The following is a 72,089-nucleotide window of genomic DNA, read 5'->3' on the forward strand; positions in this document are numbered from 1 at the left end:
GTCTGTCCCCACCACTAGGGGCTCCAGAGAACACCAGACCTTTGGAGCAGACTCCGGGTTTTGTTGTGCTGACTGGAGGGGTTCCTAACACAGTCTTGCAGTTCATTGACAGCACTGTTAGCTTAGCTGCCTTAAGCCCATTGGTAGCTTGTTTTGTGCGGGCCCAAACAAACCATGCACTTGTCACTGAAGTTTTCTTTTCTGTCACTGCTGTATGGCAATGTTTCCTAGATGGGCTATGAACTTCCATGTGTTTGTGCCGTTGCTCGGTCGCTTCGTATCCAGTCAGCTCACTGCAGTCTTTGGCCGACAGTGGATGAAAATAATATTGTAACCTGTGAGGTGGTCAAAATTGACTGGAATTGACTGTATTTTGGTGTTATTGAGGTTAATAATAATGTGGGAACAAAAAAGTAGCCAAATTATGTGATTTTGGCATACTTCAGCAATTTAAAAAAAATATATACAGATCCAAAACCAAAACATGTGAGGGTGGATTTGTGAAAACCAAAACCAAAACACGAAGTTAATGTAGATCCAAAACCAAAACACGGGGGGGTCAGTGAACATTTATAATGTGTCTTTAGATTGTGAATTTTAGACAACAAACATCTTGTTTTGCTGTGTCAGTACATGAGTCTCTCTGGCTCTGCTATAATTTTTTTAAGGGTGTTGTACATATTGTGTACAGTTTTCTGTTTCCTTTTGACTCATCATCTCACTGAACAATTTGAGTCTTGCACATAGATCTCTTTCTTCGCCTTGCTATAAATAATTGAAGATTAAGCACTACAGGAGTGGGAGAATACTTTTTTTAAAGGCAACTTCTGGTGTGCTGCATTAGTATTTGCAGTTTGTCTCTCCATGGTATGTATCTCTTTTGCTGTTTATTGTATGGTGATGATTTATATATTTATATAGTCTTCTTAGTGGATTAACTGTCTCTGAATTCCATGCGTTTATTCATTGACAAGGCTTATTTTTCCCTAACTTATGAACTTTATTAGTTTGTAATACATAAACAGTTGTATATATTTAATATTTTTAGCCATCTGTAATGTACCATTCTCTGTTTTGATATCATTTGTCCTATGTCTTATTTAACTTGTCATGTAGCAAGCATTAAATGCTTTGTATTGCAGCCTTCCACTAGTCAACAGAATGTAGTATATTACATATATATGTGTGGTGGTCGAGACGGATGGGAAATCCTTCCCTTACCTTGTCCTCCAGACACGAGTCAGGTTCTTTTCTGTTTGGATATCCGGTGGTCAGGAGATAAGTACTTCAATGAAAGGGACAAGGATTGGTCAAACAACTTGGGTTTATTATATATGCGGTAAGGATAGTTTTGGTAAGCCATCGTGCCACTGACCCCTTCAGCTCAATGGTAATGACAAAATAATCGTTTGATCAGCATAGAGCACAATAGTATTTAACATATAACATCTTCAATATCAATAAATCAATTCTTAGGTAAATCACATAACATTAACATCCATCTAACACATTTGGTGCACCAATATTATCCCTGGTAACGTTACCATATTTAACACTCAGTCCTGGGCTGACCTGTGCACAGAAATTTTGTAGTGTTTAAATGTCCTGCAGAGGTTCCAGAAGGGTTACCAATCCAGATTAAGTCCCTGTACTTTCTCTCTAAAGGGTAGATGTTAAACTGTAGGCAGTGTTAAAGATTATAACAAAACACAGGACTGTTGTTCAATTCAGTCACAAGATGGCACTGTTCTCTCACCACTCTTCCCTCTGACACTGGGGTGTGTGCAGTACACTGTAGGCTAGGATTTTACCTTGAAAAGGTTCTGCAGTTCGTGGAAACTGTCTTGGACGCCCCACTGTGTGTCCCCATCCGTTCTCTTGCCGTGTGTGCTGGCAATGTCATCAGTTCCAGCAGCAGATCAGTCTCTCATGTTAGCTTTCCCTTTCTTGTTGCTATATCACACACACCTTCTTCCTGCTCATCATCCTGGGTACGTCTTTTCAGTTCAACTGTCAACTGTCAACTGTCATTCCCACTGTGTCTTTCTCAGCCTCTAGTAACCCCTTGTAGCCCTGCATTTTAAAAGCGTTTATGCACTTCCTCTGTGCTGTTCAACAGGGCTTTGGGGCACCACATATATATATATATATATATATATATATATATATATATATATATATATATATATATTGTAATCTGCTGGCAACTGATCTAAAATTAATATTAAATAAAGCCAGTAGCTAGATGTTTAACAACTGTATAGGCCAGTGATGGGCAACTTGATATACTTCAAGAGCTGCATGTGGGCATAGTAATCAGTTACTCAATCCAATATTGTTATACAGTCTCCATGTGTACATTATATTTTGTCATTTTCTCTTGAACAGTTTTATATTTGCTTTCAGAACATTTGGCTCCTTTTTAATATCTGTACCGATTGTATATACGTAGGCTTCTATATAAATTGAAACTCTTAGAAATTTTATACAGTCTGAGAATTATATAAGTGGAGCAAAAGATTTTATATTGGTGCAAGCTGCCACCTAAATAAAAATAGATCCAATCACTTTCAACAGTGTTGCCAGTCAAACCATGTACATGATGCAAATAGAATAAGCTCACTCTCACACACTGCAGCAACCCTGGTACAATTTCCGAGCAAATGTATCTATGTGAGGTTTGCATTAAGACCTATCACTATAAACATCTTGTCACTAGATATATGCCACCTACATTTTGGCATTTGGCTTGTGGATGAGGGTGCAGGAGGAATGGAGGAGCAGGTTACAGTAGCCTGGGCAGGGTGGTATTGCCTTGTCTGACTTCTACAAGCAAACAGTGCTTAGGTGCAGGTAATGCCTCTTTGTACTCATGGTGCTAGCATCATCATTGGCGCCAGGTGCGCTTCAGGTACTATATTAACACTGAGAGCTATGTTGCTTATTATTGTGTGCCTGATACAGGTGTTTACCATAACTACTTGCCCTTGATGCTGTTTTGTGTGCCAGAACGTTAGATTGTTCCTGACCAAGTCTCGGTTCTCCCCAGCACCTGTCTTTCCTGCACCAGTGACATTAACCCTATGGGTGCAGAATAGAAAGAACTTAATTCCAGTAGTCTCTATTATTGGATCTTATGAAGATACCAGAGTCGCTGTCATTGTTTTGACTACCTGGTTGATCAAACCCTTGACTTTTGACTTGACAATAATTACAGTGTGCTCCAGGCATTAACTCTTTGTACTACTTTGAGCACCATATCATACATTTTACTGATTGACATTACCCCAATTTTTGGTGCTGATTTCCTAACACTATCTTCATTGTGGCCAGCTGAAATTCACAGCTACCAAGCTGTATTACATTGGTTCTTGAGGCCTTTGTTTGTTGGAACACAGCTACTGGCTTTACTATTAACTTCTGCACTGCCACCAGGCAATGGGGTGTATGGCCCAGAGCATTAGCTGCACAATTCATCTGCAGTGTACATTATACACACCTTTTTAGATGCTCGGATGAATCTTATTTGGGACTAACAACTGCAAACAGTTGAATGCATCAGATCTAGAAATACAAACTTATACCTTAAAGTGTAGTAATTGTTTTAAGTATTTTGACTGTAACTGGTTGCCATGCTTTTAATATGTGACCCAGTATTTTATTTCTCAATAATTCAGTAGTCCTGGGACCCAATCAATGTACTTGGAATTTACTTTTGAATAACTCAATACTGACATACCAGAATTTGTTTATTTTCAACATATTTAACAGTGGTCATACCCAAGTATGATAACACTGCTTTGTTATTGTACCAAGCAGTTGTAGCTTGTAATTTAAAACTTGGTGGTTTTTAAATCATTCTAATCTTGCTAAACATGCCTGTCACAAATAACACTCACTTGAACTTGCGTGGCGGTTTTGCGACAAAGGGTTAATCACTACGCAACCACCTGGTTTGTGTAAAAAATATTTAAAAACCCTAAAAATTATAATTCACGCTCTCTATTAATCCAAAATTGCTACAATCCAGATTTGATTTGACAGGTCACTATGGGGAACTTAGATTAACATCACAATTTATGTCTCACTACAATTATTCTTTAAGTAAACCATAGTTATCCTAAGCCAAATACTATTCTTTATTTCAGTTATGTAGCATTTATAATAGCCAAGCTGTCTGTACAAGAGTCTGATAAGAACACAAATATGGAACCTTATTAAATGATATTTGATATGAGAAAATGCAATGCTTAATGTAAAATAATTAAGATAACAAAATGACACACAGTACTGTAAAATGATGCAACCAAATTTCTTACAAAATAAAAAGGAGAAATAAAAAACAAAACTTACGAAATGTCATATATGTTGCTGAAGGATACAGAAACAATGGTCGCAAATGTACACACAGATATATATGAAATGTGACAACATTACATATAATATTGGGGAAAATATGTTATTTCCATGTCTCCACTAAGAAGTTAGAGTTTACTTTTGATATTTGTTAGGTGCCTATCCTCACTTATTATACATACTTACATACATTGATGCCAGTATGATTTATGTACTTTATTTAGTTGATGAATCTCTTTTCTTGGATTACCGTTTAGAACAGCTAGTACCCGATTTGGGTTTTCAAAAAGACGTTACATCTGGACTGATGCCCTAAATATCAGGTCCAAAGTTATGGCGAAGCTGAATATACATCCTGTTAACACTCACCTGTCACTCTATTTGATGACGTACAACTGAAGCCCCAGCATGCTGTATCTTCGGAATTGATAGCAGTCTGCATTGGAGACTCGTCAGAAATGAGCTTTGAGTTTTTTCTCATAAGTCTGCATTTCATCATTGTCGCGCCTCATGTTATCGGAATTTCGTTGCCTATATAGCGATTGTCAGTCACACTATTGGAATTCCTCTGTCTTTATAGTGGACACTATTGTCGGGAAAACTAATACCACTGACCACCCATGCAAGCCTAGGACTTGTAACATTCTTTCTGTGGCTTTTGAGGTTTCTTCCTTTGATCTTGCCGATATGAATATGACATGTCTTGTTAATAGAGACATGAAGGTAAGCATATCTCAGATCTACTGAGGTTAGATAGTACCCTACTTCCAAGGCTTCTTAATTTGGATGCAGTGATACCCTTTTGAATTTCTTTGTACATATGTATCTTTTGAGTCGTCTTAAATCTACGATTGTGCGAAATCCTTCTCTGTTCTTTTCTACTATGAAGATTTGTGAGTTAAGCCCTCTTTTCTTTTTTGCTTTTGGTACCTTGCATATGACTTTTTATTCTAGAAAGTTATATAGAATTTCTTTCATAGCCAACATTTCCTTTAATATCCTTAGCCAAGGATATTTGAGTAAATAGTCCTTTGGTAGCGGCTTCATGAACTCCAGCTTGTATGCACTTCTGATAATCTCTACACTCATCGTAGTGGTGTTTTCCCAGGTTATGATATATTTTGTCAGCGTGCCTTCTATATCCATGCCTCCTAAGTGTCAGACATATTCATCATTGTGTAAAATGTCTGAAAGACCCACAAAATCTTTATGGCTTGTCAAATCCAGAGTGCTACCAGTGGATTGAAGCTGAGTCCATTACACAAACAGAGGAATCCTTCACCTCTTCTACAGCCGGCTGCAGAGAACAGACATACAACACTCTCTTGGAATTACAAGAAGCTGTTCTGTTTATTATAATCAAAGTTACATATTCTTATAGTACTTTGAAAGCATGCAAAGAGATACAACACCTGACATCCTATGTATAAAATAATTGGGAATATAAATCTGCCATTTAATGGTAGCATAAATTCTAAGAGGCCCATACTCTTATCTAAAAGAAAATAATTGGCATTGGGCGCCTCTTATTTTCTACTCCTAAGCACCCTCTACATATTTCTAGGATCATATCATATACTCCTTATTTTTCTTAAGACTTATACATTACATTTGAAGCAATCTTAAAGGCACAATACACATTTTTAAATGACTTCTATAGTCCAATTTCTCAGGCCTATAACCCCAATTCATTAAAGAATGTAAATACCGATATGCCGTATTTTGATTAAAATCGTTCTGTGCATGCCCAGAACCAGATCATACACTAGTGAACATAAGAACATCCAATTCATCCTCAAGTGCAAAGGACCCTTAGGACAGTCTGTAATTTAGGGGCGGGGAATAGGGGTTTGCTTGTATTCAATTTACAGTAAGGGCATGCCAAGCCCAATTCAAACTGGGCATCTCATAGGTATGTGTTTTTCTTTTGTATCACTTGCACCAGCTACAGATCAGGTGTAAGTGGCAAGTGCTAGTGATGCCAGTCGCGCATGCATTCTAGAACATGTTTCTGCAATCAGCAGCAACTGTAAAAGTGCATTTTATGTACAGTAGACATTAATAACATCCTCATAAATGTATTTTATGGGGGGGCGGGACTTTTTTTAAATTTTCTTAAATGTGCTGTCATTAATGACTATTTATTAACATTTATAACACAATAATTTCTTTCTGTGCGTTCTGCTTGGACTTTATTTTGCACATACAGTATGGATCCTATCCTGCAGTGAATTCAAAAGGAGACATTTCTTCAGATCTGCTCCTAGTTGAATAAGGTCCGTTTTCAAAAAATGCACAATACATTTGTTTTGTGTGCTTTAATGAATCAGGCCCTATCTGTCTTCCATCCATACCATAATATTCTCTTCACTGCTACAGCTGAGGCCATACACCTTACAGAAAATCGAACACAGGGTGTTAAGATGGGAGGTACCCAGGGCCGGATTAAGGGAATGGAGGCCTCTGGGCTAAGGGCGCCTCCATTCCCCCGTGAGGCCCCCATTGTGAGCCGCCCGCCGCACCCGTCCCCCGTGAGGGCCCCCCCCAAAGCGCTTACCTGTCAGTTCAGTCCTCCGTCCCCGGCGCGCTGTAAGCTCCTTACTGAGGAGATTTCGCGAGAGTTCACTTACGAGATCTCCTCAGTAAGCAGAGTACTGAGCGCCGGGGACAGAGGACTGGACTGACAGTGCTCAGCAGCATTGATCGGGCTGGGGGCGCCCCCGCACCGATCAATAATGCTGCTGTGGACTTTGAAGGGCCCCCTGGATGCCCGAGGCCCCTGCGCTATAGCCCAGTTAGACCTCAGGTTAATCCGGCCCTGGAGGTACCCAAGTGTTATATTTTGGAACAAAAAACTTGGTACAATATGTCAACAACAGACAATTTTTTGTGATGATTTGATACCTTGTCTATGCATTATGCATGTCTTAAAAGCAATGGGCCCATATGGAAATGAGAAGTAATCTGAATAGATGGCCCTAACATGTCCCTTTATCACACAGCTCCTCCTTCATCACACAGTTTCCCCTTCTTCAAACTTCTGTCCCCTTCATCAGGCTGCTTCCTCCTTCATCACATGTCCCCCATTTATCACACTGTCCCTCCTACATCACTCTGTCCCCCTGCATCATACTCTCCCCCTGCATCACACTGCCCCCCTTGCAACACACTGCCCCCCGCATCATACTCTTCCCCTTCATTACTATTAAAGTAATTCTATCGTTTTTAAATAAGCATTGCATAGGCGATTGTATTGTGTTTCTAACGCACAAAGTGATATATTTTAGCAGATGTAAAAAGTTAACAGTTCAATACATTATTATAATATATTCCACAGTACAGTACAGCCAATACCAAAAGATAAATACATACCGCTTCTATCGCATGCACTCGCTGTGCTCCCACGGGACCCAGTGGACAGTATATCTGTTAGAATACTGTGATCAGTGAAGACTGAGGCTGGTGGGGGTGCAACTATGATTATATATACAGTCAGTGTTACACAGTGAACAATAGAGATGTCGTAGCTTGCTTCTATAGGTCCAGGCAAGGGTGGTTCCAGGGTAAACAGGTCATAGGCTGATTCAATCTAAGGAATCCAAAGGTGGGGGTCATCTCTCCAGGAAATGTGCTCCAGTTACAATGAGTTCATTAGCATATCACATTCTGATATCAATCTTGCTATTTATTCCCTAACATCAATAACTAGAGTATGCAATATGCAATCTCTTTGCGATGGAACCGGACAGCTGCTGATGAATAGGGGATTAGTATGATATCAGACATTACACATTTCCCATAACCTGAACCTTAGATAACACTAAAGTGTACATATAATCATAATATATAAACTAATAATAAACCAAATACTGTCTGCTCATAAATTACTGTGTAATGGATCCAATATGAATATGAATTACATAAATAACTAAATGTCGTCATGCGAGTGTGTGCGTGCATATTTTACCGTGCGATCGCCGTATGCCATGTGTAGCCAATAAAACAATATTAACCAATATACTTTCGTTCATCCAATTATACGACTTCGACAGTTCCACCCTTTGATAGTATAATAAACTATCACCTTAAAGATGTTATATGCAGGATCTCAGTACCACGTTTCATTGCTATTCAATGCAAGTCCCCCTTGGTGTATGATCATGCTGTCTGTAGATCTAAACAAGTTATCATAAGAGAGAGTCTTAATCCTCAAAACGATTTCTTCTTTTACTATAGACCGTACACTTTTGGAGCTTGGAGATAACCTTTTGTATGCCCTTCAAGGGTGCAATAAAACACGTAATTCATTATTTGGAAAGGTACAGAGTACAATAGAACATGTATCAGTTATACATAATACTCGACTGCCGTTCTTTAAGTTTAACAGGTTCATCTGTCCAACGCATGTCTTTAAGCTCAGAATACATTTAAACACTTCATGTTCATCAATAGCATCATCCTATGTCTATCAATAATGTCATATACAATCTCCTTCAGCTTGCGTTAATATACACACTTCTATTAATGACATCAGTTCTTTTCATCAACACTTGTGGGCGGGCTATTGTCTGCTCGTTCTTCCCAGTCTCCCAATACTCAGATTTAACAGTGATTGGCTTGCAAAGCATTGGGAGACTTCAGACTAAGGGTCCTGGGTGTTGTACTTTTCCCCTAGGGACCTCCCACCCATAATTCGGGTACCTCAAGAATACTTAGTGGAAAGAGAACTAATCCTACTTGATATAATCACTGAGGCACGTAAGAGCACGCCCAGCACTTTATTTGGTCTAAAACCTTACCCTCCCAAGAATGATAATTATTCTCAAGGATGCCTGCTCAAGTCTGAATATTACTGGACTGGCATCGCTGGGTATACCTCCTTTTTTTAAATATGGGGTCACCGTACTTACGGACGTAATGCTACTCAGTCAATAGCCCCTCACACTTTCTCCAAGCTACAAGGTTTCCAAATTTTCCTTTACCCCTGAATTGAATAGAGTAATTGGCTGGACTGCTTACACTACTAACTTCTCCGTCATCCCCAATTCCTCAACATCATTACCTGAACCAGCTTCTGTCACCTGCTAATAGTTAAAAGAATTGACCGTCCTGAAAAGAGAATGTGATGAGAGAAACACAGAACAGGAAAACTACAACTTCATGCTGGACAACTGTCTTAGCCTTTGGCTCAGGTGCTACTAACTGCATTCGAGGTCTTCCAGTACAAACTCATGAGTGTCCTTGGACCCTTCTCTGAGTGTTGGCTCCTCTGCAGTGGGTGGAATGGTCACTAGTGTGTCTGTGCTACCCTTGAAGCCGTGAATCTGGTAGCCTACACCTGGTACCTGTCTGTCAAATAACCTGAGCCTAAGAAATTACTGTTCCACAACTTACTCTCCCGATCCAACATCCTGACAGTTAGTGTGACTTTTCAGGAAACAGTGTTTTGGACATTCTCGGTTGCTGTCTCACCATTTACCTTCTCTCAAGGTCTAAGCTAGCCTCTCAGTTACAATCTCATCTAGGGGGTCAATAACATCTCAAAAATCGACAGGTTAAGAGGCTGCCCAGGAGTGATCTTTTGGTAGCGGGGAAGGACTAGTGGCCGAAGCTATCAGTCACTTCAATCAAGTTCCAACTCTTATTCTATTCAATTTGTTCAACCTAGTACCATTACTTTATGTTCACACTGGTTTATGGCTAATTGAAAGTATGTGATTTGTTACCACTACTCATACATTATACACCTATTATCAATAACATGAATACCCCTATCATCTATTATAATTCTAGGGCTATCGCATTGAATAACAAAAGCTTTGAGTATGACACAGTAATACATTAGACACATTTCAATACACCTTTACCCAGACATATTTCATTGGTACACCAGTGTATACTTGAGGATCCTGCATGGTGGTAATTGGATGACGTGGATTTGTTTTACCTGGAGGAAAACCCATCTGCAGGAGGGATATGGGATGGCTCTATTGGTATCATTTTCCTGACATTCTCTTAATCAAGATAGGACGTTGCCGTCCTACTAGCTTGAGACGAAATGTCTGGTGCACCCCAATATACTCTTACCAGCTTGCACATTCCTTCTGTACCCAGCTGAGCCAGACCATTTGCTGCCTCCTCTGGGTCTGGTAGATACACTCTGGGAGCTACTGGTCTAATTTGTCCATCTCTCCAGGTTCCGCCAGACCCCTCACCACATCTCTTCACCTTCCAGACAGTTTATTCATCAGGTAACACAAATCTTCATATATTAACCAATATGTGTATGCGTGCATGTGTGTGTGTTCACATTTTAAAACTAAAACAATACAACGAAAAACAAAACAAAACATAGATTTGTTAGCTGTCACATAAAACCCTGCTGTCTATTTGACAGCTATGTTTGCCCTGGTGTGACAGCTATGTATGGTTGTGTGTGTAAGTGTGGACTTTACTAGCAGCTAATTCAGTTGGTAACTGTGTCTCTATATAAAGTCCTCTATGTAGTGTCCTAATCATGTGCTGGTATTGCTATAAAACGATTTTTCAGTCAACTCAACATCGCCCCCTAGACTAGAAAAATGCTGAAGACCAATGTATATCAATCGATTTTCCCTCTGCCAACTCACATGCCATTCTAAGTACCTCACATTCAGCTACTTGACTAAGTGGGAAAGGCAAAGGGGTCTATTTCTATAACACTTTCTTCAAATATAACAGTATCCAGTACATGACTGTCTGACAGTGAAAAAATATAAAACACGAAAATTCTACATTTTCTAGGGTTTCACATTATGTCGTATCTTGTGATAAAAATCCTACTCCTATGTTCTACACAGAGATGCATATCTGTATGCCTAACCTCCAGCAATCTCCTATCCTATCCACCCTTTGTGCATCTATATAAAGGCACAATTTTGTACAGGAGGCATGAACCAGAAAACAAAAAAAAAAAAACAGATATGCAATCTATAAAACATGAATCGTATTTCCACAACAGAACCTTTCTACTTAAAATCAGCAGTTTCTATACGCATGAAAACAAAACCCCTGACTGCTTCTGTTACTGATGTCAATCTAGTGTGTGTATGCCTGAATTTGTCTTATGTAAAAAAATATGTCTTAGCCCCATTGATGAGACTTTGTCTGTTTTTATCTCTACCAGAGCAGAGAGAGAGAGAGACTAGCTTAGATGTACAGAATGAGAGATAGGAAAGCAATGAATAATAGGAATACAAAGATTTGAATTCAAAGGTTTGAAAACAAACATGCATGCGGAAAGGGAGATTTTGCAACAAAAAAATATGACAGCTGGATTGGACTCTATGGGAAAATGGCTGTAATTATTCCACTAATCCCCTTAGTTATTTGCTAAACTATGACCCCTCCCCATACTTGACTAGGGGGTCTTAAACCAACCGTGCAATCCCGTGTCGTCCGTCATTTGTTCATTAAGAACTCGGTATCACATTGACTACATACCTTTTCAACGGACTTTCTAACTTATGGCAGAGAAATATAGAAGTTAACTCTTGATGACTCATCTGAGATACATAAAACGATATTTTGGAGAAAAGTATGTACATACTTCATTTTTGGATAATGATTCTCAGCCAAACAAATTATCATGAGTCACTGCAGCCTGAAACAAAGAGTGTTCCAATGATCCATTGTTAATTAGTCTTTCAAGAGTAATCTTTCTATTCCTCTACCTCACCCCTTTAAACACTAAGTCTATATTTCTTCTGTGTACCTTTTATGTGTAAGAGGAAAACAAGATAGATATCTTAAAACAGCAAACAAAACAAACATTTCCATTCTTTACCATCGGCCATCGATTAGGAAAACAAGCATTTGACAACATAAAACTAACAAACAAAATCAATAAAGATTACCTTTTAAATAAGTTTTTTCTTTCTAAATCTGCTCACCAATACTTACCACAGATTAACTCTAGAGTCGGCTATAGTTCTCCCCCAAAATATTAGTTGCTATGTGGTGTGCAATCAATTGTTGGGGAACCTCTGAAACTTGTTTATGCCTCCTTTGTGAGTGTCTATGTGGTTTCCAACCCGGGTATCCCTTTTTCTCTCTACACAGTTCCTACTCATGTGTCCCTTCTTAAGGCAGTAAAAACACGTCCTTGTCATGTCTGCACAATCTTTTGCTAGGTGTCCTATTTTATTGCATTGAAAACACTTCCTCAACTCATGTTGTTTCTTTTCCTTAAACCAGGTGTTTTTATACTGTGGTCGTGTGTGCAGTCCCTCTGGTGCTGTGTTACTTGCAATCCTTAGCCTATCACTTAGTGTCTCTTTCTCTTTACATATATTTTTATCATGTCCTATAACTGACTCCCTGAGAACACTTACAGTAATTCCTCTCCAGTGTGGTAATGAAGTTTGCACCCTTCTTTTCAAGCTTTCCCTGAGGCCATCCATTAGAACTTTAACAGCTACCTCTCTGTAGTGTACATTATCTTTATGTCTGACACTCCAGTATATTTGGCCATCGCTATTAGAGCCCTGCAAAAATAGTCTGTTGCATTTTCATTGTCCTTTTGTTTGATAGCAGAAATTTTACTCCAGTCCACTATCACGGGAAAGTATATAGCCAATTGTGTGACTATTTGTCTAATATTGTCCTGATTATCCTCCTCGGTTAAAGATTTATCCTCCTCCAACATACAATCCTTAATGAACTTTTATATGTCAATATTAAGAGTAAGACAAGCTCTAAACAACACTCACCAATCTTTATTAGTAGGCTCATGTGCATTACCTAAATGTCTAATAAATTTCTAACTCCTGGCCAATTTTTTTCTAGGATCAGGGAAATCAGACATAATTGAAAATATTTCAGACCTAGTCCCTGAATCATGTTTTACTAAATCATTACATTCTGAACTAGTTGCTGGAATGGCTGTTGCAGTATACTGAAGGTCCCCCTTTCTATTAATTTCCATATATTTCCCACCGATTTCAGCTGCTGCCCCTGCTGGTGGGATTGTTCCTTCTCCTTGGTCCGTGTGGTGCCCCCTTCATATTACCAGCATGAGCAATGGCCGAAATGACGGTGGGTACATTTCTTTCTTCTGAAACATTACTCTTAACATTACTCTTAACATTACTTAAAACAACATACAAGTTACTAGTTACAGTTTTCACATTTTTGGTATTGGCTGTACTTTCCGCCCCGACCGAATTTGTCAGGGGCAAGCTAGCGCTCAGTTCTCCACGCTTTGCAACGTACACTTCCGGAATGCTCAATTCCGCTATGCGCGCACTTTTCACCACATTTACTTCCGCTGTGCATTCGCTGCTCTGCCACGTGTTACCTTCCATTTGCCACGACTTTAAACAATCATTATGTCTATTTCTCACTTTGGTTGACTTAATCAACCACACTTTATCTTTTACATTATTTAGTGCCTCTGCATTAAAACTCCCTATTGTTGGGAAAGGCCTAACACACTCTTTGGTCATCTCGACCCCTGTGTCGCAATAAACCGTTGCGTATTCACCATATTTCTTGCACATAAGAAACCTTGCTGAATCCCTAAGGCCTTCTTTAGGCAGTACATTGGCCATCTCTAGCGTATGCTTAGCACCCATGTTGAACAGTTTCTTAGATAGCCCGGCTACCACAACCTTCTATGCGGAACACAGATACACTGATTTCAACAATTGCTACAAACACTCTACCGCTAGAGATCTCTTAATGGCCGTGGATGTATTTGCTCAAGCCGCGTCCACTTGCTTCCTCTCGTTACAAACGAGGACCCCTAACACAGAAACTATCACTGTGGGACCGAAGGGCTATCAGCTCCTCGATACCCTGGCTAAACCACAAAAATCTGTTGAGTTTATTATAACTGGGAGAACAAAGTCGATACAATCAACCAGCCTTTCCAATATAATTCCTCCTAGCTGCTTCACCAATTCGCACTTACGGTTGTCGTGCGATTAGAACGCACCACCTACCAATACTAGTTATTAGCAAAGCTTGCGATCTATTGGTAGCGATTTGCGAAAACACCCCTTTGTTTTTCGCATTCGGTATACCTGCCCTGTATACCGTCCTTCAGTTGGGCAACCCGCCCCGTCAGACAGCAACTGAGCACAATGAATAATAAACAGTGTATCTACGTTACAAAATCACACACTATACACCTTTTCTGCGCAGAAAATCAAAAGTTACCAACAATAGTAATAATGTCTCAGAGGCTTTCACAAGTAATTATACTATGCACATATAATAACTATCAAAACGATTGTTTAACCACATGGCAATATTACCGGAAGTACACATACTCAATGCAGGAAATACACATACTCTATGCAATGCAATACACTTTAAAACGCAAAACGACAATAAAAAGAAACATTTTTCTTTCTTGTCCCTAGATTCAAATTAGCGTTCCTTCACTCTCTATGCAACAACGGACATTCGGTTTCGCAACACAAAGTGAACCACAGGTCTTAAACACATTGCGTTTTTTCCCGTATGAGACGCGTCCGTCAACCCACCCTTTGTTGAGGAACCGAATATCGTAAGCGTTGCATACCTGCCGATAACGTAACTCACCTCCGAGCCCCCAAATGATTAAAGTAATTCTATCGTTTTCAAATAAGCATTGCATAGGTGATTGTATCATGTTTCTAACGCACAAAGTGATTTATTTTAGCAGATGTAAAAAGTTAACAGTTCAATACATTATTATAATATAATCAACAGTACAGTATAGCCAATACCAAAAGATAAATACATACCGCTGCTATCGCATGCGCTCGCTGCGCTCCCACGGGATCCAGTGGACAGTATATCTGTTAGAATACTGTGATCAGTGAAGACTGAGGCTGGTGGGGGTGCAGCTATGATTATATATACAGTCAGTGTTACACAGTGAACAATAGAGATGACGTAGCTTGCTTCTATAGGTCCAGGCAAGGGTTCCAGGGTAAACAGGTCATAGGCTGATTCAATCTAAGGAATCCAAAGCTGGGGGTCACCTCTCCAGGTGATGTGCTCCAGTTACAATGAGTTCATTAGCATATCACATTCTGATATCAATCTTGCTATTTATTCCCTAACATCAATAACTAGAGTATGCAATATGCAATCTCTTCGCGATGGAACCGGACAGCTGCTGATGAATAGGGGATTAGTATGATATCAGACATTACACATTTCCCATAACCTGAACCTTAGATAACACTAAAGTGTACATATAATCATAATATATAAACTAATAATAAACCAAATACTGTCTGCTCTTAAATTACTGTGTAATGGATCCAATATGAATATGAATTACATAAATAACTAAATGTCGTCATGCGAGTGTGTGCGTGCGTATTTTACCGTGCGATCGCCGTATGCCACGTGTAGCGTGGCATACTGAGTGCAATCGGCCAATAAAACAATATTAACCAATATACTTTCGTTCATCCAATTATACGACTTCTACATTACATTGTCCCCCTTCATCAAACTGTCCCCACTGCATCACACTGTTCCTCTCCATAACGCTGCCCCCCCTGCATCACCCTGTCCCCCTACATCACGATTTCTCCCTGCATCATGCTGTCCCCCCATGCATCACGCTGTCCCCACTGCATCACGCTGTCCCCCTGCATCACATTGTCCCCCCTGCATCACACTGTCCCCCCTGCATCACGCTGTCCCCCCTGCATCACGCTGTCCCCCCTGCATCACACTGTCCCCCCTGCATCACACTGTCCCCCCTGCATCACACTGTCCCCCCTGCATCACACTGTCCCCCTCCTATTGCTACCATCCCTGATTGTATTTGTATCATCTAAATATATTATTGCCTTTTTTGATATTGTGACTACTGCCACATGTATCTTAGGAAAATCATCCCAAAGGTTTGTGTCCTTTATCTTTTCTCCATTCCTCCATAATTACTCCCTTTACTATTTTGTTTAGAGAAAAAACTATGGCTCCCCTTCTGGATTCTTGAAAAAGTAAATCTTGAGACTGTTCTCTTTCCTTCGCATGCTCAATATCCATTACCTTGTAAATAGACTTTAATTACCTTACAGATAGACTTTAATAAATGATCTACCAAGCCTGAATTAAAATTGCACTCATCTGTCACAAACTCTGCCTCCTGATCAGAAGCTTCTGAGAATTTTGATTGTAGTACATGATTCTCTCCTGATTCAGAACCTCAATAAATGTGTATTTTGTTCTTTTTGATCTAATTTGTTTTAAATCTTCTTTTGTGACAAATGTGTCAACTAGAGCAACTATCAATCATTTTAATAGCTCTGTCATATAAGCAAGAGGCTTCTGTTGCAGTACAATTAGAGCATCATTTAGCAGTGTATCCATCAGGCATTGCTTTATCAAATATAGGGCCATATAGAACTTTTTCTTTCTTAGCGCGGTTATGAGCAGATGCTTTGGTAGATTTTCCTTTGCGGTCTGTAGACCTAAGAGAGAAGGTATTTAGTAATATGAATAAGAAATTAAAATTAATGTGTTTAAAGAGTACCTCACTTTCCACATATATATATATATATATATATATTAGTGGTCGAAGTGGAAATTTAGAAGTGGTGGTATGGAAAATGGAAGTGAATGGAATTTGATAGCTTTACAGTGAAGGCAGTAGGAGGAGTTGTTTTATGGCATACCAACCCACTTCGACCACTGCATATCTATATATTATACAGTTGAAACATTATGAATTTGAAGTTTGTTACAGTCTATTATGTGGTTAAGGGTAGTGGACTTATTGGTTGTCCCTAGAAAAAGATGGTACTGTATAGTTATATTTGGGGGGAAGTTTGTGGACTTCCCTCTATAGTGGTCCTGAAGGATTCCTGTTCAATGGAGGAGGTTATTACAACCTGGTTATGGTAGTCACCAGGACAGAGTTTCAGATGGCCAGTTAGTTGGTTGCAACTAGGGATGAGCGCACTCGGATTTATGAAATCCGAGCCCACCCGAACGTTGCGGATCCGAGTCGGATCCGAGACAGATCCGGGTATTGGCGCCAAATTCAAAAGTGAAACTGAGGCTCTGACTCATAATCCCGTTGTCGGATCTCGCGATACTCGGATAATATAAATTCCCCGCTAGTCGCCGCCATCTTCACTCGGGCATTGATCAGGGTAGAGGGAGGGTGTGTTAGGTGGTCCTCTGTGCTGTTTAGTTCTGTGCTGTTTAGTTCTGTGCTGTTTAGTTCTGTGCTGTTTAGTTCTGTGCTGTGCTGTGCTGTGCTGTGCTGTGCTGTGCTGTGTTCTGCAGTATCAGTCCAGTGGTGCTGTGTGCTGTGCTCTGTCCTTCTGAGGTCAGTGGTGCTGCTGGGTCCTGTGCTGTGTCCTGTTCAGTCCAGTGGTGCTGTGTCCTGTGCTCTGTGCTTCTAAGGGCATAGTTATTTCCCCAATATTCCCCTGTGTTTAAAAAAATAAAAAAAAGTTTTTTAAAAAAATACCAAAAACTACTTTAATTTTTTTTAATTACCACAAAATTTGCACAACCAATCCTGCAGTATAAGCCCATTGGTACTGCAATATTACCAAGTTCACACATTCAGCAGTAAAAGTCCAGTGGTACTGCAATATTACAAAGTTTACACATTCTGCAGTATCAGTCCAGTGGTGCTGTGTCCTGTGCTCTGTCCTGCTGAGTTCCGTAGTGCTGCTGGGTCCTGTGCCGTGTCCTGTTCAGTCCAGTGGTGCTGTGTCCTGTGCTCTGTGCTTCTAAGGGCATAGTTATTTCCCCACTATTCCCAAGTTTTTAAAAAAAAAAAAAAAGTAAAAAAAAATAAAAAATTAAAAAAAAAAAATATATATAATAATTATAACCAAATTTGCAAAACCAATCCAGCAGTATAAGTCCATTGGTACTGCAATATTACCAAGTTCACACATTCTGCAGTATCAGTCCAGTGGTGCTGTGTCCTGTGCTCTGTCCTGCTGAGTTCCGTAGTGCTGCTGGGTCCTGTGCCGTGTCCTGTTCAGTCCAGTGGTGCTGTGTCCTGTGCTCTGTGCTTCTAAGGGCATAGTTATTTCCCCACTATTCCCAAGTTTTTTAAAAATAAGAAAAAAGTAAAAAAAAATTAAAAAAAAAAAAAATATATAATAATTATAACCAAATTTGCAAAACCAATCCAGCAGTATAAGTCCATTGGTACTGCAATATTACCAAGTTCACACATTCTGCAGTATCTTGTGCTACATATAATGGAGACCAAAAATTTGGAGGATAAAGTAGGGAAAGATCAAGACCCACTTCCTCCTAATGCTGAAGCTGCTGCCACTAGTCATGACATAGACGATGAAATGCCATCAACGTCGTCTTCCAAGCCCGATGCCCAATCTCGTAGTACCGGGCATGTAAAATCCAAAAAGCCCAAGTTAAGAAAAAGTAGCAAAAAGAGAAACTTTAAATCAGCTGAGGAGAAACGTAAAGTTGCCAATATGACATTTACGACACGGAGTGGCAAGGAACGGCTTAGGCCCTGGCCCGTGTTCATGACTAGTGGTTCAGCTTCACCCACGGATCTTAGCCCTCCTCCTCCTCTCCCCCCCTACAAAAAATTGAAGAGAGTTATGCTGTCAGCAACAAAACAGCAAACAACTCTGCCTTCTAAAGAGAAATTATCACAAATCCCCAAGGCGAGTCCAAGGGTGTTGGTGGTTGTCAAGCCTGACCTTCCCATCACTGTACGGGAAGAGGTGGCTCGGGAGGAGGCTATTGATGATGTAGCTGGCGCTGTGGAGGAACTTGATGATGAGGATGGTGATGTGGTTATTGTAAATGAGGCACCAGGGGGGGAAACAGCTGATGTCCATGGGATGAAAAAGCCCATCGTCATGCCTGGTCAGAAGACTAAAAAATGCACCTCTTCGGTCTGGAGTTATTTTTATCCAAATCCAGACAACCAATGTATGGCCATATGTAGCTTATGTAAAGCTCAAATAAGCAGGGGTAAGGATCTTGCCCACCTAGGAACATCCTCCCTTATACGTCACCTGAATAACCTTCATAGTTCAGTGGTTAGTTCAGGAACTGGGGCTAGGACCCTCATCGGTACAGGGACACCTAAATCCCGTGGTCCAGTTGGATACACACCAGCAACACCCTCCTCGTCAACTTCCTCCACAATCTCCATCAGATTCAGTCCTGCAGCCCAAGTCAGCAGCCAGACTGAGTCCTCCTCAATACGGGATTCATCCGAGGAATCCTGCAGCGGTACGCCTACTACTGCCACTGCTGCTGTTGCTGCTGTTAGTCGGTCATCTTCCCAGAGGGGAAGTCGTAAGACCGCTAAGTCTTTCACAAAACAATTGACCGTCCAACAGTCGTTTGCCATGACCACAAAATACGATAGTAGTCACCCTATTGCAAAGCGTATAACTGCGGCTGTAACTGCAATGTTGGTGTTAGACGTGCGCCCGGTGTCCGCCATCAGTGGAGTGGGATTTAGAGGGTTGATGGAGGTATTGTGTCCCCGGTACCAAATCCCCTCGAGATTCCACTTCACTAGGCAGGCGATACCAAAAATGTACAGAGAAGTACGATCAAGTGTCCTCAGTGCTCTTAAAAATGCGGTTGTACCCACTGTCCACTTAACCACGGACATGTGGACAAGTGGTTCTGGGCAAACGAAGGACTATATGACTGTGACAGCCCACTGGGTAGATGCATCCCCTTCCGCAGCAACAGCAACAGCTGCATCAGTAGCAGCATCTACAAAATGGCTGCTCATGCAAAGGCAGGCAACATTGTGCATTACAGGCTTTAATAAGAGGCACAACGCTGACAACATATTAGAGAAAATGAGGGAAATTATCTCCCAGTGGCTTACCCCACTTAGACTCTCATGGGGATTTGTAGTGTCAGACAATGCCAGTAACATTGTGCGGGCATTAAATATGGGCAATTTCCAGCACGTCCCATGTTTTGCCCACACCATTAATTTGGTGGTGCAGCATTACCTCAAGAGTGACAGGGGTGTGCAGGAGATGCTTGCGGTGGCGCGCAAAATTGCTGGACACTTTCGGCATTCAGCCAGTGCCTACCGCAGACTAGAGGCACATCAAAAAAGCATGAACCTGCCCTGCCATCACCTCAAACAAGAGGTTGTGACGCGCTGGAACTCCACCCTCTATATGCTGCAGAGGATGGAGGAGCAGCAAAAGGCCATTCAGGCCTACACAGCCACCTACGACATAGGCAAAGGAGTGGGGATGCGCCTCAGTCAAGCGCAGTGGAGACTGATTTCCGTGTTGTGCAAGGTTCTGCAGCCATTTGAACTTGCCACACGAGAAGTCAGTTCCGACACTGCCAGCTTGAGTCAGGTCATTCCCCTGATCAGGCTGTTGCAGAAGCAGCTGGAGAAAGTGAGGGAGGAGCTGGTAAGCCATTGCGATTACACCAAGCATGTAGCTCTTGTGGATGTAGCCCTTTGTACGCTTTGCCAGGATCCGAGGGTGGTCACTCTTTTAAAGTCAGAGGAATACATTCTGGCCACCGTGCTCGATCCTCGGTTTAAAGCGTATGTTGTGTCTCTGTTTCCGGCGGACACAAGTCTACAGCGGTGCAAAGACCTGCTGGTCAGGAGATTGTCCTCTGAAGAGGACCGTGACATGCCAACAGCTCCACCCTCATTTTCTTCCACATCTATGGCTGCGAGGAAAAAGCTCAGTTTTCCCAAAAGAGGCACTGGCGGGGATGCTGATAACATCTGGTCCGGACTGAAGGACCTGCCAACCATTGCAGACATGTCTACTCTCGCTGCATTGGATGCTGTCACAATAGAAAAAATTGTGGATGATTACTTTGCTGACACCATCCAAGTAGACATGTCAGACAGTCCATATTGTTACTGGCAGGAAAAAAAGGCAGTTTGGAAGCCCCTGTACAAACTGGCTCTATTTTACCTGAGTTGTCCCCCCTCCAGTGTGTACTCGGAAAGAGTTTTTAGTGCAGCGGGGAACCTGGTCAGTGAGCGGCGAAGGAGGTTGCTTCCTCACAACGTTGAAAAAATGATGTTTATAAAAATGAATAATCAATTCCTCAATGAAGTACAGCACTGCCCTCCAGATACTACAGAGGGACCTGTGGTTGTGGAGTCCAGCGGGGACGAATTGATAATGTGGGATGAGGAGGAAGTACACACTGTAGGGGGAGAGGAATCAGAGGTTGAGGATGAGGACGACATCTTTCCTCAGTAGAGCCTGTTTAGTCTGTACAGGGAGAGATGAATAGCTTTTTGGGTGTGGGGGCCCAAACAAACCAATCATTTCAGCCAAAGTTGTTTGGTAGGCCCTGTCGCTGAAATGATTGGTTTGTTAAAGTGTGCATGTCCTATTTAAACAACATAAGGGTGGGTGTGAGGGCCCAAGGACAATTCCATCTTGGACCTTTTTTTTTTGCATTATATGACCAATCAACAGTCGTTTGCCATGTTCAAAAAGTAAAACCAAATTTAAAAAAATACAAGAAATTAAACCAAAAGTAAAATGCCGTGTCATAATTTAAAACAAAAGGTATTGACGTGCTCTAAAACTACTGTATTGTTGTTTATATTTTATAAACACTACACTTGACAGCTTGAGTCTTTCAATAAAAAAGTAACTGTCCTTTGCATGAGTATTTGCAACAGGGACAATTTTAGGGTTAAGAAAGTCAACTAATAACACTTCGACGCTGTCTGTCTTTATAAACACTACACTTGGAAGTTGGAGGAGGTATTGTGGCCCCGGCACCAAATTTACTACCGGGGCCACTCCACTGTGCAGTCCATATTTAGGTGTATCAGATATTAAACAACGGTGACAGTTGATGCCCAATTTTTTAATTATATTGTGGCCTCGGTACCAAATTGTGTACCGGGGCCACCACACTACGCAGTCCAGATACTTGTTTGGTGGAATTCAGACCAGTTGAGGGTTTTATTATTATATTGTGTGGACCACTCTATCTATACCACACTACAACTCTATACCACTCTATTTCATACTTTAATTCTATTTCATACTTTAATTCTATTTCATACTTTAATTCTATTACTAATTACCATAAAGAGGAACAAAATAAACCAATTTTACCAAAAGTATAATATGACTTAGACTTACAAACACTACACTTGAAAGATCGTGCCTTTAAATGAAAAAGTCAGTCTTCATTGCACGACTATGTGCAACAGGGACAGTTTTTTGGGTTTACAAAGTCAAACAATAACACTTTCACCCTGTCTGTCTGGGATCTCAATGACGAATTGTCTGTACCATGTTTGGAGGAGGTATTGTGGCCCCGGTATCAAATTGGGTACCGGGGCCACCCCACTATGCAGTCCAGATACTTGTTTGGTGGAATTCTGACACGTGGAGGGTTTTTTAATTATATTGTGGCCTCGGTACCAAATTGTGTACCGGGGCCACCACACTACGCAGTCAAGATAGATAGATGCGTATTGAGTATCATAGATAAAGTACATTCAGTGGTGTGGGGCAAATTGAAAAATATTCAAAATGCACTGACATTATCAAAAACAAGAGGTTGTCACACGCTAAAACTCCAACATGTATATGATGGAGAGGATGGAGGAGCAGCCGTATGTGTAGTGTAATGCAGATCTGTTGAAGGTTTTTTATATATTTTATTGTGGTGCCCAGTGCCCACTCCTCTACGCAGTCCAGGTACATTTATTAGTGCGAATCATAAAAGTTCAGGGTTTTTAATATATTGTGGTGACCCACTCCTCTACGCAGTCCAGGTACAATTATTGGTGCGAATCATAAAAGTTCAGGGTTTTTAATATATTGTGGTGACCCACTCCTCTACGCAGTCCAGGTACATTTATTGGTGCGATTCATAAAAGTTCGGGGTTTTTAAGATATTGTGGTGACCCACTCCTCTACGCAGTCCAGGTACAATTATTGGTGCGAATCATAAAAGTTCAGGGTTTTTAATATATTGTGGTGACCCACTCCTCTACGCAGTCCAGGTACATTTATTGGTGCGATTCATAAAAGTTCGGGGTTTTTAAGATATTGTGGTGACCCACTCCTCTACGCAGTCCAGGTACAATTATTGGTGCGAATCATAAAAGTTCAGGGTTTTTAATATATTGTGGTGACCCACTCCTCTATGCAGTCCAGGTACAATTATTGGTGCGAATCATAAAAGTTCAGGGTTTTTAATATATTGTGGTGACCCACTCCTCTACGCAGTCCAGGTACATTTATTGGTGCGATTCATAAAAGTTCGGGGTTTTTAAGATATTGTGGTGACCCACTCCTCTACGCAGTCCAGGTACATTTATTGGTGCGATTCATAAAAGTTCAGGGTTTTTAAGATATTGTGGTGACCCACTCCTCTACGCAGTCCAGGTACAATTATTGGTGCGAATCATAAAAGTTCAGGGTTTTTAATATATTGTGGTGACCCACTCCTCTACGCAGTCCAGGTACAATTATTGGTGCGAATCATAAAAGTTCAGGGTTTTTAATATATTGTGGTGACCCACTCCTCTACGCAGTCCAGGTACATTTATTGGTGCGAATCATAAAAGTTCAGGGTTTTTAATATATTGTGGTGACCCACTCCTCTACGCAGTCCAGGTACAATTATTGGTGCGAATCATAAAAGTTCAGGGTTTTTAATATATTGTGGTGACCCACTCCTCTACGCAGTCCAGGTACAATTATTGGTGCGAATCATAAAAGTTCTGGGTTTTTAATATATTGTGGTGACCCACTCCTCTACGCAGTCCAGGTACATTTATTGGTGCGAATCAAACAAGTTGATGGTTTTCTTATTATATATATTGTGGTGACCCACTCCTCTACGCAGTCCAGGTACATTTATTGGTGCGATTCATAAAAGTTCAGGGTTTTTAATATATATTGTGGTGACCCACTCCTCTACGCAGTCCAGGTACATTTATTGGTGCGAATCATAAAAGTTCAGGGTTTTTAATATATATTGTGGTGACCCACTCCTCTACGCAGTCCAGGTACATTTATTGGTGCGAATCATAAAAGTTCACGGTTTTTAATATATATTGTGGTGACCCACTCCTCTACGCAGTCCAGAAAGATACCTTGTTGCAACGTTTTGGACTAATAACTATATTGTGAGGTGTTCAGAATACACTGTAAATTAGTGGAAATGCTTGTTATTGAATGTTATTGAGGTTAATAATAGCCTAGGAGTGAAAATAAGCCCAAAAACTTGATTTTTAAACTTTTTATGTTTTTTTCAAAAAAAATCCGAATCCAAAACCTTAAATCCGAACCGAGACCTTTCGTCAAGTGTTTTGCGAGACAAATCCGAACCTCAACAATAACGAAAATCCGGATCCAAAACACAAAACACGAGACCTCAAAAGTCGCCGGTGCACATCCCTAGTTGCAACATACGTTGCTTTTGGTATTTGGTTATCGGGCAGGGCATCTATGGCTTTTGGCTGCCTGGGGTGCATACCCCTTAAGGTTAAGGTGTTGTAAATGTAAATAAGGACTGTGGCCATATATTCTCCACTGCTTGGTGTTGTGTCACTTATTATGGTTTAATATTATACTGACAGAGGGTTAGATTCCCTGTCTAAGGTCATAACAACCCAAAAGTTTATATATTTGATTTTTCTTGTTTTATTAGTTAATATTTAACTGAAGAAGGAAAAATAAAAAGACAGAGCTGTGTTCTGGCCCCTGTGCCTAATGCTAAATCCAGAAAAGACCAGGGGGTAAATGTATCAATATGCGGGTTCTTCAACACCCGCGTGTTCAGCCACTTCCGCGATTAAATTTCAAGCGGAGCTGCATTGTAAAGGGAAGTTAACCCTTTACAATGCAGCGCCGCTTGAAATTTAATCTCGGAAGAGGCTGAACACGCGGGTGTTGAAGAACCCGCATATTGATACATTTACCCCAGATATGCACTAAATTCATTCGAAAGAACTCACAGTTATTTGTTTATTGTTTATGTCCAATAGCAATTCCATAATTTTACCATGCAACAATGTCTTTATATTGCATTAAATACTATGCACTCTGCAAAAATTAGTCTGGTGTTCTTCTTTCTCATTTATATATATTTACTTTTCTGGCATTATCCTTTATAATATTCAATTAGCAGTACACATTAATTTACTGCAGTGAGAGACCTAAGGTGTTTTATCCTGCTGTTGGTCCAATATCAACAAACTAATTCATGTAGCGCACACAGGTCTTGTCAGACTAATGCACTCTATTTGCTGTCCATGAATTCTATTCTTAATTATCATTAATAGACTGCTGAGATTCTCCTGACCCAGAAACATCTGCAGTGATTCTGTATACTATCCTCATGAGCAAGCAATAATTATAAGTATCTTAAATATTAATCAGCTTCTAGATGTTTTCACTGGTTTAGTTTAGTTTAGTGTTAGTTGGTCCTTTAAATGCTCTTGATTTTTTATAGTATGTAGCATGTAGAGTTTTTTTTTTTGGTGTGCTCCTACAACCTCCTGCCAAGGCCTTTACAATGTCAGCCAAAGCTATCAACCACATCAGTTCCTGAATCTGGTCCAGTGTTCCCAGTTTCCCAGCTGCTTCTCTTTTTCTGCCAAAATGATTGTGTTTCCATATTTTTTTTATTTATCTTCAAAATCTATGAGTAAAGGTTTATCTGCTGCTCTCATCTGTGAAGCTCCCACACTGATACCAGCTATTTCTTCTCTATAAAAAGGTAACATTGATTAGCCGTCAGTGCTGAGACAGACAGAGTCATGAGGAAGATGTTGCTTTGGGCGGGTAAGAGACACAAATAATATTATATGGTTCTGTGTTGGTGTTTCTAGATTTTCAAAACTGTTGAAAACTGTTTTTGTTACTACATGGACTACGCTTGGTTATACTTTATGTACAGGATATACAATAAATAGTTTTACATGTTTTTGAAATCTTTTTGTGATTTCTCTCTCACACAGGTCTATTCCTGTTGCTTAATGTACAGCTGGGTAAGGACATGACGTATTTTATATGTTCTGTGTGTCTGCCAAGGAGATGACAAAGGAGGTTTTATGGGATTGTATCAGAAATGTGGAGGAGAAGGCAGCAGAATTATAAAGCAGATGTAATAGTGTGGTGGTCAAGTACTGATGGGAAATCCTTCCCTTACCTTGTCCTCCAGACACGAGTCAGGTTCTTTTCTGTTCGGATATCCGGTGGTCAGGAGATAAATACTTCAATGAAAGGGACAAGGATTGGTCAAACAACTTGGGTTTATTGAGAATGCGGTAAGGATAGTTTTGGTAAGCCACCGCGCCACTGACCCCTTCAGCTCAATAGTAATGACAAAATAATGCGTCTGGTCAGCATAGAGCATAATAGCATTTAACATATAACATACACACGAAAAGAGTTCCCCCAGCACACTGCTATAGCCAGCAACAGATCTGCTATTTCTACTGTAGATAAAAATGTAAAAGTCTCAGTTACACACATTTGCAAATGTATGTTTAAGACACCCACCTCTCCACGGTGCTTTTGCTAATAGGGTGGTCCTAACTCTAAACAATGAGAGTCCCATATATTTGGGCCATACATATGTGTTTTTAAATTGAGAGCCCACTTACCAAAGAGGTACCCCAGAAATCTCCAAATAGCAATCCAATGTCAGCACTCCCCCTCAGCTACTGACACCAACATGAACCATCAATAATAACCCATCAAGACTCTTACAGTCACTACCGCGCCCACTAGAGGGCTCCTTCTTATTCAGGTGTTTGGGGTACCGTGCTATTCCCTCTAGGCCCCAAAATAGTACAGTAGGGTTATGGGCACATTTGGTGTTGCTCCTGGGGCGGCCTGTTCTGGGTTTTGTGGCCCTGCCGGTTGCTGATCCATTTTTCACTGAGGGTATTACTCTCCTGATGCACTCGGATTCTGTTCGGTTTGACGCCAAAGTTTATGTGGTGGTTGAGTACTGATGGGAAATCTTTCCCTTACCTTGTCCTCCAGAGTCAGGTTCTTTTCTGTTCGGACATCCGGTTGTCAGGAGATAAATACTTCAATGAAAGGGACAAGGATTGGTCAAACAACTTGGGTTTATTGAAGATGCGGTAAGGATAGTTTTGGTAAGCCACCGCTCCACTGACCCCTTCAGCTCAATAGTAATGACAAAATAATGCGTCTGGTCAGCATAGAGCACAATAGCATTTAACATATAACATACACCTGGTGAGTATAAGGCACAATAGCGATAACATCTTCAATGCACATTGTCTAATAAGGCACACTGGTTATCACAATTACTACTTTCAAGTTAACAATATCTGACTGGTGATGATGCAAGAACCATCAATAATAACCCACCTAGACTCTTACGGTCACTACCGCGCCCACTAGAGGGCTCCTTCTTATTCAGGTGTTTGGGGTACCGTGCTATTCCCTCTAGGTTAACTTGAATCGCAGCGGTACCGCTAACGCTTGAATGTCACACCTTCCATATCAATAAATCAACTATTAGGTAAATCACATAACATTAACATCATCTAAAACATTTGGTGCACCAATATTATCCCAGGTAACGTTACCATATTTTACACTCAGTCCTGGGCTGACCTGTGCACAGGAATTTGGTAGTGTTCCAATGTCCTGCAGAGGTTTTGTCACTCACCGGATAGTGAGTGCTACTTCTCGTGTGTTTGGGAACCGTGGCCGTCCACCATCCTGAGGGTCTGCGCATGTGCAGCCCTTTCAAACCTTCAGTACATGTTCCTTTTAGTTAATTGGCTGATCAGGCAACACTCCCTATTTAAAGCACCTGTGGTCAATACCTCATTGCCTGATCTTGGAGTCTCATTCCCCATGAGCCTCTGAAGGTGTTCCTGTGTTTCCTCGTGTATTCAGCTCCTGCTGATTCCTGTTGTTTGTTTGTGGTTTCCGGACCACTTCAACTCTCCTGTGTTTCATCGTGACTGCACCAGCTGATTCCTATCCGCTGCCTTCGTGCTTCTACAGTTTCCTAACCATTTCAACTCTCCTGTGTTTCATCGTGACTGCACCAGCTGATTCCTATCCGCTGCCTCCGTGCTTCTACGGTTTCCTAACCATTTCAACTCTCCTGTGTTTCATCGTGACTGCACCAGCTGATTCCTATCCGCTGCCTCCGTGCTTCTACAGTTTCCAAACAACTTCAACTCTCCTGTGTTTCATCGTGACTGCACCAGCTGATTCCTATCCGCTGCCTCCGTGCTTCCACAGTTTCCAAACCATTTCAACTCTCCTGTGTTTCATCGTGACTACACCAGCTGATTCCTATCCGCTGCCTCCGTGTATCTGCAGTGTCCTGCTCATCGCAACCCTCCAGTACTCATCGTGTCTGCAGCCAGCCGATCCGCTGTCTCCGTGCTTCTACAGTGTTCCTGCTTGTGTCAACTCACCTGTCTGCATCGGATCAACGCTCCGCTGCTTTCATCTCGGCTAGACCGCCTCAACTCTCCCGTGTTCTCCAGGTGTCCAGTTCTATATACTACTGCTTCCTGAGTATTGTTTACATCCTCGCTGGTCTACCTACTGTGCGCTGCACCTACTTGTTTACCGCTTCCACCCTCCTGGGACTTCGCATCCTGCCGACCTCCAACCGTTCAGGTATCCCTGCACCTCCCTCTGACAGCCTGCTCTCCTGAACCACGGTATGCATACTTCTCATTGACTGTGCTGGTGTATTGCATATCTAGCTGGACTGAGTTGTTCTCCTCCGGAGTTTCCTATCCACTGAGGCTATTGCTATCATTTGACTGTGTTACCTTTTAGCCTGGATAGTTCTTGTGACTTTGTATATTTGTGCAGTGCTGCTCAGTTATTACTATTTTGTGCATATCATCGTGGGATCAAGTTCAGTGTGCCCGTGTATACTCTGCATTGCATTTATCTCCCCGTGCTCCTCCTCACTTATATATTTCAGTGGTACAACTTGCTAGAGGCAGACCACTGTTCCCTGTTTCCTGAGTCACCAGTTTCCAGTACCCTTTCACATAGCAGTGGTACAACTTGCTAACGCAGACCACTGACTCCCTGGATACCTTCACCTGGATTCCATTCCTTCACCCAGACAGCGGTACAACTTGCTATACGCAGACCGCTGACTCTCATCACCTCCTTGTTACCTCTGGACATTCCTCTTCACTATAGCAGTGGTACAACTTGCTATACGCAGACCACTGACTACCCTCACGTTTCCTTGTCCATCCAGTTCCTCGTGTACAGTTATCTACCTATTACCAGTGCTGCTAGTCATAGACTTTCCTCGAGCATTCTCTTAACATCTGCTGTCTCCTGTTCCGTGATCACCCCGCTACCAGAGTACCATATTAAAAACTATACTGCTCTGGTAAGTCTATCATCTGGTGATACCTGGGTAAAGACTCCTAGTGCCTGTGACAGTAAGATCAGGCCATGACAGACCCAGATTCGGAACCTACAGCTAAAGAGATGCTGCAGCATCTGGTTACCCGTATGGAGCAACAGGATGCTCGCCAACAGCTGTTGCTACAATGTTACCAAGCGTTAGCCTCCCAAGGAACATCTGGGCCAAATATCACAGCTATTGTTGAAGCTCCTGTGCTTTCCTCCGTTTCCCCAGTGCCATCCCAGGTGTCTACAGCTTCTACGCTTCACCTGCCTACTCCGTCAAAGTATGATGGAGACCCCAAAACATGTAGGGGTTTTCTCAATCAATGCTCAGTTCATTTTGAGCTCCAACCTCAAAATTTCTCTACTCATCGTTCCAGAGTGGCCTATCTTATTTCATTGTTTTCTGGACAAGCTCTCGCATGGGCTTCCCCTCTGTGGGAAAGAAACGATCCATTATTACAGGATAGTGCCAAATTTATTTCCACGTTCCGAAGTGTATTCGATGAACCAGGTCGTGTCATCTCCGCTGCATCCAGCATCCTCCGTCTACGTCAGGGTTCTCGTACAGTAGGCCAGTACGTCATTCAATTTAGGATACTAGCCTCTGAACTTCAGTGGAACACTGAAGCGTTAATTGCCGCCTTCTGGCAGGGGCTCTCCGATAAAATTAAAGATGCACTGACTACTCAAGAACTACCTACTTCTTTAGAAGATTTGATTTCTCTTTGCCATCGTGTAGACATGAGATTTCGTGAAAGGGAGTCTGAAAAAACAACTTCAGTTAAAGCCCCACTTCGCTCAACTTCTCAACTTCATCCAGCTTCATCTTCTGTGATACCCATGGAGATAGGACGCTCCAAATTAACCACTGAGGAGAGGAACCGAAGAGTAAAGAATAGACTTTGTATCTTTTGTGCTGATTCCACACATATGCTCAATTCATGCCCTAAAAAATCGGGAAATGCCAGGCCCTAACTAGTTCTGGAGAGGTGAAGTTAGGGTCCCTGGAGTCCTCTCCATGTTCTACGAAATTAAAAGTCTGCGCTTTTGATGTTACAATTTCCTTCGCTACCAAATCCTTTGAGTCCCAAGCACTTATTGATTCTGGAGCTGCAGGAAATTTTATTTCTAAATCCCTCGTGAATCAATGGTCCCTACCAGTGATTACCCTGAAGACACCTATTACTGTGACTGCTATTGATGGATCACGTCTTATCAATGGTCTCATCACCCAGGGTACGTCTCCAGTAACTCTTCAGATTGGTGTGCTACACCAAGAAGAAATTTCGTTTTTAATTCTTCCTGTTACTACAAGTCCGATTGTTTTAGGCCTTCCATGGCTTCAATGTCACTCTCCCCAGATTGACTGACGCACTCCTTAAGTTACGTCTTGGGGAGCTGAATGTCATCATCATTGTCTCTCCCAAGTCGTTCCTCTTAAAATACAGCAATCCTCCATTTCACCTTCCTCATCGGGACTCCCTCCTCACTATGCTTCATTTGCCGATGTATTTGATAAAACTCAGTCTGAACGTCTTCCTCCTCATCGTTCATGGGATTGTCCGATTGATCTTCTACCTGGCAAGACTCCTCCTAGGGGTCGTGTGTATCCTCTTTCGTTACCTGAAACTCAAGCTACATCTGAATACATCCAAGAGAATCTCCAGCGGGGATTTATTCGACCTTCTACTTCTCCCGCTGGAGCCGGGTTCTTCTTTTTAAAAAAGAAGGATGGATCACTACGCCCCTGCATAGATTTTCGTGGACTTAACGCCATTACTATCAAAAATCGGTATCCCATTCCACTGATTACTGAGCTATTTGATCGGATTAAGGGAGCTCGGATCTTTGCCAAGTTGGATCTTCGTGGTGCCTACAATTTAATTAGAATCAGGTCCGGTGACGAATGGAAGACAGCTTTCAACACCAGAGATGGGCATTATGAATACTTAGTAATGCCTTTCGGGTTATGTAATGCCCCCGCTGTTTTCCAGGGCTTCATTAATGAGATCTTCCGGGACTTGTTATATGTATGTGTCGTCGTTTATCTGGACGACATATTGATCTTTTCACAGGACCTGCTTTCTCATCACCAACATGTGGCAGAAGTTCTTTCCAGACTCCGGAGAAATTCATTATTCTGCAAATTAGAAAATGTTCATTCGAGTTGCCCCAGATTCCATTTTTGGGTTATATTGTCTCCGGAGTTGGCCTGCAAATGGATCCAGAAAAGGTGAATGCTGTGTTACATTGGCCTCAGCCAACTACTCTTCGTGCCATTCAGCGTTTTTTAGGTTTTGCCAATTACTATAGACGCTTCATTCAAGATTTCTCTTCGATTGCATCTCCTATTGTGGCCCTGACTCGTAAAGGGGCCAATACTAAGCAATGGTCATCTGAGGCTCTTCAAGCCTTTCAGGTTCTTAAAGAGTCCTTCTCCTCTGCTCCCATTCTTCGACAGCCTGATGTGACGCTTCCCTTCTTCCTAGAGGTAGATGCCTCTAATGTTGGTTTAGGAGCCATTCTCTCCCAAAGATCGGAGCAACAAAAATTCCATCCTTGTGCCTTTTACTCTCGGGGTCTTCTGCCTGCGGAGAAGAATTACACCATCGGGGACAAGGAGTTGCTGGCTATTAAAGTAGCCTTAGAGGAGTGGAGATACTTGTTGGAGGGAGCTCGTCACCCTGTGACAATTTTCACGGATCATAAGAATTTGTCATATCTACAGTCTGCTCAATGTTTGAATCCTCGTCAAGCAAGATGGTCTCTTTTCTTTTCTCGTTTTGAGTTAATCATAACCTTCAAACCAGCTGCAAAGAATAAAAAAGCAGACGCTCTATCTCGAGCCTTTGTGACGTCCTCAGACGTTGAAGAGGTCCCCAACCACTCTATATTAGATCCCAAATGTGTTTCTCTGGCTGCTTCTTCCACTAAGGTGCTACCATTTGGTAAAACCCTCGTGCCTCCTGCTCTTAGGAAGAAAATCCTTTCGTGGTTTCACTCTTCTCGTTTTTCTGGACACTCTGGTGAACGCAAGACCTTTGAGATCCTCTCTCGAAGTTACTGGTGGCCTTCTATGAGGAGAGATGCCAAAGAGTTTGTAGCCGCATGTGAATTGTGTTCTCAGTTCAAGACTCCCCGCAGAACTCCAGCGGGTTTGCTTCAACCACTACCCATTCCGTCCAAGCCATGGACCCATATTAGTATGGACTTTGTTACTGATCTTCCGCCTAGTAAAAACTGCAATACTATTTGGGTAGTGGTAGACAGATTTTCGAAGATGGCGCATTTCGTTCCCTTGGCTGGTTTGCCTTCTTCTTCTACTCTGGCTGAATATTTCATCAAAGAAATCTTTCGTATCCATGGATGTCCGTCCGGGATTTGTGTCAGATAGAGGAGTAAAATTCGTGTCCAGATTCTGGCGGGCCCTTTGTAAGACCTTGGGCATACGATTATCACTCTCATCTTCCAACCATCCTCAATCAAACGGACAAACTGAAAGGGTCAATCAAGATCTTGAGACTTTTATAAGGATGTTCTCGTCAGCCAATCAAGACAACTGGGTAGAATTGCTTCCTTGGGCTGAATTCGCTCATAACAACATGTACCATGAGTCATCTTCTAAAACTCCATTCTTTGTGGTTTACGGTCACCATCCGTCTTTTCCGTAATTTCCTGCCCTCCCTCCCACCCAAGTTCCTGCTGTAGAGACTGTTTGTCAAACTTTCAAAAATATTTGGTCTCAGGTCAAAACCTGTTTAAAGAAGACATCTGCCAGATATAAGTCTTTTGCAGATAAAAAGAGACGGGCTATTCCACCATTGAAAATTGGAGATCGTGTCTGGTTATCTACCAAAAATATTCGTTTGAAGGTCCCATCTATGAAATTCGCTCCTCGTTTTATTGGTCCATATAGGATCATTCAAGTGATAAATCCAGTTTGTTTCAAACTTCTACTTCCTAAGAATCTTCGTATTTTCAACGCCTTCCATGTGTCCTTGCTCAAACCTCTCATCATCAACCGTTTCTCGGTCCCTCCTTCAGCACCTCGGCCAGTTCAAATTCATCAAGAGGAAGACTTTGAGATTACTCATATATTGGATGCAAAAATTTCGCGAGGAGTTCTCCGTTTCCTCGTTCATTGGAAGGGCTTTGGTCCTGAGGAGCGTTCATGGATCAAGGCTGAAGATCTCAACGCTCCAGCTCTTCTTAAGAAGTTTTATTCCAAGTTTCCGGACAAACCCGATTCCAGGTGTTCTGTGCCCACCTTTAAAAGGGGGGGTACTGTCACTCACCGGATTGTGAGTGCTACTTCTCGTGTGTTTAGGAACTGTGGCCGTCCACCATCCTGAGGGTCTGCGCATGTGCAGCCCTTTCAAACCTTCAGTACATGTTCCTTTTAGTTAATTGGCTGATCAGGCAAGACTCCCTATTTAAAGCACCTGTGGTCAATACCTCGTTGCCTGATCTTGGAGTCTCATTCCCCATGAGCCTCTGAAGGTGTTCCTGTGTTTCCTCGTGTATTCAGCTCCTGCTGATTCCTGTTGTTCATTTTTGGTTTCTGGACCACTTCAACTCTCCTGTGTTTCATCGTGACTGCACCAGCTGATTCCTATCCGCTGCCTCCGTGCTTCTACAGTTTCCTAACCATTTCAACTCTCCTGTGTTTCATCGTGACTGCACCAGCTGATTCCTATCCGCTGCCTCCGTGCTTCTACAGTTTCCAAACCACTTCAACTCTCCTGTGTTTCATCGTGACTGCACCAGCTGATTCCTATCCGCTGTCTCCGTGCTTCTACAGTGTTCCTGCTTGTGTCAACTCGCCTGTCTGCATCGGATCAACGCTCCGCTGCTTTCATCTCGGCTAGACCGCCTCAACTCTTCCGTGTTCTCCAGGTGTCCAGTTCTATATACTACTGCTTCCTGAGTATTGTTTTCATCCTCGCTGGTCTACCTACTGTGCGCTGCACCTACTTGGTTACCGCTTCCACCCTCCTGGGACTTCGCATCCTGCCGGCCTCCAGCCGTTCAGGTATCCCTGCACCTCCCTCTGACAGCCTGCTCTCCTGAACCACGGTATGCATACTTCTCATTGACTGTGCTGGTGTATTGCATATCTAGCAGGACTGAGTTGTTCTCCTCCGGAGTTTCCTATCCACTGAGACTATTGCTATCATTTGACTGTGTTACCTTTTAGCCTGGATAGTTCTTGTGACTTTGTATATTTGTGCAGTACTGCTCAGTTATTACTATTATGTGCATATCATCGTGGGATCAAGTTCAGTGTGCCCGTGTATACTCTGCATTGCATTTATCTCCCCGTGCTCCTTCTCACTTATATATTTCAGTGGTACAACTTGCTAGAGGCAGACCACTGTTCCCTGTTTCCTGAGTCACCAGTTTCCAGTACCCTTTCACATAGCAGTGGTACAACTTGCTAATGCAGACCACTGACTCTCCGGATACCTTCACTTGGATTCCATTCCTTCACCCAGATAGCGGTACAACTTGCTATACGCAGACCGCTGACTACCCTCACGTTTCCTTGTCCATCCAGTTCCTCGTGTACAGTTATCTACCTATTACCAGTGCTGCTAGTCATAGACTTTCCTCGAGCATTCTCTTACCATCTGCTGTCTCCTGTTCCGTGATCACCCCGCTACCAGAGTACCATATTACCAACTATACTGCTCTGGTAAGTCTATCATCTGGTGATACCTGGGTAAAGACTCCTAGTGCCCGTGACAGGTTTCCTTCAAGGGTTAAGTATTATAGTAGAAAGCAGGGCTGTTGCTCAGTTCAGCCACAATATGGCGCTGTTCTCTCAACAATCAATGAATCTCTATCAGCACTGCAACAGGGAATAGTGTCCAGATATCAGCACACACACAGGATATAGCTGAAACGACAGTCTTAATTGTTCCCTGCAGCCTGTGTAAAGGTATGATCTGGGAGGGAAAAGCTCTCACAATCCTTCCTTGTACAAGAATGCAATGGCAGTTTTGGGTAGATTCTCTCATCACTCGTCCCTCTGACTCTGGGGTGTGTGCAATACACTGCAGGCTAAAGTTTTACCTTGAGAGGGTTCTGCAGTTAGTGGAGACTGTCTTTGGCGCCCCACTGTGTGTCCCCAGCTGTTCTCCGTCCGCTTTGCTGGCAATGTCACCAGTTCTGGCAGCAGCTTATCTTCTCTCTGCTCGGCTGCACGTCCTCCCCCTTGTTCCTTCTACCATGCTGCTCTCTCTCTCTCCTCCTTCCTGCACATCCTCTTCCTGTTACTCCCCCAGTCAATCAGGGCCTTCATCCTCCTTCTGTCAATCACTCCTGGGCACAAGTTTTCAGGAGCACAATTAACCCCTTGTAGCCCTGCATTTTAACAGCGCTGATGCACTCCTCTGTGCTGTTCAACTGGGCTTTGGGGCACCACAATAGCAGATGTTGTTGCTTGTATGAGGTGATACTGAAGTTTACACATAATTTGTCTTTACTTATTGTTATGCAGCCCATCATAAAACATTTTCAAAATCAGTGAAGAGACCTGAAGAAGACATGTTTTTATACTGAATAGATATAAATGAGCAAATGCAAGGGTGCTAAAATGCATTTGGATTAGAAGGCATCATATGTGTAAATAGAAAAATAAGTAGTTAAAAAAGCATTTATTAAGCAAGGTATGTAGGGAATATATTAGATTTTGGGCATCATCATTGTGATAGTGATATAAAATATCTGATCTGTAATTACCAGCTGCCCAGTACTATGAACTAGCACTGTGACTGTAGTTGTTGATGATCTTGAGCCACCAGCTAGTAGAGCGTCTGTATCCACCAACTACCTAGTGTCATGAATAGCATTATACCTGTAATTATCAAATGCCTGGAGCCAGCAACTGCATACATGGATATGTATCTCCACCAACAGGTATGATTGCTATTCAGCTACCTAATTTATCAAGATTATCCCACACCTTTTACAGAGTATTTTCTTTTTAACAGGGTCACCTTTACCTTCTGTTTCAATGTATGTAATTTATTTGTGTCATGTTAGGGGCTGCGTAATATGTTGATGTCATATAAATAAACATAATAATAATCTGTTTTCTTTAGGTTCTACCTACAAGCTGGTTTGTTACTTTACAAACTGGTCTCAGTATCGGCCAGACTCTGCAAAGTACTTGCCAGGAAATATTGACCCGCAGCTCTGCACACATCTCATATATGCCTTCGCCACCATGAGTGAGCACAAGATTGCACCTTTCGAGTTGAACGATGATGTCCACTATAAGCAGTTTAACGACCTTAAGCTAAAGTTAGTATAACAAACTTGTCCACAGCATTTACAGGGGGGAATTCAATTAGTCACGAAGTGTCTCTGGAACATCGCAAGACACTCGGCGGTGAAGATTTGACAGAAATCTCTGCTCATTTTTCCTTGTGTGCAAGGGGTAGTGAGCCGAGATATCAATAATAATTGTCGTCAATTTGCGCACCGCAATATCTGCGCAACACAGCAATGGCAATTGAATCCCCCCCATAGGGTCAGACTAACAATTTGATTGTTTTACTGAATCAACATTGATTGTGTGATCCGCATGATAAGACAGATATTTAATTGAATAATCCCGTATATATTCTTCATCCTCTGTACCATCAACGCAACATATAGATAATATTATCTATGTGCTACATTTGCTTGAGTCCTACATTGCATTCTACTTGATTTGCTAGTTATATTTATGTGTTAAAGCTGCACTAGTCATCTCATAGTGAATCATTATCTGTCTTGTCTTGTTCTGTGTTTTAGGAACCCAAAGTTGGTGACATTATTGGCAATCGGTGGTTGTAACTTTGGGACACAGAAGTAAGCATCAATATATATATATATATATATATATGCATAAATGGAAATAATTTATCTGTTATTTCACTGTGACCCTCTATTTTCTTATCTTTAGGTTCACAGCTATGGTTGAAACCGCTGCTAACCGTAACATTTTCATTACATCTGTGATTGCACATCTCCGTCAATATAACTTTGATGGCATTGACCTCGACTTTCAGTACCCTGGATCTCGAGGTAGCGCCCCTGATGACAAGCAAAGATTTACTATACTCATAGAGGTGGGCTACTAAATTCTACTACTACAAATCTACAAGATCTGCTGGCTCATAAGACATCATTATTTTCTTCAGGGAGAGCATATGGGAGCTTCTCATATAAAGTACCCATCTTATCTAATGCCAGTTACTGCAGTATGTACATGAGAGGGAGGACATAGACATAGACTCAGTTGGATTAATAGTGTGGTGCAGTATAACAACTGTCTCCTACCACTATGCTTTTGGGGAGAAGGTAGAAAAAATAACTACAACAGTTCTTTTCTGTTTTTGACATAGTCATAGTGTATTGCTTGAGGACGACTGTCTAACATACTTTGTATATATACCACTGAGTTGGTTGTTTCAGCATGCCAAGTTAAACTTCCTTGGAATTGTGCTTGACCCTCTTTGGTTATTCATGCTTGCCAGAGTTGCTTCAAATAAATGATATCATGCTATTTTTATTAATTTCTACCATGTGCCTTATGTCTTCTTCGTGGTCTACATATAAACTGGATAAACCTTCTTCTTTATTTTCTAACTGATTTAAGTAATCAAAATGAAACACTATTTTTTTTTTGAGTTGCTCTGAAAAATAGATTTATATGTACGGGTAGCGTCTGATTAGAGGCATATTTAGCTCCATTATGAGAGTATCTGCTATTAAAGTAATTTCATCATTTTCCAAAAAGCATTGTCTATGCGATTTGTGTGGTTCTAAAGCACAAACAATTTATTTAGCAAAAGCAAAAGTTTAGCAGTTAAATAAATAAGTACAGTACAGCCAATACATGATACACACATACGCTGCGCCCGCTTTGCTCTGCTGGATCCAGATAGACAGTCCTTCAGTCCTGAAGACTGTGGTCAGAGTGACTGCTTAGCCGATTCCAGGGAGCTGTATATATATATTTAGTGATACAGTGGAGACAATACAGGTGACTTGGCAAATTTCCATAGGTTCAGGCTCCAGGAAGGTCCAGTGGAATGCAGTCCATAGATCAGTTCAAACAACCCCCTCCAAGGGTGGGGGGCAGCATTCCAAGGGTGGGGGTCAGCTCTCCAGATGATGCATACTTAGTTTTCCCGCCAAGAACTGGTTCAAACTAGTCTATTAGCATTACATAGACAATATCATTCTAATCATTTATCCCCTATCATCGATCACTAGCGCACGCAATGTGCGATCCTTTCGGCGAATGAAGCGGACAACTGCGGATAAATAGGGGATTCGAATGATACCAAACATGACATGTTTCCTGTGACCTGAACTCTAAATATCACTAATATGTACAAATAACATTACAATATTTAACTATAAACTAAATAACAATTGCTCTTAAACAACTGTGGATTGGAACTATTATAAATATAATATACATATGTATATATATATATGAATGTGTAAGTGCGAGTGTATGCTTGTGTGACTTATCGTGCGATCACGCCATAACACGTGGCGTACGCTTCGCAATCGCACGGTAAGACAATATTAATCAATATACTTTCTTTCATCCAATTATACGACTTTGACACTGCTTCCAACCTTTTTTCCCTCTCCATAACACACCATTAAAGTCATAAAATACTATACAATTGGCAAAATCCTTTATTAACATCTAGTTTTCTGTTGCCCTAAGCAGTAATAGGAAATGAGCATGGAATTGCCAAGTAACTGAATTTATTTAATTTGCCCTAAAAATATCAAGAATGTTTAAAAGGTAAAAAATATTTTAAAGGGTATTTATCACCTTACCACAAGATATTTAGAGAAAGTGTTTCATGTAGAATAGTGGGAGTCTCTCACCATTTTCTCGTGATTCCCTATGCTCAGTGTCCCACTGTGCCCATTAGTGTGCAGTTGTCTAATAGAAGGCACCATGCAAATGTGTCTTGTAGAGGAATATATCGTAAACATATTAACAGCATGTTATTGAAAAAATCTGGATAGATATTCAATTCTAATTATATATAAAATAGATTAATGCTGGTTGTTTGTTTCTGTAATTTAAAGTGTTGCAAATTTGCAATTGTGCACTAAAACAAACAGCTCTCAATTGTTTAACGAGTTTATCATTTTTACCTCTCAAATCTTGTTTGGGTATAATACACTGAAGCTGTAGCCCTGTGAGGGAGTCATGTGTAACCATTACCACTTATATTAATTTAATACTATAAACAAAACAGGAATAGTTATTTTGTCAGTATCCTGTCTGTAGCCATATGAGTCCTGCATAGACTAATAGAAGCCTAGTTCATTATGTAACTTATTCCTTTAATCTTGTGTCTCTCAGGAAATGCTTGATGCATTTAATAAAGAAGCAAAAGCCAAGGGTCTTCCACGGCTCCTGATCACAGCAGCAGTGGCTGCAGGAAAAGGAACCATTGATGCTGGATATGAGATAGCGAAGATTGGAAAGTGAGTTAGAGAGAGGAAATCATTTGGAGAACATTAAGCGTAATATAGAGTTACTTATAATCAACAAGTATTACAAATCTGTGTGTGTAAATTTACATTTTCAGTGACTGTCCTGTCATGTGTCATGTCTGTGGTTTTCATTATGTTACAAGGTCATAAGACGAGTCTATTTATTCTTATTTTAAAGTGTATAGCTCCATTTCTCCATTTTTCTCCATAGACTCCTAGATTTTATCAGTGTGATGACTTATGATTTCCATGGCGGGTGGGACACTCTGTCTGGACACAACAGCCCCCTGTGCCACGGTTCCACTGATGTGGGAGATTTAATATACTTTTACACTGTAAGCAAACCAGACCATTTCCCCTATGATTATACTGTTATCACATAAGATCATAATGATACAACATTTATAATCATATGAACTGCATTATTCTATATTTAGATGTCTGTTTTTATCTTTCTGGCATTATGTATTGTTTACTAATATGGATGAACTGTCTAAGTCTGCATGAAAAACTACATTAACCAATCGGATATTTGTTTTCATTGTCTAATTTGCACTAGACAAATTCATTCTTAAGTGCATATTTACATCTTTGAGCTATGTTGGAACTTAACCCTTACTCTCTCTAATCATCTATTACATAGATCACTGAACACGGTAAAGCTGAGCTTTTCCTATTCTCTTTCCATTATTGATATGTGTGGAGTTTGTATGTTCTCCCTGTGTTTGCGTGGGTTTCCTCCGGGTGCTCCGGGTTCCTCCCACACTCCAAAAACACACTGGTAGGTTAATTGACTGCTATCAAAATTGACCCTAGTCTCTCCCTCTCTCTGTCTGTCTGTCTCCCTCTCTGTCTGTCTGTGTGTGAGTGTGTACCTATATTAGGGAATTTAGACTGTAAGCTCCAATGGGGCAGGGACTGATGTGAATGAGTTCTCAGTACAGCGCTGCGGAATTAGTGGCGTTATATAAATAGATGATGATGATGATGATGTTCTCTTCACCCCAGGTATTTGCTATGAATTACTGGAGAGATAATGGAGCACCTGCAGAGAAGCTCCTTGTTGGATTCCCAACATATGGCCGAACATTCAGGAACCCTAATCCTAATAACTGCAATGTGGGGACCCCTATGTCTGGAGCAGGATCAGCTGGGAAATACACCCAGGAGGCTGGCTTCTGGGCCTACTATGAGGTGATATTTTATATGAAACATTAACATACACAATAACATGTAGATTGTCAATGTATAAGTAATCTGTAGAAAATAGATGCTAGGTACTGCACCCATAGACCCACTTAATCACTCACTTGTTTACCCAGTGAAGAAATGTTTAAGTCAGAGAAGGTGAGGTGATAGAGTGATGTACTGTAAAACAGCTTTTTATTGTCATTTAAATTGTGTAAATGCATTTCTGCTTGCAGTATATAGACTTCGAATTGATATTGCTGCTAATCTACTGTTCAGCTGTAGATAGAACAATGTTTCTACATTAATTACTTGAGGATGCTGCTCATCACTAAGTTGGTTTATTCTAACCTGTATATGTGACAGCCTGTAATCATTTTAGAAAGGGTTCTGGCACAATGTTTTTATATGAACTCTCCCTAAAATTAACCATTCCCAGTCAGTGTCACTGTATGCAGATTGTCTGCAACGTGATCATCTTAATGTACAGTTCTGAATAAAATGACAGTGAGTTATCTATAAAGGATAATCATAATGATGATACCCAGCTTTGTATTTTTTCACCAAATACACTATAAAATTGCATACTATAAAGTTGTACACTGGCTCCTAAGACCTACTTCTTTCCTTGGTCAAAAAATTGAACAGACCCCATCACCTACCTCCCTTTTCTGTGATTCCATCCCTTACTGCTTTGGAGATGAAATCCTATGAAAAGCTTTAAAAAAATGGGGTTAAAACCTTGAGTGTCTGTATATGACCCATCGCAAAAAATTTTTGTAACCAAACTTTTACTGTATATTGAGAAATTTTATTAAATATCTTTGAATCTTCTTTAAAGATAATTATTATTTTTATTATTATCATAAAACATTGCTTTATTATATTGTGTAATAGATTTATAATTATCATCTTTATTAGTAGCCACAAAGTTTTCAGTGTCGCACATTCAGATTCAAGTAATGAAAATTGCACATAAACAATAAAAAGGACAGACGAGGCTGATGAGAGCATACAGTTACAAGGGTAAGGGCAATGCTGAGACAATAGGAGCTAGTGGGACATTGGACTGGAGCAGGTAGTATGTGCAGAGGTAGTAGTATCCGGTGTAGGTAGGATACTTATAATGAAGAGGAAGGTTTGAGGCCGAACTTAAAGGATTTAAAGTTGGGGAAAGTGTGGTCAGATGAGGTGTGGAGTTCTATCAGTGGGGGGAAGCACAGAAGATGTCTTGGAGGCTGGTATTAGGAGGGTTTGCTGGAGAGGAAGAGAGGTGTAGGTTAGAGGTAGATTGAAGAGGAAGGGAAGGAGTGTATTTCTTATATTTGTGTGTCATCTGCATAGATGAGGTAGGGAAGTACAAAAGAGTGTATTAGTTCACAGAGAAAAGAGGTATAAAGAGAGAAAAACAGAGGGCTGAGAACAGAGCCAAGAACAGAGCCCTAGCATTGTTGTTGCGTGATTATTCTGCATTATTAAATTATAGTGATTTGTAAGAATAACCAACTTATTAAAACTTGACTAAGATTTGTTTATTTTTAGAGTTTATTGTGTTTTATTCTTTTCAGAATGTTTTTTAATAGTAAATTGTTACGCCTAGTAACCGTGCAACTTCACTGCTCAATTAGAAAGTATAGCATATCCATGGTTCCTGTATGCAACACATATACTTTAGAGATTTGCATGGTTATAATGTAAATGAGATTTTAATATGTAAGTGTGAAAATGTTGTTATCCAAATGCATGGAGTAACATATTTGTATTGTCTTTGCTAACAGTGCAATCATCTCAAAAAAATTTAAACACTGTACTCTATGCTATATTCTCCATAGATCTGTTCTTGGCTTAAAGGAGCCACAGTGAAATTGATTACAGACCAGAGGGTGCCCTATGCTTGCAAGGATAATGAATGGGTTGGATTTGACAACAAAGAAAGTTATGACTGCAAAGTAAGTTGGTGTTCAGATGAGGGTTTGTATAGTTACAAGCAAAAATTATATTGATTCAGAGTTAAATGGTAATCTTACACCTTAATGGTGGTGGCACAGGGTAGCAAGTGAAAGCTATGATTTATTTATTCAATGTTTTCAAAGCTGAAGCACTTTCAGGTGATGGAGAAGAGATAATCACTTTGACTAACATGTGTCAGTATGGGAGCAATTCACGGATTTGGTTCTAGATAAAAGTAGCAATAAATTTTGACAGTTCCATACCTCCCAATTGTCCTGATATTGACAGGACATTCCCGTTCACATATTACAAATGGGGCAGGGCAGAAAATGAATGAAGTTTTACCCTAATTTATCCATTTGAGGACAGAGTTTGGGTGAAACTGCGACAGGCCTTATTTTGTCCTGCTTTCATGATTGTAAATGTTGGGCGGTATGTAACACCACATATAAAGTGCAAACAGGCTGCTTCACACAGGCTACTTAGTGATATTTTGTGACTATGATTCTGTACCTTTTATTTAGTCTGCCACTGTCCACAAATACTTTGCTCTTATAAAAGAACCCCATAATTGTTATGGTTATTATTTGGGTGTATTTGTAGGGTTTTACATCACCTTGTCATATACAGTAAGATGTAAACAGCTCTACAAGAAAAGGGGTTTTGGTTCTTTAAAAGTTGTCTGTAGCTTAAGTTCTACAAAGGTGTAAAGTTGACATAGAAAATATCACCATTTCAAAACCAGCCAACACCTGACCCTAAAACTCAATACATCTATCTCTATATATATATATATATATATATATATATAGATGTTTTTACAAGAGTAAATTGTTTAGTTGGTATCAGGTAGCCATGGAAAAGTAAAGGAAAAGTCAAGGAAAGGGTCCAGCTTTTCTGCAGGGATCCCTGTTTGCCTACATAGCTGCAGTGTTGCCAATATTCCATCTCCTCTGTATTCCATAATTAAAATATGACATACAACACTGCAAACTGCACACAATATAGTTCTCCCAGAATCTATATTGTTTTTTGGGAAATTAATATTATTCACAATTTACTAAACGGTTTAAGTAATTTTTTATTCAGAAAGGTTTGCTCACAATTTAGGGCTCTTTTTTACTGCTTGAAAAAATGTCGGAAACATTATAACTTCATTATGTAATGTTATGTCACTTATACCCTAGGTGAGGTTTTTGAACGAAAGTGGTTTTGGTGGAGCTATGGTTTGGACCATTGATTTAGATGACTTCCTGGGAACATTCTGCAGTGAAGGGAAATATCCGTTGATCAGCCACCTGAAGTCCTTGCTGGAAGGTATGAGACTGTTTTAAAGAGAATAAATATGTATAAATATGGTTCATATTGTACATACATTTTCTAGAGATACCCATAAAAACACATGGACATAAGCTGTTTAGCATGCTGACTCTTACTCCATATATGTGCATTTATTAGGAGGAGGAAGTATCATTGTAGACAGCAACATAACAACTTATTGGCACACATGACATTACCAGAAGTAATTTGGAATGACACATACATATCACCTGACTCCTTAACCAAATGGAAAGGATCGCCTCTGACTGATTACAGTAGTAGCTATGGGTTTTGCACTATGGGTACATCAGTTTTTAGCTTCTGGTTAGCTTCTTTTTTGACTTTTTTGCCTATAAAGTTTGAAACAAGATTTAGTTATGTCTATCATAAGTACACCGATTTCATAATAAATACACCAGTTGTGTTTAAAATGCATTAATTGCTGCTAACTTATTAATTGTCCTTAATTTTATTGTAAATAAGTGTATTTATGAGAAACATTTTATTTTTGTTATGTAGGTTCAACCATTAACTGCCCTGGGGAGATATGTGATTCTAATATAACTATCCCAACCACTAGAACTACAACTACAAGTACAACTACACCTGGAGGCAGTACACCTAAACCTCCTGTCACCACTCCCCCAACCATTGAAGATGACCCCAACTTCTGTGTGGGTAAAGCTCTTAACTATTATGTGAACCCATTAAATTCCAATAAATTCTACCAGTGTGCATCTGGACGGACCTTCTCCATGAACTGCCCAAATGGTTTAGTGTTCGACACAGGATGCAACTGTTGCAACTGGCCATGAATATCCATCGCTTCCCTCTTATCTGAGAGCACCCCTCCCTCATTCTAAGACCCCCCAATAAATCTGCAACTCTATATGTTAGTCTGCTTAATATGCATTTTTTGTACACACAATAAACACAAGCAAATCCAACCTATTATCTCAATAACGTTATTTAAATATATGATGTATCAACTGAGCAAAGAGACATGTTCTACATCAGTTGAAGACCGTGACATTCAAGGCCAGCGCTACCACTAGACTAATCTACACTCTTAAAATATTAAATTGGTGATACATTGTCATTCATTCAATGTTCTTATTTTCTCAATGGTGTCTCTGGCTGTCATGTGCTGCCTCTCTATGTCAGGACTGGGAATGTGATGCTGGGTTATGGTTCCACTAGTGTGACAGAGGAGCAGAACATGCCTTCACCCCTCTGCACACAAGATAAGGAATGGGGGCAGGACAGTGCCTGAAGGGGTGGAGACCGGCATCAACCTTCAGCCCTGGTGACATTGTTAGGATATAAACAGCATTAAAAGTCAAATGCATTAGTATAGTTAAGAATAAGAATAGCCAGCTCCGTGTTCTGGGTGTTGCACATAGTGCACAATATTCTCTTTTCATAACACTTCCATCAAAATATATTACTATATAGAACAAAAATATTTAACATTGGCATCATTAGTATCTTAGATACTATAATAAACCAAAAAGTACATAATGCTGTTTATATTAGGTAATGGTGGCATAAGAATTATTACTATATAAAAACGGTATTACTACTGAGAGGTATAATACAATGTTAGAATCCCCATGATTAAAATATAGAGGGCCTGATTCATTAAGGAAAGTAAGTAAAAAAATGAGTAAGTTTTCTCCTGGACAAACCCATGTTGCAATGCAAGAGGTGCAAATTAGTCTATTATTTTGCACATAAGTTAAATATTGACTGTTTTTTCATGTAGCACATAAATGCTTGATAGCGTTATTTGCACACTGAAACTAAAAGTTGATCTAGGACATGCCCTACCTGAACTATAAATCTGCCATTAAATTTTAAATTTACCTCCCCCCTCCAATATAACATGGTTTTGCCAAGGTGAAAGTTTCCTTTCCTTAATGAATCAGGCCCAGAGTGTTCAGGGCTAGTTTTACACTAACATGAACTCAGAGAATTTGAATTGCCATGTGAATTCCCAACCCCCCATATTGTACATATGATCAGAACCTAGAATTCATTATTATAATCACAGTGGATACAGTTATGTTACTAAGGTGTCACCACCACATAAAATATTTTTTTTAAACTTTCAAATAAGGATTGTTTTCCCTTCTCTCTCAGCTCCTCAGACACCAATGTATTTTACCAAAGCAATCTGATAAAGGATTAGGATAGTATATGCTGCTAACACACTTATTATTAATAAGCAGAATGAAAAACCTTGCCTTGCCTTGCATGTACATGATGTAGAAACAGCATCCAACGTATACATATTATAAAAGCTATGTAATGATTAGGGATGTGCACCGGCGACTTTTGGTGTCTCGTGTTTTGTGTTTTGGATTCGGATTTGTTTCGCAAAACACCTGCCGAAAGGTTATGGTTCGGATTTAAGGTTTTGGATTCAGATTTTTTTTGAAAAAAGCATAAAAAGTTCAAAAATCAAGTTTTTGGGCTTATTTTCACTCCTACGCTATTATTAACCTCAATAACATTCAATAACAATCATTTGCACTAATTTACAGTGTATTCTGAACACCTCACAATATTGTTATTAGTCCAAAACTTTGCAACGAGGTATCTTTCTGGACTGCGTAGTGGAGTGGTCCCCACAATATAATAACAAAACCATCAACTGGTCTTAATCGCACCAAAAAATGTACCTGGACTGCGTAGAGGAGTGGTCACCACAATATAATTTAAAAACCCTGAACTTGTATGAATGGCACCAAAAAATGTACCTGGACTGCTTAGAGGAGTGGTCACCACAATATAATTTAAAAACCCTGAACTTGTATGAATCGCACCAAATAATGTACCTGGACTGCGTAGAGGAGTGGTCACCACAATATAATAAGAAAACCATCAACTGGTCTGAATCGCACCAAATAATGTACCTGGACTGCGTAGAGGAGTGTTCACCACAATATAATTTAAAAACCCTGAACTTGTATGAATCGCACCAAATAATGTACCTGGACTGCGTAGAGGAGTGGTCACCACAATATAATAAGAAAACCATCAACTGCTCTGAATCGCACCAAATAATGTACCTGGACTGCGTAGAGGAGTGTTCACCACAATATAATTTAAAAACCCTGAACTTGTATGAATCGCACCAAAAAATGTACCTGGACTGCGTAGAGGAGTGGTCACCACAATATAATTAATAAAAAACCCTCCACGGCTCTGAATTCCCCAAAAAAAATTTCGGGACTGCGTAGTGGGGTGGCCCCGGTACCCAATTTGATACCGGGGCCACAATAAAATTAATACACCCTCAACTGGTCAGAATTCCACAAAACAAGTATCTGGACTGCGTAGTGGGGTGGCCCCGGTACTCAATTTGAAACCGGGGCCACAATATAATAAATACACCCTCAACTGGTCAGAATTCCACCAAACAAGTATCTGGACTGCGTAGTGGGGTGGCCCCGGTACCCAATTTGATACCGGGGCCACAATATAATAAATACACCCTCAACTGGTCAGAATTCCACCAAATTTGGTACCGGGGCCACAATACCTCCTCCAAGTTCCAAGTGTAGTGTTTATAACATATTAACACTACACTAATTCTAGCACGTCAATACCTCTTGTTTTAAATAATGACAGGGCATTTAACTTTTGATTTAATTTTTTTGAATTTGTTGACATTTTCTTTTACTTTTTGAACATGGCAAACGACTGTTGAATCGTCACATAATGCCAAAAAAAGAGTTGCAAGATGGAATTGTCCTTGGGCCCTCCCACCCTTATGTTGTTGAAATAGGACATGCACACTTTAACAAACCAATCATTTCAGCGACAGGGCCTACCAAACAACTGTGGCTGAAATGATTGGTTTGTTTGGCCCCACCACACCAAAAAAACAATTCATCTCTCCCTGTACAAACTAAACAGGCTCTACTGAGGAAAGATGTCGTCCTCATCCTCAACCTCTGATTCATCTCCCCCTACAGTGTGTACTTCCTCCTTCTCACACATTATCAATTCGTCCCCGCTGGACTCCACAACCACAGGTCCCTCTGTACTATCTAGAGGGCAGTGCTGTACTTCATTGAGGAATTGATTATTCATTTTTATAAACATCATTTTTTCAACGTTGTGAGGAAGCAACCTCCTTCGCCACTCACTGACCAGGTTCCCCGCTGCACTAAAAACTCTTTCCGAGTACACACTGGAGTGGGGACAACTCAGGTAAAATAGAGTCAGTTTGTACAAGGGCTTCCAAACTGCCTTTTTTTCCCTGCCAGTAACAATATGGACTGTCTGACATGTCTATTTGGATGGTGTCAGCAAAATAATCCTCCACCATTTTTTCAATTGTGACAGCATCCAATGCAGCGACAGTAGACATGTCTGCAATGGTTGCCAGGTCCTTTAGTCAGGACCAGATGTTATCAGCATCCCCGCCAGCGGCTCTTTTAGGAAAAATGAGCTTTTTCCTCGCAGCCATAGATGTGGAAGAAAATGAGGGTGGAGCTGTTGGCATGTCACGGTCCTCTTCAGAGGACAATCTCCTGACCAGCAGGTCTTTGCACCGCTGTAGACTTGTGTCCGCCGGAAACAGAGACACAACATACGCTTTAAACCGAGGATCGAGTACGGTGGCCAGAATGTATTCCTCTGACTTTAAAAGAGTGACCACCCTCGGATCCTGGCAAAGCGCACGAAGGGCTACATCCACAAGAGCTACATGCTTGGTGTAATCGCAATGGTTTACCAGTTCCTCCCTCACTTTCTCCAGCTGCTTCTGCAACAGCCTGATCAGGGGAATGACCTGACTCAAGCTGGCAGTGTCGGAACCGACTTCTCGTGTGGCAAGTTCAAACGGCTGGAGAACCTTGCACAACACGGAAATCAGTCTCCACTGCGCTTGACTCAGGCGCATCCCCACTCCTTTGCCTATGTCGTAGGTGGCTGTTTAGGCCTGAAAGGCCTTTTGCTGCTCCTCCATCCTCTGCAGCATATAGAGGGTGGAGTTCCAGCGCGTCACAACCTCTTATTTGAGGTGATGGCAGGGCAGGTTCATGCTTTTTTGATGTGCCTCGAGCCTGCAGTAGGCACTGGCAGAATGCCGAAAGTGTCCAGCAATTTTGCGCGCCACCGCAAACATCTCCTGCACACCCCTGTCACTCTTGAGGTAATGCTGCACCACCAAATTAATGGTGTGGGCAAAACATGGGACGTGCTGGAAATTGCCCATATTTAATGCCCGCACAATGTTACTGGCATTGTCTGACACCACAAATCCCCATGAGAGTCTAAGTGGGGTAAGCCACTGGGAGATAATTTCCCTCATTTTCTCTAATATGTTGTCAGCGTTGTGCCTCTTATTAAAGCCTGTAATGCACAATGTTGCCTGCCTTTGCATGAGCAGCCATTTTGTAGATGCTGCTACTGATGCAGCTGTTGCTGTTGCTGCGGAAGGGGATGCATCTACCCAGTGGGCTGTCACAGTCATATAGTCCTTCGTTTGCCCAGAACCACTTGTCCACATGTCCGTGGTTAAGTGGACAGTGGGTACAACCGCATTTTTCAGAGCACTGAGGACACTTGATCGTACTTCTCTGTACATTTTTAGTATCGCCTGCCTAGTGAAGTAGAATCTCGACGGGATTTTGTACCGGGGACACAATACCTCCATCAACCCTCTGAATCCCACTCCACTGATGGCGGACACTGGGCGTACGTCTAACACCAACATTGCAGTTACAGCCGCAGTTATACGCTTTGCAATAGGGTGACTACTATCGTATTTTGTGGTCATGGCAAACGACTGTTGGACGGTCAATTGTTTTGTGAAAGACTTAGCGGTCTTACGACTTCCCCTCTGGAAAGATGACCGACTAACAGCAGCAATAGCAGCAGTGGCAGTAGTAGGCGTACCGCTGCAGGATTCCTCGGATGAATCCCGTATTGAGGAGGACTCAGTCTGGCTGCTGACTTGGGCTGCAGGACTGAATCTGATGGAGATTGTGGAGGAAGTTGACGAGGAGGGTGTTGCTGGTGTGTATCCAACTGGACCACGGGATTTAGGTGTCCCTGTACCGATGACGGTCCTAGCCCCAGTTCCTGAACTAACCACTGAACTATGAAGGTTATTCAGGTGACGTATAAGGGAGTATGTCCCTAGGTGGCCAAGATCCTTACCCCTGCTTATTTGAGCTTTACATAAGCTACATATGGCCATACATTGGTTGTCCGGATTTGGATAAAAATAACTCCAGACCGAAGAGGTGCATTTTTTGGTCTTCTGACCAGGCATGACGATGGGCATTTTCATCCCATGGACATCAGCTGTTTCCCCCCCTGGTGGCTCATTTACAATAACCACATCACCATCCTCATCATCAAGTTCCTCCACAGCGCCAGCTACATCATCAATAGCCTCCTCCCGAGCCACCTTTTCTGACAGCATAACTCTCTTCAATTTTTTGTAGGGGGGGAGGAGGAGGAGGAGGGCTAAGATCCTTGGGTGAAGCTGAACCACTAGTCATGAACACGGGCCAGGGCCTAAGCCGTTCCTTGCCACTCCGTGTCGTAAATGGCATATTGGCAACTTTACGTTTCTCCGCAGATGATTTTAAGTTTCTCTTTTTGCTACTTTTACTTAACTTGGTCTTTTTGGATTTTACATGCCCTGTACTAGGAGATTGGGCATCGGGCTTGGAAGACGACGTTGATGGCATTTCATCGTCTATGTCATGACTAGTGGCAGCAGCTTCAGCATTAGGAGGAAGTGGGTCTGGATCTCTCCCTACTTTATCATCCAAATTTTTGGTCTCTTCTATATGTAGCACAAGATACTGCAGAATGTGTGAACTTGGTAATATTGCAGTACCAATGGACTTATACTGCTGGATTGGTTTTGCAAATTTAGTTATAATTTTTATTTTATTTTTTATAACTTTTTTTTTTTTTTTTTAAAAAACTTGGGAATAATGGGTAAATAACTATGCCCTTAGAAGTACAGAGCACAGGACACAGGACCACTGGACTGAACAGGACACAGCACAGGACCCAGCAGCACCACTGAACTCAAAATTAAAAGAGCACAGCACACAGCACCACTGGACTGATACTGCAGAACACAGCACAGCACAGCACAGAACAGAACTAAACAGCACAGCACAGAACTAAACAGCACAGCACGAGATCTACCAGGACAGAGGACCACCTTACACACCCTCCCTCTACCCTGATCAATGCCCGAGTGAAGATGGCGGCGACTAGCGGGGAATTTATAGGATCCGAGTATCGCGAGATCCGACAGCGGGATTATGACTCCGAACCTCGGTTTCAAGTTTTCATTTGGCGCCAATACCCGGATCTGTCTCGGATCCGACTCGGATCGGAAACGTTCGGGTGGGCTCGGATTCACGAAATCCGAGTGCACTCATCTCTACATATATGGGCACTCATATTGGCACGCAGCTGGTGCCACATACAATATGGAATATACCAAGCGTGGGCTTATTGCCAAGCAGCTGGCACCATAAATAATATGGGATATACCGAGGGCGGGCTTGTTTTTTCTCTGGTTTTTATTTCAAAATATTGCCTTATTGTCATAGCAGCTTTCCATCAAGCCTATTTAAGGCACATTTGGGTGTGGCTTACAAGCCAGCCCTTGCTAGATGTAAACCCCTATACCTGAGAGGTGAGTGCATCTGTATATAACATTATAATATTTCAACATAAACTCATAAACTCTGCTACATTTGTTCACAAACGACTGTGGATTGGAACTATTGTAAATATGAACTATATATAAGTGAATGTGTAAGTGTATGCGTGCGTTATTTATCGTGCAATTGCGTCATGACACGTTGCGTAATGATCACAATCACACGGTAAAACAATATTAATCAACATTCTTTCTTTCATCCAATTATTCAACTTGACTATATATATATATATATATATATATATATATATATATATATATACATACATGAATGTCTCCTCCCAATTCACTATGGACATCCAGACCGAAACCAAGCAAAGTCCAGCCAGAGGTCCACAGCAGCAGAAAAACCTTCTTTTAGTTTAATCAGGTGGAGATTGATGAGTTGAGCTTCTATTTCTTCAAATAAAGCACTTTTTGTGTTGTAGAGTGGCAAAAATGAGTATTAATTTTATAACAGGTGACAAAATATTTTATGAATAATTTAGTGGGCCAAATTTTATTAATGATTACATGTATGGGATTTTTATGATGTGACAACACTTAATATTTCATGATGGGCACACCATTAAAAGTATACGCTTGTGGCACTACAAGTGTCAGCATGCACATGCGCACTTCTAGTGTCAGAAGTATGCAGTTTAAATGTAGTCTTTATCAGAAAATATTAACATCATGAGACAAAAAAATATTGCCCCACTGGCAATTAGATAGTAAGCCAATACAGTAAAAAAAAGTTAAGTGTATGTCAAAATAAGATGCATCTTAAAGAGAAGAGTTGCTTAATGTGCATCTAATGCCCCTTACTATACTATAATGTATTTGCACCTGAATGCCCCTTTCCTGCCTCCTGAATTGCAAGTTGCTGCAGGTGTTAGATACACACATCTTAAAATAATGGTTCAATATAGGCATATGGGCAGCGCAACACATTTTACAAAATGTACAAAATTACAACATTCTAAAGCATTTACATCCAACTCTAAATTAAACAAATACAAATAGGTAGATGCATACATATGTAGCACAGAAATGCCAGCCACTAATGTCTATTTTTATCAGAGGATGATAAAGTAGATATCTAAGAATAGACACAAGCACATTACTCACCTGCATTTACAATAGTCATTCTGCTACCTTAAGTATCAACTGTTACCCACACCTCTTTTATATTGTAAAAATTTGGCCATGCCCATCTTTACCTTCAATTGCATTTCATTGTTAGCAATTATTTTGTGCCATGATCCCCTTAATGTACAATAATATGTACCGTATATACTCGAGTATAAGTCGACCCGAATATAAACCGAGGCACCTAATTTTACCAGAAAAAACTGGGAAAACTTATTGACTCGAGTATAAGCCTAGGGTGGGAAATGCAGCAGCTACTGGTAATTTTTTTTGCCTGCTTTTCCTAGCTCACAAAGATGCCAGAGGCAAGATGAGAGACAATGAGATGGGTTGGGATTCACGAAGTGACATGAGCATACCAGGTTTATGCTTAACTCTTTTACTGCCCAGAGGCAGCCTCATCTATCAGCCTGACGAAATCACCTAGGAAAATATCTTCACAAAAGCAACTGTGCTTTATTGTGAAACACACTCAGCACTGATAGGATTACAAAGCTTTAAATTAAGTACCAAATAATCACAACCTTATCACAGGGTGAACTTATAGTCACCAGTCCCGGATTGCTGTCTACTGATGCAGTCCTTGGGTCCTTCACTTCTTTGCCAGCGTTGGTATATCCCAGTTAAGTCACAATACATATTACCATATATCACCTAACAGCACTTGGGGCATAGCGATTATTACGTATTGTAAAACCATGATTTCACATATTTTGGATAATATTTAGAAATTACGGATCACTGATTCCTTACCTAACTACTGCTAGCAGTGATATGAAAAGATAAAAAGGGTACAATTTGCAATTCCGTTTCTAAGTATTTGCATTTCTCTCAGGACAAAATGGACAACCCCTATAGTTTAATACATTTTAGAGAAAAGCAAAACTGTTGCATCGATGTGTTGTAATAATATAAACATAGTCCTGGGAAAATATCTTGACAGAAGTTCAGACATTTTTGGAATAATAGACATGCCAACAGCATGCTGCTACCTATCACAGATGATGCCAAAGAGAGCGCATCATACGTACATAGGACAACATAGCATAATAAGTTAAACCTCTATGGTGTATATTTCTGCGGCCTTCTTGTACATGAGAGTTACTTACTTTACTTACCTTGTAGATGTGAGGATCTGCAATCGGCACACAAACGTAGTAGATTCAGTCTTTTACTTACCCCCGCAGTGGAACGCATGCTGACAGGAAGTTCGGCATTTTGCATTCCAAATACACAACTTCCTGTCAGTGGAACGCACATGCGTTCCACTGCGGAAGTTAACAGCTCAGGGACAGGAGACCAGGTAACTTCACCCGTGTATAAGCCGAGTGGCCCTTTTCAGCATACAAAAATGTGCTGAAAAACTCGGCTTATACACGAGTATATACGGTAACATGTTGGTGCTTTATAATTAAAAGATAATAAAAAAAATGTAGCACATACTTTAGACTGATTAAAATAATTTGTCCTCTGTAAGCTAATTTATAAACATTGTTGACACTAAACTTAAACTTACATTGTGTTATATTAACATTATTAGCATTGTCTAACATTGATGTGTTTGCTAATCTCGCTTATAGATAGCAGTGTGGGGCAGCACAGTGGCCTAGTGGTTAGCACTTCTGTACTGGGGTCATGAGTTTGATTCCCGACCATGGCCTTATCTGTGTGGAGTTTGTATGTTCTCCCTGTGTTTGCCTGGGTTTCCTCCGGGTGCTCCGGTTTCCTCCCACACTCCAAAAACATACTGGTAGGTTAATTGGCTGCTATTAAACAAAATTGACCTGTCTGTCTGTCTCCCTCTCTGTCTGTTTCCCTCTCTGTCTGTCTGTGTCGAGTGTGTTTCTATATTAGGGAATTTTGACTGTAAGCTCCAATGGGGCAGGGACTGATGTGAATGAGTTCTCTGTACAGCGCTGCGGAATTAGTGGTGCTATATAAATAAATGATGATGATGTGCTGATTGTGGCAATTTTCAATTCAAACTTGTGCGAGTTTACAAAATTGCAGCTTCATACATTTGGCGACTTGTATATCTAGAGTGGTAAAAAGTTGGGACTGGATTTGTAGTGATTTTGAGAATGACAATTTTGACACTTTTCTGGCCATTTTACATTAAATCGACGTTTAATACATCGGTGACATTAAACTCGCCCAAGAAAATTGCAGAACCTGCAAAATCGCAGTGTGAAGCATTTATCCCCTGGAATGACATATTGGTTGGCATATTGAGTCATAGGTTCAAGTACAGAATCTATGGCTGAAGCAGTGGGCCATCCAGGTTCAGAAACTTTTCTTTAAGTACTTTTTGCACCTTATAAAAATTTTATATTCTTGGAAAATGTATATTTAAATATTTAACATGCTCTCAGGGCCTGATCAACCAATAGACTGATCTGGCTGTCCCCTAGGCAGCTGGATACTGGGGGGCACCGCTGATTTTTTGGATAATTGTGGATACTTTTTTCGTCCCCCTGTTAAATTTTTTCCCAGTCCCTGCAGCGGAGGCTGCCTGAACTCATTGGGCCGACCCTGATCTAAAAGGTGTGACCCGGCAGTCACCATTACATGACAGGTACCCTGGCAGCAAATCTGATTGCTGTTAACCACTTGTCACTGCGGGTCCATGTTCTTAATTTGGCAGGATAAGAATTACCACATCTAGTGAGACTAGACTAACAACCGTTGTCCCACATTGACAGGTAGCTTACAGCAATTGGATTTGCTGCCAGGCTGTCTGTCAAGTATAAAGACAAAGGCGTAGGCTGCTGTGACAATGATGAAGACTACTGTGCTTGAGGTAAGAAAGTCTAAATATCTGTGATTATCTGGGGTGCGGGGGTTGATGGTTGAAGATACAGTGATAAAAATAGCTGCAGGTGGGGTGAATAAAATGGCTAAAGGGGTATGATGAAATGGTTCAGGGGGTAATAAAAAATAGAGCAACGGTCATGTATTTAATCAAGTATGGGCCTCCTGCCTCTGGGTAGCATGATCTCTGTATTGTTTTCGGCGGATACAAGAAGACACTGTGGTCTAGTCAGATGGGGCTGGTAGATGTTTGTATTTGATTACAGCTATTTGACAACAATTTTTCATGTGTTTTGTTGTCTATATATTCTTGTGCTATGGAGAAGATTTATTTGGTAATAGAGTGTTGTGTTTGAACTAAAGATTATAATCATTCAGGGTAGGTTTACATTTTGTATTATAATACATTTTTTACATATTTCCAATGTTAGAGGCCAGTTAGATTAAAGTAAAGCTGCAAGAACAAGCAACAGAGAACCCAAAAGTCTGCCTAAAAACATATTCCTGTACTCTTGAATATTCATCATCATCATCATCATCATTCATTTATATAGCACCACCAATACAGCATTGTACAGAAAGAATATTAGTCATTCACATCAGTCCCTGCCCCCATTGGAGCTTACAGTGTATATTCCCTAACACATACAATTGTTAATTTTTTTTTCGGTAGTCAATTAAACTACCAGTGTGTTTTTGGAGTGTGGAAGGAAACCAGAGCACCCGGAGGAAACCCAATGCAAGCATAGGGAAAACATACAAACTTCACATAGTTAAGGCCATGGTCGGGAATTAAACTCATGACCTCAGTTCTGTAAGGCAAAAATACTAACCACTAAACCAAGTGCCTTATATACATATGCCTTATATGATATTCTGAATGTCAACATATAGCTACAAATATGCCTTAATTGGTTGTTTTGCATGTGCAATATCATATTTAGTTCATTGCTGACCATAACTATTATTGGGAGAATGGGGGCCACTATTAGTGTATTAGTCTATGGCAACTGGAATCCTTAATCAGGCCCTGATGCTTCTGATTTTTAAATATGCCTCCAACATTCATTTATATAAGCTGTACACTTCAGCAGGACAGTACCTCCCCCTGTGTCATTTTTTTCCCCACAATAATGGACAATCATTTTGTAAGGCTCATATTTCACGAAGTATCCAATTAATTTTTTTCTTAGGCAATTATTATTAAACAAATCATCAAGCTGTGATGAGACCAGTTTCTCAAGGGTGCGTACTGCTTCAATTTAAGCAATAGGATTATAAATCCATGGTGCCTTTACCTGATGATCAACCTTATCAGTGTTTTGTTGTGCATTAAGAACAGGTTGATTGTAAGGAGTAAAGCTATGTAGTACACACTGGAGGTTTTTTCATCCGATTATAGGGCCAATTACCAATTGCAATTAATTTCAAAGTCCCTCTTTGCCATGACAATGAACTGTTTCCCAAAAACAACATTTCGACTGCATTTCAGCCGTGTCACAAAAGGACCAGCTAACATCAGGTCAGTGATTCTTTTGTTAACACAGGTGAGAGTGTTGGCAAAGTCAAGACTGGAGATCACTCTGTCATGCTGATTTAGTTAGAATAACAGACTAGAAGCTTTAAAAGGAGGGTGGTGCTTGAAATCATTATTCTTCCTCCGTTAACCATGGTTATCTGCAAGGAAACACGTGCAGTCACCATTGCGTTGCACAAAAAGCACTTCACAGCCAAGGATAATGCTGCTAGTAAGATTGCACCTAAATCAACCATTTTTCGGATCATCAGAAACTTCAAGGAGAGAGGTTCAATAGTTGCGAAAAAGGCTTCTGGGCACACAAGAACCTCCAGCAAGCACCAGGACCATCTCCTAAAGTTGATTCAGCTGCGGGATCGGGGCACCAGCAGTGTAGAGCTTGCTCAGGAATGGCAGCAGGCAGGTGTGAGTGCATCTGTACGCACAGTGAGGCGAAGACTTTTGGAGGATGGCCTGCTGTCAAGAAAGCCAGCAAAGAAGCCACTTTTCTCCAGGAAAAACATCAGGGACAGACTGATATTCTGCAAAAGATACAGGGATTTCACTGCTGAGGACTGCGATAAAGTCATTTTCTCTGCTGAATCCCCTTTCACATTGTTTGGTGCAAAAACGCTTGTTCAGAGAAGAAATGTGGGCACTACCATCAGTCCTGTGTTATGCCAACAATAAAGCATCCTGAGACCATTCATGTGTGGGGTTGCTTGTCAGCCAAGGGAGTGGGCTCACTCACAATTTTGCCTAAGAACACAGCCATGAATAAAAAATGGTACCAAAACATCCTTCAAGAGCAACTTCTCCCAACCATCCAAGAACAGTTTTGTGATGAACAATGCCTTTTCCAGCATAATGGAGCACCATGCCATAAGGCAAAAGTGATAACTAAGTGGCTCAGGGATCAAAACATCGAAATTTTGGGTCCATGGCCAGGAAACTCCCCAGACCCTAATCCCTTTGAGAACTTGTGGTCAATCCTCAAGAGGCGGGTGGACAAACAGAAACCCACAAATTCTGACAAACTTCAAGCATTGATTAGGCAAGAATGGGCGGCCATCAGTCAGTATGTGGCCCAGAACTTGATTGACAGCATGCCAGAGCAAATTGCAGAGGTCTTCAGAAAGAAGGGTCAACACTCCAGATATTGACACTTTGAATAAACTTAATGTAATTGTCAATAAAAGCCTTTGACACTTATGAAATGCTTGGAATTTTACTTCAGTATACCATAGCAACATCTGACAAAAAGCTTAAAAAACACTGAAGCAGCAAACTTTGTGAAAACCAATATTTGTGTCATTATCAAAGTTTTTGGCCATGACTGTATAATTCAACGATGAATGACAGTCATTCCAAAGTGCCGATTGTCATTTCATTTGGTTGATCGTACTGTTTAATAATTTTGTTTCAATCACCTGCTGATCATGTAGTGTGTATACACTCACGATCACGATCTCTATAGAGTTTACAGAGTCATGATCTTTTCAGCCAATGCCGGCAATGAACATGTCCTGGTGACTAACTGTAGAGAGTGCTCTAGATGGAATAGTTTGTTTGTTCATTCTGAGACAGAATATTTCGTTTCAGAGTCACAAAAGCTAACAAAATTGGTAAGGACATGTGGCTAGTTATAACAAGGTGGTTTTAATCAGTGTGAAAGGAATGAGTGAATGAGTGACTACTGTGCTGGCATTTCTAAACGACTAGAAGACCAGAAGAAGAGCACAGATCTGAAGTTAAATCTGTCTAGTGTGTATGCATGAATCGTCTGGCCGATTGAACCTTCAGTCTCAGGTACAATTGTTGTAAATAAGAAGTCGATCAGAAAATTCTTCAGTGTGTATCTAGCCTTGTAGAGTATACATGCTTGAGCTGCAAACTATATAAAAATAAGAAGAGTTAGTTGAATTGGGAATAGACTTTTCTTAAAATCAAAAGAACATTAGGGGGTATATGTATCAAAGTGCGAGTTTGCCAGCGTGTTTAAATCGCGGCAAATCGTTTACCCGCGATTTTTTTTAAAAAAAATGGAAATGTATCAAGCTGCGATTTTGACACTCATGTTCAAAATCGCTGATCATCTCTGGCGATTTTGAGCGATGTAAACATTCCCGAGTTTAGCTAACTCTCCTGTGTTTGGCAAACTCTCCTGTGTTGTAACAGTGAGTTGTAAACACATCACTGTTACACTGCCCTGTCATACAGCTGCCAGAGCTCCGGCAGCTGTTAAAATGTTAAAGAACAGATAAAAGTTGAAAAAAAAAAAAGCGTGAGGTCCCCCTGCTATTTATGCTTAACCCTAGTGCTGCCTGACTAGTGCTGGTCCCGTGAAAATCGGGGAAAAATTTTGCATGGGGTTTACCAGCCCAGTGCTGATAGCGCTAGGGCTCTTTCTACCACCAACATGCCCTGGCTGCCGTGGGTATGCTGGTGCTTGTAGTTATACAAGCACCAGCATGGCCACACTGTTTTTGGCAACCTGGCTGGCTGGGACTTGTAGTTCCACAAACAAAATTGGTGTCAGTTTGTTTTTTTTACTACTTTACGCTGTATTACCCTACTACCCACAGCCCAGGGGTGGTAGGAAGAGCCCTAGTGCTATCAGCACTGGGCTGGTTCTTTATAGGGAGGGTGCCCGCTCATTTTTTTCAGCGGACCCCACTCCCTAGGGAATCCAGCCCAGCGCTGAACAGTCTAGGGTTGGTTAGTCATTATGGCAGGGGGACCCCTGCTGCGCGTCTCCCTGCTATAGTGCCGCCAACCCTGGCTGGTTTGCCTAGTGCTGGTAAAGTGAAAATCGGGGGAACCCCACGCAAAATTTTTCCCCGATTTTCACGGGACCAGCACTAGTCAGGCAGCACTAGGGTTAAGCATAAATAGCGGGGGGACCTCACGCTTTTTTTTTTTTCAACTTTTATCTGTTCTTTACCATTTTAACACTGCCAGGGCAGTATAACAGTGATGTGTTTGTACAACACGCTGCTATCAAGCAGCGTGTTGTATCTGGCGTGTTTTGAAGCAAACTCTCCTGAGTTTGCTAACTCGCAGCTTCATACATTTGAGAGCTGTATAGCTGCAGTGGCAAACAGTCGGGAGTTTGATCACTGGCGATTCTGCAAACAGCGATTTTGACAGAAGCACAACTCTGGCGATTTTACATGAAATCTCAGCTTCATACATCAGCGAGTTTCAACTCTCCTGAGAAAATCGCTGGAGTTGCAAACTCGCAGCTTGATACATTTACCCCTAGGTGTCAAAACGTGAGTGAATGTCTCCTTGCAATATGACCTTAGATTGTGTTTGTTAGACCACAAGCACCTTGTTTTGCTGTGTGAGAACATGAGTCTCTCTTGTTCTACTATAATCTTTTTAGGCTGTCGTACATAATATGTAAGAATTTTCTATTTTCTATTTGACTGAACAATTTGAGTCTTGTCCCTAGATCTCTTTCTTTGCCTTGCTTAAAATAATTGAAGATTAAGCACTACAGGCATGGGAGGATACTTTTTTAAAGGCAACTTCTGGTGTGCTGCATTAGTATTTGTAGTTTGTCTTTCCAATGTATGTATTGCAAGGCTGTTTTTTGCCCAATTCATAAACTTTATTAGTTTGTAATACAGAAACAGTTGTATGTATTTAATATTTTTATTAGCAAGAAGGTCCATTTGTAATGTACCATTCTCTGTTTTGGTATCATTTACAAATTGTTCTACAATCAACAGTATTTGGTTGATTCTTCCTATATAGTATTTAACTTATCATGTAGAAAGCATTAAATACTTTGTATTGTGGCCTCTCAATAGTCAACAGAGTGTAATACATTGCATATATATTTGCAGTCTGCTAAAATTCTGGTCTAAAATTCATATTTAATAAAGCCAGTGGTGGGCAACCTGATACTATTGTTGGGCAACCTAATCTACTTCAAGGGCTGCATTTGGAGATAGTGATAAGGTACTCAATCCAATATTGTTATACAGTCTCCATGGGGTAAATGTATGAAACTCCGATTTTTGCAAGTCGACGGAAATCGGCGACTTTGCAGGGGAAATTTAAAGCGGCAATGACTTGTAAAGGCAAACTTGTGTACATTACATTTTGTCATTTTCTCTTGAACAATTTTATATTTGCCTTCAGAACAGTTGGTTCTTTTTTAATATCGGTAACAATTGTATATACTTAGGCACCTATATAAATGAAACACTTAGACATTTTACACAGTCTGAGAATTATATCAGTGGAGCAAAATAATTTATATTCGTGCAAGCTCTCATCTCTATGAAAATAGATCCAATCACTTTCTACAGTGTTGCCAGTCATACCATGTAAATGATGTAAGTACATTAAACTCACTCTCACACACTGCAGCAACCCTGGTACAATCTCCAGGCAAATGTAGCAATGTGAGGTTTGTCTTAAGGGCTATCACTTTAAACATCTTGCTGCTAGATATATGTCACCTACATTTTGGTGTTTGGCTTGTGGACTAGGGTGCGGGAAGAATGGATGAGCGGGTTCCAGTAGCTGGTGCTGGGCGGTGAAGCTTTGTTTGATTTCTACATATAAACAGCGCTTAGGTGCAGGTAATGCCTCTTTGCACTTACGGTGCTGGCATCATCATCAACAATGCCATTAACACTGTGGGTGCTGAATGGAAAGAATTTAATTCCAGTAGTCTCTAATATTGGATCTTGTGAAGATAACAGAGTCTCTGTCTCTGTCTTGACTACCTGGTTGATCAGCTCCCTTGGCTTTTGACCTGACAACAATTACAGTCTGCTCCCAGGCATTAACTTTGTACTACTTTGAGTACCATAGCATACATTTTACTGAAGGATATTATCCCAATTTTTGATGCTGATTCTGTAACATTAACTTCATTGTAGACATCTACAATTCACAGCTACCCAGCTTCAATTATATTGGTTTTAAAGGTTTTTCTCTGTTTGCGCACTTAATACTGTCTTTATTTTTAACCTCTGTATTGTCACCAGTCAATGGGGTCAATGGGGTCTAAGGCCCAGAGCTATAGCTGCACAATTCATCTGCAGGGTACAATATTATTTTCCTCACCTTTTCCGATGCTTAGATGAATCTTATTTGCATAGGTATTAACAACTGCAAACAGTTCAATACACCAGGTCTAGACTACTGAAAAAAAATCCAAGTTTATACCTTTAAAATGTAGTAAAGTACTTTGAAAATTGACAACTGTAACTGGTTCCCATGTTTTTAATGTGTCCGAGTATTCTTGAATTTTATTTCTCAATAATTCAGTAGTCCTGGTACCCAATCAATAAACTTGGAATTTACTTTTGAATAACTCAAGACTAACATACCATGATTTGTTTAATTTCAACATATTTAACAGTGGTCATACCCATGTACGATAACATGCTATGTTATTGTACTGAGGCATGGCAGCTAGTAATTTAAAACTTCTATAATAAGGATTCATTTAACCAGAATTCATTTAACCAGGTTGAGATTATGTATTTACTAATGAATACATTGGATGTTTTTTTAAAACTTTAGAATCTTGTTAATCATGTCTGTCACAAACAGCACTCATCTGAGCTTACATGGCAGTTTTTGACAAAGGGTTAATCAATACACAACCACCTGGTCTGTCTAAAAAATATTTAAAAACCATAAAAATTATAATTCACACTCTCTATTAATCCAAAACGGCCTCCACCCAGATTTCGTTTCAAAGGTCCCACTTTGATGAAGGCTTAGGTAAGGTTACTTCCCTTTAAATTAGAATACCACAATTTATATCTCACTAGCTCACTATAGATATGAGGTTGTTACAACTCACCTGTCCTTGGTCCAGCGCCGCGATCCTCTCTTCCTTCCGGTTCGCGGCGGTGTGGTCACATGACAGCCGGGGCGGGGAATTCAAATCTGTAAACTACTAAAGTCCTGCTCTGATGCCTGGACAGCGTCAGAGCAACTTCCTATGTACCCTGACTAGGTGCTTCTCGTGTGTCTCCCATGTACAGGCTCCTTACATACTTTTCAGACATTAACTCTTCGTGTGCCAGACCCAGGCTTGCTGACTACGTATTATCTCCACTCCAAGTGTACAGACCCAGGCTTGCTGACAACGTATTCCTCTCCACTCCAAGTGTACAGATCCAGGCTTGCTGACAACATATTCCTCTCCATTCCAAGTGTACCAGACCTCGGCCATCCTGACCCTACCTTCCAGTTCCAGTGTTATCGTGGGCTACCTCCTAATCCTTACCTCTAGAGGCAGACCAGTGGACCGCGACCTGCGATCCTCCGCAGCAAAGCCCATCCTGCCTTGCGGTGGTTCTTGGTGAACACCAGGGGGTTCGTTAGACTCCGCACCACCGGCCGGCCATGGCTAATCTAGAGTAAGGCAAGTACTCCATATTTCATTACTTACATTGCTACATAATTGTTACAGAGGTCTATTTATAAGCTAGGGGGTTCCCATGACAGCGTGGGAAAACCCACTAGCATATAAATAGACATTGTGTCTGTTAATATTTCATTCTGTGGTGATCTTTCATAGAAGATCATAGTTTAGTGACGTCTGGTTTAATGGTTTATTTTTTTGCCTAGGATCATTCAGACTACTAGAAAGAAGAAAAGAAGATTATTTTCATCAACCTTTGAAATATTTTTTGGCCTTTTTATGGACAACTCCAGGACCTTGGATGGGATTTTTTTGAACAACTACAGGACCTTGGAATGTTATGATTTTTAATGGTTTCAAGCAATCTGAATTACAATCTTACAATATTAGATCCCTTACAGATGAAGACATCAGATTGTAACTATATGGGGATTTATTGTTTTTATTTAAAATATGTGGTAACAAAGTGGTGTGTGATTTGGAGCAGCATGGTGGCTAAGTGGTTAGCACTTCTGCCTCACAGCACTGGGGCCTTGAGTTCAATTCCCGACCATGGCCTTATCTGTTTGGAGTTTGTATGCTCTCCCCGTGTTTGCGTGAATTTCCTCCAGGTGCTCTGGTTTCCTCCCATACTCCCAAAAAAAAATCCATACTAGTAGACTGTAAACTCCAATGGGACAGGGACTGATGTGAATGAGTTCTCTGTACAGCGCTGCGGAATCAAAAAAGCTATATAAGTAAATGGTGATGATGATGATTTATTTACATTTTAGATATGGCTATTTTATTTTTTTAACTAATGTGGTCACAACGAGGGGTGTGTTTAATTTAAATTTTACTTTGAGAAACTCCATGGCTCAGTGGGCCCTGGGTGTCAGGTATTGCTGGCACTTGTGGTTCTCCAAGTGCCAGTATGTCCTGGCTGTTAATGTCAGCACAGGCTGGCTGGCACATGTAGTTCCACCAAGTAAAATGGCATTTACACATACATTAACCATTTTATTATCCACACCCACCACCCAAGGGTTTGGGAAGTGCCCTAGTGCTTTAAGCACAGGGCTGGGTCTGGTTTGTCATTATGGCAGGGGGATTCTCTGCTGCAGATTCCTCTGGTAGAGTGCCACCAGCCCCGGCTTTTTTGCCTAGTGGTTTTCATTAAATTGGGGATCCCCACTCTTCCCCCCATATTTTGTGGTACTAGGCTGGCAGCATGACGGTTAATATCATGCGGAGGGGGACCCCACTTATTTTTAATATCATAACTATCTATTTACACTGCATAGAGCCGGCGGGTCAGGTAGATCTAATGCCGCTGGATCTGCAGGCGTTGACAGGTACACAGGGCCGCCGAGAGGGGGGGTACTATTATTTACCTGGATCCGGGTATGCCAGGGGGCCTGGCCCGGGGCCTCACTGCCGACTGGGGCTTTTTATTTCTTTTTTTTATTTAACTTTATTTTTTTTAACCTGTCTCGATTTTTTTTTTTTTTTTTGCACGGGTGTGGGGGAAAGTATACAAATACTCACATGACTGCAGTGTGGGCGTCCTGCTTCCTCCGTTTGCACTGAATGTCGGGAATGACGTCATCATGTCATGCCCGACATTCAGTGAGGAGCAGTGAGAACAGAAGACAGAAGAGAAGAAAATAAAAGAAAGATGAAAGAAAGCAATACTAAGGTAAGTAAAGGAACGAAGGACAGGCATAGCGTTATGAGAGGGGGGAGAGAAAGAAAGAAAGAAAAAGGCACAGTTTGGTGATGAAGAAGAGGGGGGAGAGAAAAAGGCACTGTTTGGTGATGAAGAAGAGGGGGGGAGAGAGAGAAAGGCACAGTTTGGTGATGAAGAAGAGGGGTGGAGCAGCATTGCAGAGTGTGATGATGGGGCAGCATGGCAGAGTGTGAAGAGGGTCAAAAGCAGCATGGCAGAGTGTGAAGGGGGCAAAAGCAGCAGGGCACAGTGTGAATGGGAGCAAAAGCTGCAAAGCAGAGTGTGACGAGGGGCAAAGCAGCATGGCAGAGTGTGAAGGGAGGGAAAAGCAGTATGGCACAGTGTGATGAAGGGGTGCCAGTGGAAGGGGGGGAGCTAAAGCAGCATAGCACAGGTGAAGGGGCATGGAGGGTGCAGTGTGATCATAAGGGGGCATAGCATGGATGTGATGAAGGGCACAATAATGTGTGTGTAATGGCACAGGGAGCTTGTGGCAATGTAGTGTGTGTGTGTGAGGTAGGTGGTGGCTAATTAATGGGTGTTATTTTGCTTGTGGAGTGATGGTGGGGCAATGTAATAGTGGGGACTATTAATTTAGGGTGGGGTGTTTTGGGGGCTATTGAATGTGGGGGTGAGTTTGGGGAGAATGAGGTCTCGTTATTAAATGTGACGATGAATTATTTAATGATGGAAATAGGTATATTTCTGATGTGTAAATACTATTAATTTATTGCTGGAGTTGTTTGTAGGGAGGGGAATAAGTTTATTTATTAAATGGGAATACTATTATTTTAATGTTGGAGCTGGAAGAAGGCCTAATTATTAATCATGGGTGGTATTGATTTAACGCTGGGGCTGTTTGAAATTATCTAAATGTACCTATATGTCCTGAAAGTCAGGAGTGCTTAGACATATGTCCCGCTCCGGCAAATTCAGGGCCTAGTGATTTTGACCAGCTAGCCACGCCCCAATGATGCATAGCCAAGCCCCCAATTGTGTGACCTCAACCACTATTATATTATATACATACCTGCAGCGTCCTGTGTAGTTGAAAACAACAGCCCTGCAACTGATTTCAGCAGGGCACGGATTTTGTGATAGTGAGTGTTTCTTTACCTCAGAGGTGTTTCCCAGGTTAAAAATACTTGTTACTATGGCGGGACATCACACGTGTGAGCTCCCACAATCTGTATAATACAGAACAATACTGTAGTACTGCAGAGCGTGCAATATCATTAGTGCTGCTCTTTGTGGAGGCCAGTCTCTACACCTCTCCCCGGCTTGTACTGCCTAAGGTACAGCCACCAGGGACTTCAGGAGAAATGCTTCTTCTGACTTCTCCTGTTGGGTGAAAAGTTGCAGGGAAAGTAAAGCAAAAAAAATTGAGTAGCTTTGCACCTTGGCAAAACCATGTTGCATTGGAGGGAGAGGTGAAATTAAACTTTGATGGCAAATTTATAGTTGGGGTAAAGCATGTTCTAGATCAACTTTTAATTTCAGTGTACAAATAAAACTATGAAGTATTTGTGTGCTACATGAAAAAAAGCCACTATTTATCTTATGTGCAAATTTTTTGTCCAGGAGAAAACTTATTTATTTTTTTGTTGACTTGCTTTCCGGTAGAATGGGTTACGTTGCCTGTTCAGTCACAGGGTGGCTTTTCATCAGCTGTTTTTTAATGTGTTTAATCTTTCATGGTGCCTTTGGCTCAAATTACCCTTTATATTCTACAGTAACATAATTGTTCTCGTTCCAATGATGAAAGTCATTTGGAACTGATCTTTGAAAATAGATGTAGCAACCGTTACTTTCTGAATTAAAATCAAACTTCTCTAATATGCTACTGCTAGTCAGTTCTTCAATTAAGATATAGATGAGTCTGCATAAATGTTATTTTTGAACCCTTCACTGTACTGGTTTTCTGCTTCAGTGCTACCTACCTTGGATATGTATATATGTATATATATATATATATATATATATATATATATATATATATATATATATATATATATACAGTGGTAGAAGTGAAAGTTTGGAAATGGTGGTATGGAAAATGTAGGTGAGTGGAATTAGATAGTTTAACAATAAAGACAGTAGGAGAAGTTGTAGCATGGGACAGCAACTGTTATGTAATTATTGTTGCTCTCAATAAATATTATCCAATGCGATTATTGTGGTTCCAGAGCACACAGAGATTTAATAGCGAGAGAATTACAGCAAACCATGATGATACATTGAAAGGTATAACAAAACACAGGAAAGTATAACCGAATACATTAAGCATGCAACTGTTGGCACCTACTCAAGCTTCATTCAGAACGCTCTGGAGACCAAAGCTAGAGCTCAACAATTTATACAGTGTATAAATTGTTGAGCTCTAGCTTTGGTCTCCAGAGCGTTCTGGAGACCAAAAGTAGTGTAAAAATAGTGTCATCACAGAGATATACAGTAACAGTTGTAAGGTCTTCATTCGTAGGTCAAAGGTCTTTGCATACTTAGGTACTCGATGTGGCATTGGTGAATTCCTCTGGTCATCGTTCTTCAAACTGCTGGGTGTCCCTTTCTTAGGCTCCTGTCTCTAGACTTATATAACCTTTTTTTTTATGACCCCTGTGCACTGGTTATTGGATGTATGAAACAGTGAAATTATTTATAATTAGCATTCGCAGTGTGTGATCGCTTAGCAGCTGATACCAGATTTCTTCTGGTGAAATGAGTAATAATATAAGACCAAACAGAACACATATCTCTGGACCCGATCCATAAATAAATGTAATGTAAGTTTATCTTTGTATATATGTGTATGTGTGTATATATATATATATATATATATATATATATATATATATATTGTATAATATTATACCGTAAACATTACAGTTTATTATGTGGTTGGGGAGTGGACTTATTGGTTGTTCCTAGAAAAAGGTGGGACTGTATAATTATATTTGGGGAGAATGATTCCTGTCTCATGGAGTGGGTTATTATGCCCTGGTTATGGTTATCACCGGGACAGAGTTGCAGATGACCAGTTAGTTGGTCACAGCATAAGTGGCGTTAGGTATTTGGTTATCGGGCAGGGAATCTTTGGCTTTTGGTTGCCGGGTTTGCATAACTCTTAAGATTAAGGTGTTGGAAATGTAAATAAAGAATGTGGCCATCTACTCTCCACTGCTTGGTGTTGTGTCACTTTATTATGGTTTAACATAATGCTAACAATTTTGGGAAAGAGGGGCAGATTCCCTGTCTAAGGTCATAGCAACCCGAACATTTATGTAACAGCAGATGATTTTTCTTATTTTATTTTATTTGTTAATATTTATCTGAAGAAGGAAGAATAAAAACTTGAAACAGCTACACTATGCATGGACAGACCTGCCTTCTGGCTCCTGTGCCTAATGCTAAATCCAGAAAAGACAAATGCGCAATAAATTCATGTAAAACAAATCAGAGTTAATTGTAAATATCCCATAACAATTCCATCTTTTTATGATGTTTGAAAGATATGTTATCAGATGATCAGCAAAGTGAAGTTCTGTCGGCCGGAGAGACAAAGAACACATTAGCAGTGTGTTGCAACATCTCTGATTTATTAAACAAAAGCAGTTTATATAAAGTTTAGATCACGTAGGCATATCATTACTGCGCAAGCGTATCAAGTATGTAAAATACAAGGCATTAAGTCAGTAAAAAAAAAGTAAAGTGTCACACGCCGGGTGATTAGCAGACTTACTTTCCTCCGTCGGTGGTCTGCTCCATCCCGGGCGCCGCCACCTTGGACGCGATTCTGCGCATGCGCAGACCCGTCCTCTTTAAAATCCTGTGCTGCTATCCAATTGGCCAGACAAATTGGCTCCGAATTTAAATGGCACCCCTGGACATCCGCCTTCTGGTGCTAGACGTAGCTTCTTCCCTGTGTACCTGCGTGACTGCAGAGCTGATGCTCTATCCCCTGTTCCAGTGTGATCATCTATTTGTCTGCAGAGCTGACTCTCTACAGTTGCCCACAGAGTTGATCCTCTCCAATCCATTCCTGTGTGGTAACCGGTGTGACTGCAGAGCTGACGCTCTATCTTCTGTTCCAGTGTGATCATCTATTTGTCTGCAGAGCTGACTATCCACTAGGGGTGTGCACCGACCACTTTTGGCATTTTGGGTTCTGATTACCTTGAGGTTTTGGGTTCAAATGTGTTTTGCCAAAACACCCCACTCAAGGTTTTGGTTCTGATTTTGGGTTTTGGGTTCTGATTTTTTTTTAAAAAAGCATAAAAAGTGCTAAAATCCAGATTTTTGGATTTTTTTCACTCCTACGCTATTATTAACCTCAATAACATTAATTTCCACTCATTTCTAGTCTTTTATGAACACCTCACACCTCCCAATATTGTTTTTAGGCCAAAAGGTTGCACCGAGGAAGCTGGATGACTAAGCTAAGCGACACAAGTGGGCAGCACAAACACGTGGCCCATCTAGGAGTGGCACTGCAGTGGCAAACAGGATGGCAGTTTGAAAAACTAGGCCCCAAAGAGCACATAATGACAAAAAAAGAGGTGCAAGATGGAATTGTCATTGGGCCCTCCCACCCACCCTTATGTTGGCTAAATAAGACATGCACACTTTAACAAACCAATCATTTCCACGACAGGGCCTAACAAACTACTGTGGCTGAAATGATTTGTGTGGGCCCCCACACAAAAATAGCAATTCATCTCTCCCTGTACAAAGTAAAAAACTGGCTCTACTGAGGCAAGATGTCGTCCTCATCCTCATCCTCTGATTCCTCGCCCCCTTCAGTGTGTACTTCCTCATCCTCACACATTATCAATTCATCCCCGCTGGACTCCACAATCACAGGTCCCTCTGTAGTCTCTGAAGGCCAGTGCTGGTCTTGATTGAAGAATTGATAATTAATTTTTATGAACATCATCTTCTCAACGTTTTGCGGAAGCAACCTCCTTCGCCGCTCACTGACCAGGTTCCCCGCTGCACTAAAAACTGTTTCGGAGTACACACTGGAGGGGGGGCAACTCAGGTAAAATTGAGCCAGTTTGTACAGGGGCTTCCAAACTGCCTTTTTTTCCTGCCAGTAAAAATAAGGACTGTCTGACATGTCTACTTGGATGGTGTCAGCAAAGTAATCCTCCACCATTTTTTCAATGGTGACAGCATCCAATGCAGCGACAGTAGACATGTCTGCAATTGTTGGCAGGTCCTTCAGTACGGACCAGATGTTCTCTGCATCCCTGCCAGCGGGTTGTTTATGAAATTTCAGCTGTTTCCTCGCAGCCACGGGTGTGGAAGAAAATAAAGGATGAGCTGTTGGCATCTCACGGTCCTCTTCAGAGGACAATCTCCTGACCAGCAGGTCTTTGCACCGCTGTAGACTTGTGTCTGCCGGAAACAGAGACACAACATACGCTTTAAACCGAGGATCGAGCACAGTGGCCAGAATGTATTCCTCTGACTTTAAAAGAGTGACCACCCTCGGATCCTGGCAAAGCGTACGAAGGGCTTCCTCCTCAAGAGCTACATGCTTTGTGGAATCGCAATGCTTTACCAGCTCCTCCCTCACTTTCTCCAGCTGCTTCTGCAACAGCCTGATCAGGGGAATCACCTGACTCAAGCTGGCAGTGTCGGTACTGACTTCTCGTGTGGCAAGTTCAAACGGCTGGAGAACCTTGCACAACACGGAAATCAGTCCCCACTGCGCTTGACTCAGGCGCATTTCCATTCCTTTGCCTATGTTGTAGGAGGCTGTGTAGGCTTGAATGGCCTTTTGCTGCTCCTCCATCCACTGCAGCAAATAGAGGGTGGAGTTCCAGCGCGTCACAACCTCTTGTTTGAGGTGATGGCAGGGCAGGTTCAGGCTTTTGTTGCTCCAGTCTGCGGTAGGCAGTGGCAGAATACCGAAACTGTCCAGCAATTTTGCGGGCCACCGCAAGCATATCCTGCACACCCCTGTCACTCTTCAGGTAATGCTGCACCACCAAATTTATTGTGTGGGCAAAACATGGCACGTGCTGGAAATTGCCCATATGTAATGCCTGCACAATGTTACTGGTGTTGTCCGACAC

At 41.1% G+C, this 72,089-nt stretch overlaps 1 protein-coding gene across 1 annotated transcript; it reads left to right on the forward strand.

Moving 5' to 3' along the window:
• The first annotated feature begins 772 nt into the window (after positions 1-772).
• LOC142138916 (acidic mammalian chitinase-like) lies at positions 773-45,676 on the forward strand. Its single transcript, XM_075196030.1, has 12 exons — positions 773-867; positions 26,074-26,138; positions 26,315-26,344; positions 36,851-37,052; positions 37,548-37,604; positions 37,699-37,864; positions 40,138-40,262; positions 40,483-40,606; positions 41,280-41,465; positions 43,292-43,408; positions 44,597-44,726; positions 45,249-45,676. The coding sequence occupies exons 2-12, from the start codon at positions 26,114-26,116 to the stop codon at positions 45,542-45,544; spliced, it is 1,458 nt and encodes a 485-aa protein (XP_075052131.1). The 5' UTR covers positions 773-867; positions 26,074-26,113; the 3' UTR covers positions 45,545-45,676.
• The last annotated feature ends 26,413 nt before the right edge of the window (positions 45,677-72,089 follow it).

The sequence above is a fragment of the Mixophyes fleayi genome, chromosome 2 (genome assembly GCF_038048845.1).
Source record: "Mixophyes fleayi isolate aMixFle1 chromosome 2, aMixFle1.hap1, whole genome shotgun sequence".
In the NCBI taxonomy this organism is placed as follows: Eukaryota; Metazoa; Chordata; class Amphibia; order Anura; family Limnodynastidae; genus Mixophyes; species Mixophyes fleayi.

Bases quoted from the DNA above. Each gene is read 5' to 3' on its own strand.
- LOC142138916 (XM_075196030.1), top strand. From the start codon at position 26,114: ATGAGGAAGATGTTGCTTTGGGCGG. The intron at 26,139-26,314 runs GTAAGAGACACA...TCTCTCACACAG, and splicing joins GAAGATGTTGCTTTGGGCGG to GTCTATTCCTGTTGCTTAAT. The intron at 37,865-40,137 runs GTGGGCTACTAA...TGTGTCTCTCAG, and splicing joins GATTTACTATACTCATAGAG to GAAATGCTTGATGCATTTAA.